The 72,089-nt window shown below is 36.0% G+C and overlaps 2 protein-coding genes across 4 annotated transcripts; one reads left to right on the top strand and one right to left on the bottom strand.

The window, feature by feature from the left end:
• The first annotated feature begins 26,882 nt into the window (after nt 1-26,882).
• LOC132626878 (AP2-like ethylene-responsive transcription factor At2g41710) lies at nt 26,883-37,447 on the top strand. 2 transcript variants are annotated; one of them, XM_060341902.1, is made up of 10 exons: nt 26,883-27,068; nt 29,310-29,556; nt 34,137-34,219; nt 34,381-34,389; nt 34,478-34,566; nt 34,828-34,901; nt 34,974-35,024; nt 35,224-35,285; nt 35,407-36,020; nt 37,024-37,447. In XM_060341902.1, exons 2-10 carry the CDS (start codon nt 29,324-29,326, stop codon nt 37,075-37,077), a joined length of 1,269 nt encoding a protein of 422 aa, XP_060197885.1. In that variant the 5' UTR covers nt 26,883-27,068; nt 29,310-29,323; the 3' UTR covers nt 37,078-37,447. The 2 variants fall into 2 exon arrangements, with proteins under 2 accessions (XP_060197885.1, XP_060197886.1); XM_060341903.1 differs by lacking the exon at nt 34,381-34,389.
• A 1,286-nt stretch (nt 37,448-38,733) lies between these two features.
• Nucleotides 38,734-48,063, bottom strand: LOC132626877 (UDP-arabinose 4-epimerase 1). Of its 2 annotated transcripts, XM_060341900.1 has the most exons (12): nt 47,979-48,063; nt 47,811-47,874; nt 46,904-47,051; nt 45,607-45,731; nt 42,132-42,245; nt 41,871-41,978; nt 41,692-41,783; nt 40,733-40,874; nt 40,517-40,611; nt 39,946-40,075; nt 39,470-39,614; nt 38,734-39,394 (listed from the first exon to the last, which is right to left on the bottom strand). In XM_060341900.1, exons 3-12 carry the CDS (start codon nt 46,962-46,964, stop codon nt 39,156-39,158), a joined length of 1,251 nt encoding a protein of 416 aa, XP_060197883.1. In that variant the 5' UTR covers nt 46,965-47,051; nt 47,811-47,874; nt 47,979-48,063; the 3' UTR covers nt 38,734-39,155. The 2 variants fall into 2 exon arrangements, with proteins under 2 accessions (XP_060197883.1, XP_060197884.1); XM_060341901.1 differs by lacking the exons at nt 47,811-47,874; nt 47,979-48,063 and adding an exon at nt 47,652-47,804.
• Between the last annotated feature and the right edge of the window lie 24,026 nt (nt 48,064-72,089).

Here is a 72,089-nt window from a genome sequence, read left to right as displayed (position 1 = left end):
GTCTGTTAAGTGTCATGGTGGGTCTAGTCCTATATGTCCTATGTAATAGGCTTGTTTTAGTGGGTTGGTTTGAAGTTATAGGCTCTTTGAGTGATTTGCTTGCCTTACATTCTTGGTTGTGTCCATTTGAAGATGTGTCTTGGTTTGATAGTAACTTAAAAGAGGGCTAAAAGCTTATTAAAGTGAAGTGTCTGATCTGGTGCTGAATGATCTGTCTTAATCATGTGTTTGTTTGAGAAGTTGGAAGTCTAATATGAATTAGACCTTGTCTGACCATTACTTGTTCTACTTAATCATGTTTTTTGTTCGGAAGTTGGAGTGTTGATATACCTTAGATCTAGTCTGATCATGTCTGTCCTATCTAGTGTTGTTTTTATTCTAAAAGAGTGAAGAAGGCTTATTGTGTGCTTTGTGGGGATTTCTGTTGTTCTACTTGGTAACATGCTTGTCCTTTAGGGTGTTGGTGGTTACAAGGGAATTAAATGCCTTTGTTTGGTCTGATCTCTGTTTACTTCCTCTAAATCATACTTACTTGATTGAACACTTGGCATTTTGGGTCACATTAATGTATATTGAAATAAAGGTCATAAAAATGATTCTAGGAGGGGAAGGGATTTAATCTTGATCAAAAGTATTTCATTTGGTTTGCCTTTGTCTGATTGTCCTGCTTAGTGGTAAGTGTGGGAACTTGCTAAACCTACCTTTGAGTAGAACCTATGGAGTGTGTAATTGTGATGTGTTTGAGTCTAAAAGGTCTCTAATGTTGCTATAATAAAATGGGTTCAGGGCAGTTCTAAGATGGTGTATGTTTTAGTAAAAAATGGACAATCACATAGTTTAACAGGCTTGTCAAGCTGTAATTGTCATGCTTGTCCTAATCTAGCAATAAAGATGTATCCATTCTGAAAAAAAGGCATTAAAAGAAGGGGTTTAAGGATTAGTGGTTTGACAAGGAGAGTGTGTACATGGGTGAGTCTGTTTGGTCCATCAGGTGTAGAAATTGTCCATGAATTATGATTGTGTGAAGAAAAACCCTTATTTGAAGACTGACAACCTAGTTATGCTAATTGTAAAGATAAAGGATAAAAGGAGGAAGGGTAATGGGAACCTTGGCATAAGTTTTGCTCATTCTGTCTTTGTGTGGCTTCCCTGGATTCTCCTTGTATTTTCTTCTTGATGTTATGAACTAAGTTTATTTAAAAAAAAAAAGTGATGATAAGGCCAGAATAATGGATTGAAGTTTGTTGTTGTCCCTCTCTGTGTGATTTAATTCTGATGGAAAAGGGAAATGTATGTCTTCTTTTAAAACACAATGTGGTTAAGAGTAAAGATCCTGTCATGATTATTATTTGGCTTAAAGTTTCTTAGGAACACTAGTTCGTTATTGTTTGTAACATGTTCATGCTGGGTCTATGCCTAGTATATCATATTTGAACTTGGCAATAAAGGTCTTTAAAATATAGACATAGTTTTTCATGAGTCAACTAGTTTGTTATGGTTGTCATATGTTTGGGGTGGATCTGTTCCTAGTGTATCATGTTTGAACTTGGTAGTAAAAGTCTTTAAAAGCTTGACCTAGTTCCATAAGTCCATTGTAGGAGCTGTGACAGAACTAGGCTGTTTTGAACCTGCCTAGGACCGGCCAATAGGATGTGAAGAGGAGTTTTAAGAGAGGAAAGGGTGAGCTTGGGCATGAGCTGGAAGTAGTGACTAGTGGAGCCCAGGATCCCCTTTTCCTGAAAGGAGACTCAAGAAAAGGAGATGGGGAGGTGATGACCCCACCCTAGGGGCCTGAAACTATTTCTTTAATCTCTTTGACCTTCTCCTCAGGATCTTGGGACTCACAATTTCTTAGGTAGAGAAGGGCAGTGTAGCTATGTCTAAAAGAGAAAAAAAAAGGGGGGGGGGGGGGATATACACTTAGAATAAAATGAATTGTTGTTAATGTTTGAAAAGTTTGAGCATGTGTGATTTCTGCCAGGTCTTTTGAAAGTGTGTCTTCTTTTACTTGGGGAGTTTGTTTGTCTTCAGTCTTATTGTTTAAACCAGTTGTGTGTAAGAAAAATGAGGCTGATAAGTGTAGTGTAGTGACATGAGTTCATACTATGAGAAACTGAGTGTCAATTGGTTACTTGCCATTTGCTTTGCTGTTGGCCATGGGTCATTTATTCACCTTTGCCTGACATTTTTATCCATGACTGGTGTCTGAGACTTGCCACTTTGGTTTATTGATTAACACTTCCCCCTTATGTGATGCTTGAATCCCATGTTTGCCAAATTGTGGTCATGTCATAAATCCATTTCTTGCTTTCTGTTCCTCTCCTTTTGTTCTTTGAGGAAAGCTTCTGGTTAGTCTAAATATGTTGAAATAAAATCTCTCGGAATCAAGACTGTTTTAAGGATATTATGACTGAGTGCCCATATGACTTACCCATTGGAATCCCTCTTTCTATAACAAAGGTTTTCAAAGCCCATTTATTTATTTACAAGTGGCCCTGATTTATGAACCAACTTGTTATGTGCTTGTGTTAATAAAGAGGGTTAAGTTTTAGAAGCTGACAGTTTGAAATGTGTGCTTTAAAAATCCTGAATGCTGTCAACTTCTTTTTACCCAGGACAAGTGACACTGCCATGAGCCTTGATTATCTGTGAGGCCTTCCCTGGGCCCTTTTCTGTGAATGTTGTGCTTGTTTTGATGGTGATTTGGTGATATGTACCCTGAGTCTAGTTGGGATGAGATGTATGCTATCACTTGAACTAGTTTAACCACGCCTTGTCCTCCCTTGGGAAATGGCTTGGACCTTAGTAAGTGGATGAGCCTTATCTTTTGAATATGTGCATTTGTCACCCTTTTGTAACAAGTCCTAGGCTAGGTAAGTCTGGATAGAAATAAATCTACCTGGGACCATAGAGAAAGCTGGAAATAGACCAAGGCCACATAAGTTAGGAAAGACCTTTTCAAGGGGCCTTAGGGAAAGGAGAAGAGTAAAGCCAGGCTCAGCCTGGTTCACAACAGTCTCCTTCAAATAAGAGGTTCCATGGCATTTCTGGGGTCTGTGGAGGTTAAGGTTTATTGCCAAGAGTCCTAGAAAAACCACCTAGATCCTACCCTCTAAGCCTTGTGAGACTCCCCTCCCTAGTTCAGAGTAGGCACTTGAACTAGTATGGCTGATTTTGGCTTTGACTTGAGCAAAAAGGTAGTTGTGCATATGAGTTCAGATTCAGAGGAAAAAATGGGAGGTTAGACACAGATGCACATTTGCTTGCTTATCTTTCCTTATCTGGTTTTGCCCACTTGACCCTGAGAGTACATCAGTTACCCTCTTACCCTGCCATAACCCTGCCTTTGTTTGACTCTGTGTGATCTTCTCATTTCCAAGAAGGAAAGGTGCTCTAGTTATCTCATGGTGGTATGTCTGTTACTGATTTCCCTCCCCTTTGAGTAGCATCGCTTGTATGCCTTTGTCATGATCATATGTTCTCTATTTATTTGACATTTGATATGTTGGTTGTGTCACTTTTATCTCTATGGCCATGTTATTTTGTCTTGTCCCATTAGTAAGTTTGTGGGCTGCTGTTGTGTCACCTTGTAACTGTGGACTTGGCTTTGCACTTCTTTGATTCATTTAGCCTGTTTTGGGACCTTCCCCATGAGTGTGTGTATGGTTATGATAAGCTACTGCAGGATTATAAATTTACTTGTTTTGATGGAATCACATTTGTGGGTGAATCTGGGCAGTTGTACAGTGGCTTATTTTGGGTTCTGGTTATGTTTTGTGTGATTGAATTGGTATAAGACAAGGCAATTTGGGGCGAAGACTAGTCTTAGCCTTCCCCGGTGACCAGCCATGCCTGGGGTTCGTGAAACTCCTTGGAACTTGTGCGGCATCGGGAATACGGGGGCAACGACTTACCCTTTCTCCTATTTGTAAAAGACCAGCCAACAAGCCTGGTGGTGTTAGTAAATAAGCTTTGCCACAGCTACCTGGCTTAGCCCGAAAATCTGTTGTGATATATTTGTAAATATTTTATGTATATGGCCTTCCTTCTTAGTATGATTGTGATAGTTTGGGCCTGCCTGATACACATGTGTATGTTTGATGTATATCCTTCCTTTTATTTAGTATAATAGTGATAAGTTCAAAAATTATAACTAACCGGTTCCCCTTTTTCTTTCCTCCCTCACCACATGACCACTCGGGTCAAGTCAGCCTACCTAGCCCAACAAGGTAAATTCTTTCCTCGGAGATATTGAGCCTGCAAAGACGGAGAAAAAGCTTGGCTCGCAAAAGGCCCAGCCATAGGTGAAAATAGCGGGCTAGGGGCTTGGTACCCACCTAGTTTCTACACTGATTTGCTTATCAATATTTTTATTTGTCTCTATGTATTTGTAAAAGTTGTACAAACTCGTGGTATAGTGGAATCCTTGTTGTGAGAACTAGTAGTCTTAGGACGACGGTGCTCATGCCGTCTAGATTGACTCTAAGTCCCCAAATCGCTTCTTTCAAAACCCGTATTTAGCGTAACGATTTTTGATAACTTAAAATTGGACTAATCAAATTATTTGACTTGGTTTAAGCATTCAAAAAAAGAGGATAAAAAGAATATTTCAAAAGCTTTCAAGTATTACAAAGGTGTTAAATGGACTGATTTTCCAAACAAAAGAATATTTCAAAAGCTTTCAAGTATTACAAAGGTGTTAAATGGACTGATTTTCCAAACAAAACTAAGTCGTGTTTTTTCAAGAACCAACGAATAAAAATAGGCAAACATTTTATGATTAGTTTGGTACAATTTAGGGCTAAGCTTCATTGATTTTTTTGATAAGAAACGAATAAAGTCAAGGATGGGAAAAAACAAAAGAATTTTCCAAAAGCCCATTTGCAAGGGAAATAAATGGGGAAGATTTAAGCCCTCCTAAAGCCCCTCTCTTAACTAATTCATTTTTTGGGCCCAAAAATGGGCAGATTTCCTTCAAAAAAACAAAAGCTGGCAAATAAAAGTCCAAGACACAAAATAGATTTCATAAAATCGTGTCAAATAACACATTTTCCTATAGTAAAATACATTCGTATAAATATGAGTTTCCGAATAAAGTGTTCCAAACGTGTTATACGGGTCGAACCAAACAAAGTATGAGTCAAACATGGATAAAAGCAGACATTTCAAAAATATAATAGGTTCATATTTTTTCCAATAACAATCCTATACTTATTTTTTCAAACAATATACACCACCGTTTATAGGGGAAATTATTTTATCCTGATATTATAAATCCGAACCTATGTACCTTATACATAAAGGAACATTTTCAAAGCCCTTTTTAAAAAATATGATATCCACAATGACAAGATTTTTGCGAGAATAAACACTAAATAGACAGTTCATGCAAATACTCATACTTTGGAATTCGAAGGTCAACCGCATAGTACGGATCCTTATTACTGGGGTGCCTAACACCTTTCCCAGGGATCATCAGAACCCTTACCTATAACTCTGGATTACGAGGGGTTTTTTCACGGTATTTGAATAATCCCTTCACCCTAGTTTTCCTAATTTCCTAAAAATTGGATGGCGATTCTTTTTCAAAAAATAAGTATGAAAGAGCACCAACGTGTTCGTAGTATCCTTTTATGCCTTAGCACCACGTAAAAAGTGAACCGTTACAGACGCTACGTTTATGCCCGCAGGTAGACAGGGAGATGGACCGGACCCTTAGGTTGCTTCATCAGCGGTTGCACAGGAGCGCTCCATTTGTTCTGGAGCTATAGTTTAGCCGGTATAATTCTTGTGTGTACATATGGGCATGGCGGGGTCCTGTCCGTCCTTATGATGTTTATACTCCTTGTAGAGGCTCGTAGACAGATGTATATAGTCAGATGTTCCGTAGCCTCATCGATTCATACCTTGTATATCATTTTGGCAGCCTTATCGACCTGTACATATGGTGTAGTTGGTGATGTTGGTATAGATGAGTTTTATCTTTGAACTCATGTTCTTATAGATTATGATATTTATGAGCTAGCCATGTGGTCCACCCACCTAGTTATGAATATGAGAAGTATGTTAAGAAGTGCTCGGTAGGTTAACTCCGGTTGCCCGTCATGGCCCTCCGGTTGGGTCGCGACAATCATGGTACATGAACTTAGGGTTATTATGAACGTGTCTGAAACCCTAGTTTTTGGTGAACTTTCATACAATCATGGAAGAACATGGCGTGGGGAAGAACAAAAATGTTCCCACACGTAGATAGAAGCCCTACATACCTGTAAATGCTCCAATCCAACGAACTAAACTACTTCTCTGACAAAGAACACCAAAACTCTAGCTTTGAATTGCTTGAGAAAGATTTACCTTGGAAATCCTATGTTTTGATTGAAGAATCATGTTACAATTCTTGAATTAATGTTAGAATTACCTAGGAATCATCAGAGCAATCTTACCTTGACGTGGAAGGATGAGGAGAGGAGGAAAACGACTTCTTAGGGCTTTAGAACGAAGTTGGAATGTCTGATAAATAAAAATTTGAGTTAAGAGTTGAATTTATAGCATGGGGCATTTTGGACCCCCAGTCTCGCCAAGCGCAGTTTATGGCTTGCCCCTGACTCCTTGTGGGGCGAGCTCAGCGAGCTCCCTTGTCCATTTTACACTTAGATAATTTTCTTGAATTTTTCCCATTTTTGGACCCCTACCTCGCTGAGCGCGGCCCAAGGCGATCCCTTGACTCGCTTTGGGGCAAGCTCAACAAGCTCCCCTATCACTTTTACACTCAGTCAACAACGTTCAGTAAAATAGGCATAACTCCTAGGACAGAGCTCTGTTCAGGCTCCACAATATACTGTTGGAAAGATATTTCAAAGGTATATAACTTTCATGTTTAAAGTTTTCTCAAATTATAAACATATTTTCTTGTAATTGGGCTGGAAGGAAAACATATCGAAAACTTAATCGATTCTACCAAATCTTAAGCACCTCTCTATTAGCCATTTTGAGACGATCATATCTCCTTGCTCCGAAATACAATTGGCCTAGTCCTTATATTCCTGGAAAAGGTATTTCTACGTACTACAACTTTCATTAAGGAACTTTTTCCAAGTTCTCAACGAATGAAGGGGTTATGGGTGCCTAAAATAGGCTTGTCAACCAATTTCGCACTACGTACAAACTTTCAAATTTTCCGCTAAAACTCTAACGTTACGGTTATAACCTTAGTTCTAAGATACAGGGTATAACATGACACTTGTACATCTTGGCTGCAACCGATTACTTCTCAAAATGGGCCGAAGTTGTCGCTCTTAAAGAAGAGAAGAAGAAAAATGTTACGAACTTCATCCGAGTAAATATCATCTATCGCTTTGGCATTCATCGTTACATAATAACGGACAATGGCAAGCCATTTGATAAAAAATTGATGAACAAGATTTGTGTTCTTTTTGGTTTCAAGCAGCGTAAATCTTCTATCTATTATGCTGCCGCCAACGGTCTAGCTGAAGCATTCAATAAAACTCTGTGTAACTTGTTGAAGAAGGTTGTCTCCAAGTCCAAACGAGATTGGCATGAACGAATGGAAGAAGCTTTGTGGGGATATAGGACGACTTACCGCACACCAACGCAAGAAATCCCATGCTCGCTTGCTTATGGAGTTGAAACAGTCCTACCACTTGAGCGCTAAATACTTTCTTTACGACTTGCTATTCAAGAAGGGCTCACCGAAGAGGAAAATGCTCGATTGCATCTTGCAGAGTTAGAAGCACTTGATGAGAAAAGGTTGGAGCCTCAACAAAATCTTGAATGTTATCAAGCCCGTCTATCTCGTTCACTTAAGGTCCTTCCAAGTGGGAGATCAAGTCCTTGCAGTAAAAAGACCCATTATCATTTCCCATAAGTCTGCGGGCAAATTCTCCTCAAAATGGTATGGACCATATGCGTACAAGAAGCATATTCAAGTGGCGCTTGTTGACACCTAATTTTGGCTCGGCATGCTTAAAATTAACGTTTTGGGGGGCCTTGATTCGTTAAAGAGCGCGAAATACATTTTTTTTAACACATTTTTACATTTTTCAACAATTTGTTGATGATTATCCTTATTTTAGGAATTTATCAATTTATTGTCATTTTCCAAGAATCATTATTTTTCACATGTACATCGTAATACTACCATTTTTGTACAATTAATAATTGTTTCTTAATTTTATAGGAATACATTTTTATATCTTGTACATTAATATTTAAATTTTATATTTTACATTATTATTTATACCTGTATTAGTTAACTATATTTTAGTACAATCCATCAGTGTAGAGAAAATCGGAGCAATTAAATCTTAAATGCCTAGGAAGAATTCGGTCAAGTCAAAGTCTCGTCACCTTTTTAAAAATTGCATCTGAAGTGATGGGTTGGGTTCTTGATCCATTGATTAATACATTTTTACACATGGGTTAAAAGGGGTAAAGGGGACAAGGGGTGACATTCTTTTATTTTTTGGACAAAAGAGGGTGTTTATTTACATTATAAGAAGTTGAAGGGTTCACTTTTTTTTTTCACAATCTTCTACACATCTTCTACACACACTACACACTTAATTTTCAGATTTTTACTCCTTCCTAAAAAAAAATCTAAACATTTTCTTTCTCCCCTCACTCTTCTCTTTCCAGCCGCCTCTCCGCCATCTTCTCCGGCGAACTCATGTCGCCGGAGCAACCAATAACGTCCCCACGAGCAGCCACCAAACCACCCTCCATGCTCAACACCCCCATTTCGTCTCCCTCTCTCCAAAAACGCCATCCGTCCCCATCACTGTCGGAGCTCCGACGAACCACCAGCCCACAACACCACCATTTTCATCTCCTCCACAACTCCACTGCCAACTCAGGCAGAACCCCGCCATAGTACAACCACCGACCCTCCATTCCTTTTCTAACCCAAGAATATTTCAAACCATCTTCCACAGATTTAGGCTCTAAATTCTTCCATCTCTCATCCTTTATAAAAAATTCCTAACTCTTATTATGTCTTTTCTCTTATTGCAGAGCTATTCCCACACCTTAATCATTTTCGTTCTCTTTTTGTTCTTCAAACAAACACAATTCTTTTGTACATACACAGTTACACACATTTACATATGTAAACATAGAATTGTATATACTACCTCAACATATACATAGATTATATTTCTCTTCTCATTTTGTCACTATCGGATAAGCTTCACTGGGAAACGCCATGGCCGGATTTTATTAGATCTAGTCGAAGATGAATAAAAACCGAACACCAATCACCACTTTCTTTCTCAAATTCATCAAGTTCCAACTGATTGTTGTCCCATTTTCTATTTTTTTTATTTTGCTTGTTTTGATGCCTCTCTTGTTGTTGCATTGATGCGATGCTACTGCTTTTGTTGCTTTGTCCATGAAGTTTTCCCATTTTATTTTTACAATATTTTGGTATCATTTTGCTGGTTTACTTATGTCGGATGAAACTAATTTGAGCAAAAAACAATACTACACCCAAATGGCGGATGAAGAAATTTCCATCGATTTCCAAGGCCTCCCACGTACAAAAGACGGGTTTTTATTTTAAGTTTATTTATCATTTCTTTAATTCATTAGATAGTTATTTATTCTCTTACTAACACTTTTATTAAGTGTTTATACAGGTACCTGGAGATACATCCGAAGATGACACTCGGAAGGAACCCGAAGACTTCATCGAATCACTGTTTGTATTTACTTTCTGCATTTTTTAATAACTGTACAAAACATAAACTCATCGTATAGTGGAAACTTTATTTTTGAAATGACGGGTTGATATATTTATTTACTTGTCGCCTTGTTTGTTAAACTTAAAATTGTCATTCGCTTTAGGCAAGACTTAGGCCGTCAATACTTTCATAATTGTATTAAATTGACTTGGTATAAATACTTTGTTAAATAAATTCACACTTTTGACGTTTAGGCAAAAAATACTAGTCCATCATTTATTTTATATTATTTATACACTCTTAATACAACTTACATTTTATATTTTTTCGTGTACACTAAGACATATTTTAATTAAGTTAAATTCACATTTTGACGCTAGGCAAATATTAAGTCTTCTATTCACAATTTTTTTTATTCTTTAGAGGCATTACCCATTTTCACTCATTTTTTATCCACAATCCCATATACTTATTTCTTATCAATACTTTTTACAATTATTTTGTTCCTTATTCTTTTGATAGGATATTCATTAAACAAACACTCTTTTTAACTAAACGGTAGAAACAAGTCAAATAAAATTTACTTTTTTGAATAATTTTGCTATATAAACTCTTTACACTAATGAATATTCGTAGATTATTTTTACATTCTTTATGAACTAATATACCTAGTTATACAATTCTTTAGACATTTTATGTTCGATATAAACTCTTTTATTCTTGAAAATACATTCTTTATTTATTTAATATCCATACATTCTTACATAGACGCACATTCTTTATATCCTTGATATATTTATTTTTTACATAGTCTTACATTTTTTTTATATTCTTAATATAGTTACACATTCTTTACACTAACATATATATACACTCTTTGTTCTAAGAGATATACTTTTATACTTACGAGGTACATTCTCTTTATACTCTTTTATATATTCTTTTTTACTATACATTCTTTATGAATACTTGATACTTGATATAAATACATTTTTATACACTGTATATACTTAGTATATTATCACTTAGTGTAGATTTTCATGAAGTCATAACATTTTGAAAACAAGTATTAATAATGATAAACAGATAGATAATCCCCCTCTAGTGTTCAGTTAAACTAAGTTTAAGGACTGTCTTCGGACAGGCTCTGATGGATGCTTAATACCTTCCCCTCGGGGTAAATAAAACTTATCTAGAATCTCATAGGTTTCGTGGACTAAAATGGAGTAGACACACAAATACATATAGGTTTCCTGATTTTCCTAACAAATAAGGTGGCGACTCTAACTTTTTTTTAAACCGGTTAGAATAACCGGGAAGTTGCAAACTATCTTGGACCCGTTCAAAATAAGGCGTAACAGCGCTTACAAGCTTGTTGATGCAGATGGCATGAGGATCGATCTAATTAACGCAAATTTCTTGAAGAAGTACTATCGTTGAAGCAAGTTGATGCTCCTTAACGTACGAGCATAAACTGCATGTTGCTCCTGGCCTGCAAAAGTATAAATTGTGTACGGCCCCAAAAAAATGTCCACTAAGTTACCTTATGAGAGGCGGCCTAGGAAAAAGTTAGGACACAAAAAAGAAAGCTCATTTTTCTGAAATATGGAATGACTTGATCCTGTTCACCGAGGTACGTAGGACGCTTAGAGTTTCATTCTAAGCTCAGTCTCATGAGTTTAAAAAAAAATACATCACCCTATGTGTTGGTTGACTAACGTGTGATGAAATGAAATCCGCCTGACAAGGCACTTGCAGATCGTACATACAAGCATCATTTTATTGCAACTTGGACCTTCACTAACTACCAATGGTCCAATAGGGGCAAATATCCATGGAAAATGGGTTTCTCCATTGGAATGACTGTAATCTCTGAGCAAGTGGTCAAATCAAGAAGTCAAAGTCTGTAACTCCAATGGTTTTCAAATTGAAAGCCTTAAAACCGCCAACTCTTGAAGTTGAAGTCCAAAGCCACTACATCTGCAAGTTGAAGTCTTTAAATCCGCAAGTCTTCAAGTTGAAGTTTTAAATCCACCATATCTACAAGTTTAAGTCTTAAAATCCAGCAAGTCTTCAAGTTGAAGTTTCAAAACCACCATGTTTACAAGTTGAAGTCTTCAAATCAGTCGAGTCTTAAAGTTGGAATCTTAAATCCACCACGTGCAAAGTTGAAGCCTTCAAGGATCATCATGTATAATCTTCAAGCCAAAGGATCTCTAAATTTCCATGCCTTAAGGTGGACTAATTTAGTCCCTTTGCACCCTAAGCTGGCCTTTGGCTGATTTATCCTTCAAAGGATCTCTAAATTTTCATGCCTCAAGGTGGACTAGTTTAGTCACTTTGCACCTTAAGTTGGCCTTTGGTGGATTTATCCTTAAAGGTATCTCTAAATTTCCATGCCTTAAGGTGGACTAGTTTAGTCCCTTTGCACCTTAATTTGGCCTTTTGTGAATTGTCCTCTGATATTCGGTTGATATGGATATTTTACATTGTGGATTTATCCTTTGCTGTTCAGTCGATATGGATATTTGGCATTGTGGATTTGTCTTTTAATATTCCGTTGATAACGGTACTCCATCGATAAAGGCATTCCGTCGATATGAGAGTTCCATCAATATGAACATTCAATTGTAAAGGCTTTCCGTCGATATGAGCATTCCATCGATGAGGTAGAACCGTCGATAAGGACACTCCATCAATATGGGTATTCCCTTGGTAACGGCATTCCATCTTCTTGAGCAAGAACTTGTCAGTGTGTCGAAGGTAGTGTTAATCTCTCGCACCCTAAGTTGATTACTTCATAGATACATCATCAAAAGAAGCTCTGTTTGTCAGTCTCAAGGTGTCGGAGGCAATGTTAATCTCTCGCACCCTAAGCTGATTACATCATGGATACGTCATCAAAAGGAGCTCTGTTTGTCAGTCTTAAGGTGTCGGAGGCAATGTTAATCTCTCGAACCCTAAGTTGATTTTTGTGGATTTGTCTTTTGATACTCCGTCGATATGGACTTTTGGCGTCATGAATTTTCTTCCTTCGATATTATGTTGATATGAGCATTCCATCGATATGGACTCTCTGCCGATATCAAAATTCCATCGATAAGGACACTTCATCAAAGTGGGCATTCTGTCGATAAGGACATTCCGTTGATACAGTATTCCATCAATAGGGACGCTCCGTCGATAAGGACACGCCGTCAAAGTGGGAATCTCGTCGATAAGGGCACTTCATCGATAAGGACATTCCGTTGATAAGGACACTCCGTCGATATGGGCATTCACTCGATATGGGCATTCCATCGTTATGTATATTCCATCTTTAACGAACAAGAACATGTCCTTTTGTTCTGCCAAAAAAGGGAGAGAAAGAAAATACAATACTATGCAAAGAAAAGGCAAGCACAAGAAAGATTGTTACCTTACAAGATGTTTCAGATTTCGAAGACGAGTTCAAAACTAGATCAACTCGAAGATGCCCGAGCTTAAAATCTGCGCATGGTAGAACGCGAAGGGAAATTCAACAATTTTTCTGGAACAATCCTGGAGGAATCTAACTCCCAATTTTGGATGTGTTGTAGCCCTTTGAGTCTAGTTTCACGATCATCAAGCGGATTGCGATTCCAACATTCCCACATCAAGATACACATTTTTTGGTGGAGACGTGCAAACCTAAAATTGCCATCTTGAACTAACACTTAAAACAAAAATTATCGGGAGCAATCCTCAAGGTTTAAATTCTGAGTTTCGGATATATTGTGGTCCTTCGTGTCTAGTTTTAGGAAAATCGAGTGGCTTGCGATTCCGACATTCCTACATCAAGAAATAAAAGTTTTAGCGAAGCCACGCAAATCTGAAACTTTCAGCGAGACAAAATTTAAAGCAGGATTCAAAATTTATCTAGAACAATACTGAAGGTCTTTAATTCTAAATTTTGGATATGTTGTAAATCTTGAAGTTTAGTTGCTGTAAAATTAAACAGATCATGATTTCGATATTTCTACAATAAGATATGGATTTTCTACCATAAACTTACTCAGCAGTGGAAAAAGTGACGAAAATCAAAAGAAAAGGAGAAGAAATTATTTTTGCATTGTGCTCTCCCCTCGTGACTGAGAAGCTGCAACTGATATCAAAATAATGGAGAAGATACAGCTATTTATAGACTTCATGAGTCGGCTAAAGGTCCCCATATTCAACTAGGAGTCAAAAAAGCAAATAGTCGACTCTTATTTCCCTTGGGTTACGGGTCTCTAGCGATGGAGGTGAACTAAGATTCTTACGGAAAATATCTTTTTGTTTCTTTTGTATCCTATCACATTATGTAAAGGAAGGGAGAGGCTGGTGGCGTGTTGAGAATTCCCTTTTGGTATCCTATTCCAACCCGCAATACGTTAACCAACCAGTTACAAGCCTAGAAGCATATAACAATAGGACTTTACGTATGAACTGAGATACAAAACTTATTCAAATATTATTGTTTGGATAATTATCAAGTATGTTTGTTCTGGTGCACATTGAAAAATGGACGTGCACATCCCTATTTATAGATGTGCATGGCGGTTAGTCCACTCCTAATTCAATATTAATAGGGTATGGAGTCCTAGTTGATTGGAAAGACTACATCTCAATTTTCAATTGGGAAAAGAGAAGGTCTACGTCGGTGTAGCACCCAACAGGTGGAAATACAAGTACTTTCCTTACTGTCGGATCCTTGGTGTATTGGGTTCAATTATTACCTCATACACAAATATGTATCGACATTAAATTCTCAAGAACGTCTATACATTATAGATGGGGCATTTTCTTGGCCGTATTTGATGCTTCAATAATACTTCAAGACTGACCTTTTCGGGTTCAATAAATCTACACCACAATGAGTTTTGAAGTCGGGGCATTTGTGGACAATGATATATTGTTAAATTTAAATTTATAAGAAATTTGAATTATATTAAATTCAAGATATATCAGTCCAAATAAATATATGGGCTAATATAATTGAATTGTTTATCTTAGTCCAAAATTCAATTTCATTGGGCTAATCCAATTAATTGGGCTACAAATGATGAGCCCACTTTATCAAGCCCAAGACATCATCTTATCCAAGAGGCCCAAATTGGTGCCACGTGTCAAATGATGTGGCACGCCAAGTCAAATAAAGGAGCCTATAGGGGCATGCCGCATGTCAAAATGATGCAGCATGCCTAGTCAAATCAAAGGCCAATGAAGATGTGTCATGTGTACAAGTGACATGTTCCGGCCAATCACATACCGCCTTGTCAGCTTTAATTTGATTGGCCGAAAGTAGTTCGTCCTTCTCACAACTCCTCTATCCTACAACTATAAATAGGGGCCTCATAATTCACAACAGGGACCAGAAATTCAAACAAGAAGTCAGAGGGAGCTCGTGAATCAAACACTACAAGTTTTCTACAAGCTGCAAGCATTTCTCTACAAGTTTCAAATATCCGAAGATCTAGAATGAAGGTGAATCAAATATCAAGGCGTTCAAGATCCAATTCACTTGTTCATGGCGGCCATCAAAGTGTTCGTGACAAATCAATTCAAATCAAAATCAAATCCAACATAAATTCAAGATCAAGCTCAAAAGCCCTTGAATTCAAGTACAAGTCAAGATCAAATCAATCAAGTTCAAGATCAAGCTCAAAAGCCCTTGAATTTATTGTTGAAAAGACGAATCAAAGGAATCATAGAGATTGTAACACTCATATTTGAAATCAAATAATACGATTGTTGCGACATTTTTCTGTCTTGATTATTATTTTCTCGACGCGAATTTTATTGTCTACAATTGTTACGCCTCGTAGTTTCGTATGTTAGTCGTTCTAGTCTTGGACTAGGATTACCTTTGAGGTTATATAACACTAAGCATGTTCATGTTACGTATGTGAATAGTAAGTATTGGAAGGATTAGAGGTTAAAACGAATCAAAGAGAGCAAGTTTATCGGAAGGGTATTTTGACGCCCAATTTGACGGACCACAAAATATTTGACGGCCCGTCAAATGGCGGATCCCCCACCGTGAAATGGTCACAGAGAGGTCTGGTTGGTTGGGCTATTTGACGGTCCATTTGACGGACCACAGAAGTTTTGACGGTCCGTCAAAGTGGCCGTCAAAGTATGTATGCGGTCCGTCAAAGTGGCCGTCAAAGTATGTCGGCGGGATTTTAAATGACTCTTTATATTTTGTTTCTCCCCATTTGGATTCATTTTTTTCCCATTTCAGACCCTAAGCTCTCCAAAACCCTCTCCTCAAGTTCATATACTAATCAAGGTCAAACCCAAGAGATTCAAGTGCTAGAAAGCTTACTAGGGTTTGTAGAGTTCCATAATTCCTTTGGTATTGAAGTTGGAGGTTTCACTTTAGTGGAGTAAATTGATCCAAGGCTTGTTCTTGTGTGATTAAGGTAAGTTTTTACATCTATTGCATATAGTTAAGGTTGTTTGATTGTTATAAAATTTGGTTGAAGGAGGAAAATGAAAAGAGAGTTTAAATATGAGTTTGAGGATATTTTGAGCTATAAATTAACTTGAGTTATAATTTTTGGCATGTTATGAGTATAATCTTGTTATGAGTGGTAATAATGATGGTGAGGAAGCGTTGTATACAAGTGTATATGGAGTTGTGTTGAAATTATTGTTATGGGTTGATTATGAAAAGGAGTTTTGGGGATTGAATGGAGCATAACTTGAATGAAGTCTGTTAATTATGTTATTGTTGATTGGGAGTTTTTTTGGAATTTGGTAGATGTAATGGAATAGGGGAAATGCTGCCCAACTTTCGCTAGCTTACAAATTATACTAGTTTGAACTTAAGAGTGTCTTTGAAACCTAACCTTGGTATTAATCCTCTTGAATGTAGGTTTTCGGGCTTTGGAGGAGAACGTTAAGTAGTTAAGAAGACTTAAAGGTATGTAAGACTAACCCTTCTTTATAAAGGCATGATTTACTTATTGTGAATCCATTTAAGATATCCAAAATGTCTCATTCCTAGAAATGCTAGAAGCTCATGATTCTCAAAGTTCTCATGATTTTGTTGATCTTGTTTATCGTCGTCGATCTCGTCCTATGACAGTTGACCCTCTAGGGAAAGATATAGTGATGATGATAATGATAATGTTGCTCTTACTTATGTATTCCTATGTATATAGATATATATAAAGCTATGTTGTGACACCGATCCTATATGGCCGGGTATGATATCTATTGCGCGCACACCACTGCAGTTGAGTACGGACAACACCGTGCCTTGTTATGGCTGGGTATGGATGACACCCAACCTACATGGTCGGGTATGGTATCATTATATGTATATGTATATGTATGGAAGGTTTTCTTTAGAGAAAGGTTAAGTAAGTATGATGAACGTCTCAAGAGGTAGAAATTGTTCTTTTATCTTATGTTATCCTTCATGTTTTTATCATGTTACTACTTATGCCTTACATACTCGGTACATTATCCGTACTGACGTCCTTTTGTTTGTGGACGTTGCGTTCATACTCGCAGGTAGACAGGGAGACAGACTTGACCCTTAGGCTGCTTCATCAGAGATTGCCTGGAAAAGCTCCATTTGTTTCGGAGTTGCAGTAGTTGGTACTATTCTTTTGTGTACATATGGGCATGGCGGGGTCCTGTCCCGTCTTTATTATATTACATACTCGGCGTAGAGGCTCGTAGACAGATGTGTATAGCTAGATATGCCTCAGCCTTGTCGGCTCATATTTTGTACATCATTTTGATAGCCTTGCCGGCTTGTGTATATATGGACATAGTTAGTGATTTTATATAAAGGGGCCTACTTCCGATGAAATTTGTGTTATTTGGTGCATGTTAGCCAATGTAGCTCACCTAGAGGTGATTATGAGGATATGTTAAAAGGTGCTCGGTAGGTTAGCTCCAGGTGCCCATCATGACCCTCTGATCGGGTCGTGACAACAATTGGCATTTAAATAATCCTACTTTTGTAGTAAATATTTTTTCTTATTTTTCTTGAGTTTAAATTTTTAATTTTTGTTTGAAAAAAAAATTAGACTTCTCATATTTTATTGGATCTTGAAGCCCATTAGTTGGACCCATTTGACAAAAAGGGTTCTAGTTTTCTACCTCAAAGAGAAGAGACCATTTCTTTCACCCCCACTCTCTACTTGTTCTTCTCCTAAGTCCTAATCCCTCTATTAGAGATCTTAATCCATGTTAGTTACTCTCCAACTATCTTCAAGAACTTTAGACTTCTCATATTTTATTGGATCTTGAAGCCCATTAGTTGGACCCATTTGACAAAAAGGGTTCTAGTTTTCTACCTCAAAGAGAAGAGACCATTTCTTTCACCCCCACTCTCTACTTGTTCTTCTCCTAAGTCCTAATCCCTCTATTAGAGATCTTAATCCATGTTAGTTACTCTCCAACTATCTTCAAGAACTTTAGACTTCTCATATTTTATTGGATCTTGAAGCCCATTAGTTGGACCCATTTGACAAAAAGGGTTCTAGTTTTCTACCTCAAAGAGAAGAGACCATTTCTTTCACCCCCACTCTCTACTTGTTCTTCTCCTAAGTCCTAATCCCTCTATTAGAGATCTTAATCCATGTTAGTTACTCTCCAACTATCTTCAAGAACTTTCTAGCTTTTCATGCTTTGAATATATTTTGGAATGTTAACACCAAGAATCAAGATGGGTTAAGCCTTATTTTGTAACCCTAAGTTTTGGGTTTGTGATCAAGCTCGATCAATCTTGTGGTAAGCTTGTTATTCCACTTCTTTTTTTTTTTGGGTGAAATATTCAAGTTTTTTTTAGAGATTTTGAAACCTTGAAGGAAGACATTAAATCCCATTTTTGTAGCTGGCAGCAGTTAGTATTTTGACCATAACTTTTTATCTATAAGTCGAAATTAGGTGATTCAAAATCCTGTGGAAAGATAAGAAAATTACCCACAAATTTCGTGTTTTGCAAAAATCCTAATCCCTCTGTTTACTATGTCAAAAATGGTCTGCAATGCAGCACATAGCTGCTGTCCAGTTTTTTCTCTACTTAAAAACTAGCGATAGTAGTGAACTATTTAGCCCCGTTTTAGTTCGTCGTGATCTAACTTCTATATCTTTAAACTCTAGAACTTAAGTGAGTATTTCATTATGTATTTAAGGTACAAGAGACCCTTGTAAAAGCTAAGGAAGTCGACATATTTGCTTGATCGTTGCTTTGGGGATTTATAACTTCTTGTTGTTTGTTTGAGCTTTAGAAGCACTAAAGCTCCAAGGTTTGCACATATTCTTGAATTTCACATTTTATTTAGTTGAAGTATTTTGAATATCTTAAGCTTGGGTAAAACTTGTCTTTACTTGAATTTCCTATCATATTCGGTTGTTGCTAGTTAAATTCTTATTTCGCTATGTTTAATTGAGTATGAATATTTTCAGTCACTCGACAACTTTGAATATCATTTGGTATCATGTGGAATACTTTTGTAAGACAAACTAACTTGCCCACATATACGGATTGCTTGAGCATTATTGCATTCTTGTTGGTACTTTGTCCTTCTTGGGATAGTGACTTTGTCACCTATATTGGCATGCCTCTTGAGATTATTCGGATATTGTCCCAACTTGACTTTGGATTAATATTTCATCTTAATTATGGATCTTGGTCCATCTTAAGTATGAATGGGGAAGCCACTTTCAACATGGTTCTTGATTCTCTTGATTATTGGGTGACGGCCCTACTTGATTGGGACTTTGGTCCTTCTTGTTATTCGATTATGCTTTGATATGATTGCATGATGTATGTGTTAGGCGAAATTAACCAAATGGTGAACTTTCTTGGATTATCTTTGGAAAGCTTCTTGATATTTGAGATTTTGAATATTGATATCTTGAACTATTTTATTATTTGATATTTTATTCTATTTAAAGGATTGTATCTTCATTAAGCTCTTGATGGTGATCTTGACAAGCTTATTCCTAGAATTTATTCTTGTAGTCCTTATATATATATATATATATATATGAAGTGTTAATTAAGTTTACGTGTCACTAAGATTTATGCTTAACGATAGTTTGTTACTATCGTAGGTGATGTTCCGAGAGAGACTTGAAGATGACCATTTGAAGTAGACACTTTGGAAGCTTAGATGATGATCACATTTTCATAAGCATGTTCATTTCATATACTTTTGGGGACTTGTACGTGATACACTTAGATATGCACTTTTGAATGAAATTTTGGTCATGATGTTGATATTTTGTAACTTGGTTTTGATGAATGGCTTGACTATTTTGGGAGTGTCCATGCCCAAGTCTTGTAATATTTTAAATTTAGTACCTGTGTTGAACTTGGGAAACTTAACTAGTTTGTATTTGAGATTGGGAGTTGAATTTCATGCTTGGTATGAGCCTTGGATGTTGTAGCATGAAAAATATTTCTTTACTACGTGTTTGATGAATTTTAAAGTGTTGATTTAACTCAAAATAGGTGCTGTCCATTTTTATGATTGGATATTTCTATTTTTTTAAGAGGTTTTTTTTAGATCCTACTATGTTGAGATGTTATATTTTGAAACTCGTTCACATGAGCCTATTTCCGCTATCACATGATAAAGTCATTGTTGTAAATTTGTTTTTTCCAAATTTTGTAGTACACTCGAATTACATATGTATTTATTAATTTGTTCTACTTGTGAACATGTTATCAAATTTATCCTTAAATTAGTTATTAGTCTATTTTGCAAAAAAAAAAAAAAATCGGGACGAATATTTAAATTAATTAGTATGAATTAATTTCGTTAAGTAGCATCCTCCCTAGGGGTTGCTACTAGGGGTGTTCATGGTTCGGTTTGGGTCGGTTATTGATTAAAACCATAACCAAACCAATTTAGTCGGTTTTTAAATGTCTAAAATCATAACCAAACCAAATAAAATAATAACCACCGGTTTGGTTATTGTCGGTTTGGTTCGGTTTGGTTGGATTTTTCGGTTTATGACTAGCAGCCATGAGACTTATCAGTAAAACATTAAAAAGTTGAAAAAGACATGTCTTTTTTTTTGTTTAAACGATAACTTTTATTTATCGTTTAAGGTGGAACATACATCATAGAAATATTTTTCACTATTAGTGATAGTGTCATACTCAAGTTACCCAAAGTTGCTAAACTATTACATATAGAGCTAAAAACTAACTAAGTAGTGGCTGCACCATTTTTGTCATCTTAATACACATACCTGGAAATAAAGTAGAGCATAGGAGCTTTTAGTTGTTGTTACAAACATACATATTAATTAAACATAAAGACTACCTAAAATTAAAATGAAAATATATGAAATAAAAAAACTTTGTGTAATGATCCCAAACTTTGGGGCAATACTTGCATTTTGTCCTCAATTCTCCCATTTTATTAAAAACACTTTGTGTAATGATCCCAAACTTCAAATGTATTTCTATCATTATCCCCAGGGCTAGGGTCTCGACTACAAAGAGTTGTTCTTTTCTGCCTTTTAGGAGGATTATCCACGGAAGAAGTATTAGGGCATTACCATGTGCTTGAGTTGCAGCAAATGCTGATGTTACTGAAGTATCTTCTATAGGAACCTCCAAATCTACAACCTCTGTCCTTTTTATATGAAAAATATTAGAAGTTTAGGACCCATTCAGACAAGAAAAAATAAAGGTATAAATTCGGGAAAAATAGAAGAAACAACCTAAAATTAAATGACTGACAAAGAAAGACTAAAAATTTAAGTTAAAGACATTAGACTCTAACGTGAGTTTTTGTTAGTAGGTTTACACTTAACACTTAAAGAGTTAAAAGACTTAAAGACATGGGCTTAGACATATTCTTAAAAACATGGGCCTTAAACAATCATGTGAAATAAGTAGACCAAAAATCAAATTAATGATTAAAAGGTATAAAATATTTATAATTATTTATGAAAAACTAATATTATACATATAAATAATTATAAAATTTATGTATATAATTTATCGGTTTGGTTCGGTTATTTATTCGGTTATTTTTTAATATAACCATAACCAAATCAAATATTATCGGTTTTTAAAATTTAAAACCAAATCAAACCAAACCAAACCAAATGTTGGTTTTTTTATTCGGTTTGGTTAAATTTTCGATTTGGTTTTGGTTTTAACCAAAACCGTGAACAGCCCTGATTGCTACATATTGCTTTTCGAAAGCAAATTCGAAGCCTTTGATGACTTGTATGAAACAGAATAAAAAGATATACAAAATAAATACTGATTACAATATTTTAAACACTTAACCGGGTTCCGATTATGACCATCTTACGTGCATATTCTAATTTTATTTTTGTTACAATGTCAATAACATAGCAAGTAAAGCCCCATGATATCTTATGCAATGTTACAAATTTCACTAGTTATTTCAACAATAAAAACCTGTAAATTTAAAAGAAAGATACTGCCTGATAATGGTAACCAATACATCTCTTGCTACTGTGGCTTTGAATTGCTTCCTTCATTTGAAATTAAAAATTAAATAAAATGGTAGAGTCTCGTGTTGATAACGTGTTATATAATAATAATGTTAAAAGAAGAATGTTGTAGAGAAAGGTAGGGAGAAAATAAAAAGATTATTATTGCTCTTGAGGGATGAAAAAATAATGAATGAGAATCCTTCTATTTATAGGGGAAAAACTAGCTTGGTCGCAAAATAACTAACCCTAACTTTTTTCCAAAGAAATAAATAGACATTCACAATAATATATATAATATATATATATATATATATATATATAACAGAACTGATATTCATTGATCCAAGCAGTAGTCAATTGTACAAAGGAGTAAGAAGCCTCATTTACAACCCAAACTGGAAAGTTTTCAATCCAAGAGGCTTCATGAAATAAGAACAAAGCTAACTTAGCTAATCTATGACTACAAGTTTTAATGCGTCTATATATATATATATATATAAGCTACATCATCTCGATACTGTCTGAAACGCCAGATATCCTCGCACACATTAATTACATCCCAAGTGGAAGCTATTTTCCTATTAAGCATTTGAGTCATAGTTGATGAGTCTGACAATATTTTTATATTCGTCCATCCTTTCTCCACCGCAACACAAATTGCTTTCCGAATCGCCAAAGCTTCAGCTATCACGGCTTTTCCAACAAAATGAATTGGACTACCATAGGCATGAAGCACATCACCATTAGCCTTCAATGCTACCATTGCAATACTCGTTTTTCGAGTAATTGGTACCATACTTGCATCAACATAAAGCAACACATTTTCTAGAGAAATAGTTAGTGGAGTGGGTTTAATCACAACCTGTCGCTCTGGTCACCTGACATTTGCACTGTTTATCTCATCTATAAATTCATTAAAGTCACATAAAACTTTTGATAGAATTTCATAACCACCCCACAACAAGGAATTAAATACATAATCATTTATCGCTTTCCAAATTATCCATAAAATAGATACTGACAATTGCAATAAAGTGTTAGTATCTAGAAACTTTGTAGTATCCAAATATAGAATATACCACCATGCTGAAAAATTGGAAATACGTTGCAAATCAGGCTAAAAGATAGGGCTCTTTCCACACATGAACAGACCTAGAACATTTGAAAAACACATGTTCTAAAGTTTCAGGCTCCACACCACAAATAGGACAAGTTGAATCAATTGTCTGAATTCTCTTAGCAAGAATGCTTCTAATTGGTAGAGAATTAAAAATACATTTTCGTAAAAAGTGTTTTAACTTGTTTTCAATTTTCAAGGATCAAATATGATTCCAGAAGAATTTAGGTCAGACTAGCCACATTGCTATCATTTGAAATGACAAGTTCAGCTAAATGATAACCCGACTTCACTTCATATTTATCAGAGTTTGTAAAGTACCAATCAGTCTATCATCACTTCCCTTGAGAGATATTAGAATGGCTAGGATTGTATTGGCATCATACTCATTAAATAAAGTATTCAGGAGTTGTGTATTCTAAGAATTAGTAATACTATCTATCAAGTTTGAAACTTTTAAATTCTGTGAAACACCACTACTCACACGAAATGGGTAAAAAGAACTATCTCTTGGCAACCACGGATCCTTCCAAACTCTCACTGATGAACCATTAGAGATGTTCCATCTGACACCATTAAATAAAAGATCCCGTCCCCACAAAATGCTTGTCCAAACTCAAGAAGTATACCTATGATCCCGTACATATAACAAGGACTCGTTCGAAAAATACTTACTTTTCATCAATCGAGAAACTTGCAATTCAGGTTCAGTCAAAATTCTCCAAGCTGGTTTGGCTAGAAGAGTCATATTAAAAGCTTTTAGGTCCCGAAATCCTAAACCACCTCTAAATTTCAGTTCACAAGTTTTTCCCAACTTTCTAAATGCATTTTCCTCTTCTCGTCATTCTCATCCCACCAAAAATTTGAAATTATACCCGTGATTTCCTTACATAATCTATCAAACATTTAAAAATAAGATAACACATAATAAAGGATAACAGCTAGAACAGATTTTAGTAAGACCTCCTTTCCGACCTGACTCGAGAACTTTCCTTTCCAACTCTTTATTTTAGATAAGATCCTCTCTTTTATGAGAGACAATATTTCCTTATTAGATCTTCCTACGATAGCAGGCAATCCTAGATAATCCACGATCTGAATTACCAAGCGAGGAGCAAAATCTCGATTTTTCCTCATATAATATTCTTGCTAAAGAAAGCAGCAAATTTCTCATAGTTGATCACTTGCCCCGAGCATCTTGCATATGCATCCAAGATAGAATTAATTTGAGGGATACTAATCATATCAGCACTACAAAAAAATAAATGAGTCATCCGCGACAAATAAATGTGAAACTGAAGGACCATTTCTTGCTAACTTCAAGCCTTTTTAACGATCCTTGTCACTCAGCTGAGTAAAATAATGCCACTAGGACTTTCGCACATATAAGAAATAAATAGGGTGACAAATGATTCCCTTAACGTAAGCCCCTAGATGATTTAACAGACCCTTTAATGTCCTCATTTAAATTAAAAGCAAAAGACGATATCGTTACACAAGTCATGACCCAATCAACGAACTTATTATGAAACCTCATGTTAAGCATAACTTGTTGAATATAAGACTATTCTACACTATCATTAGCCGTAGACATATCTAACTTTAATGCCATGATTTTATCTTTTCCCTTTCTTTTATTCTTCAATAGCCCCATAAATTCATGAGCCAACACCACATTATCAATTATTTGATGTTTTCCCACAAAGGCAACTTGATTAGAAGAGATAATCAAAGACATCAGTGGCTTCAACGTCTCGCTATAATTTTAGTAATTATCTTACAGAAAGTAGAGCATAAACTAATAGGTCTAAAGTGTTGGACAGTTGTACGAGTCTTAATTTCCGGCACTAGAGTTATTAACGTTTGGTTCCACACTGATAAAAGATGACCTGTCTCAAAATAACCGCTTGATAGACATCTTCAGAGATTAAAAATCAGAACTGCTCAAAAAATAAGGAGGTCATTCCATCCACACCAGGAGCGTTAGTAGGTTTCATCAAAAAAATAATATCTTTTATTTCTTCATTAGAAACTACCCAGTCAGGTTTTGATTCATATTATCCGTTATAGTAGAGGGAATATGTTTTGAACATAGTATATGTATATATATTATATGCATAAAAATAGTACAAATTAATAATGTCTAAAAAAAAAAAAATGCACCCCATAAAGGGTGGACCTTATACTAAACAACATTAAGCAATATAAAAAATAAAAAAAAATAAAAAAAGTGGAACCCACCATCTCCAAACTCACTGTAAAAAAAAATGGACCCCATATTAACAAAATCAAACAATATCAAAAAAAAAAAGTGAACCCCATATTAAAAAAAATATAATGTAAAAAAAAAGTGTAGACTTTGTATTCATAGTAAACACTAATATACTAAAGTTTTAGATACGGAGTACAAACTACAATGTTATATTAATCTTGTTTTGAACATAGTGTGTGTATATATATATATATATGCATAAAATAGTGCAAATTAATAATGTCCAAAATGAAAAGTGCACTTCATATTAAAAAATCAAACAATATTCATGTAATTTCCAAAGTATCCCATTAAGTCAATAATGATGGATTCATTGTCACATGCGAATCAATCCATTAGTGAGAGCAAATACAACAGTTCAATATTTAGATTAGATCTCAGGCTAATATAAAAAAAAAAGAAAATTGTATGATTTTTTATTTGTTATGTTTACTAAAATAAATATACTTAAAATATTTATATTTTAAAATAAGATAGAATTTGATTTCTTTTTTATTTTTATTCTTACTCTAATAAATGTGAAAAGAGATTCATGTCGTAAAAAAATATATATCAAATGGAGATCAAATAATGAATAAGGTAAATTAGTCAAATTATAATTCTAATCGACATTTTCTTAAAAAACCATGCAAAAGACAAGATGACAAGTAAAATGAGCTAAACCGAGAATATTTACCAAAAATTAAAAAATAGTATTTCTTCATTTAAATAGAAAATCAATTTCTATTTTGTTTCATTTTAAACATGTAAAATTAATTTAATAATTTGAATTAGAATTATCCAAATCAAAATTTGATAAAAAAATAATAAGTATTTTACATCTTTAAATTAATCGAATTAAAATTGAAAGTATCAACTGATGCTTAAATATTGCTATTGTTTTATCTCAAAGAGAGGAAAATAGTTTCCTTTTAAACAAGTCTTCTCTTTTAAAAAATATTAATAAATTTTTACCGATTTTGTATTCGTAGCAAACACTAATATAATAAAGTTTTAGATACGAAGCATAAACTACGATGTTATATTAATCGTGTTTTAAACATAGTACATATATATATATATATTATCAGTATCTAAACATAACTACATATATATTATAATCTAAAATGTTGCGTACGGGGATAGGCCGTGTCTCTTAGAAACGGCTGCGAGTCCTAAATAGGTCTGAGCACACTGCCAAACAGTGAGAATATTACCGACTGTGTCTGTGTGCACCTCGAGAGGAGCTGGAATCATTTTGGACAAGTGTCCCAGACATGCACATGCGACTGTGACACTTTGAAATATGTCGAAATTCCTATATTACCCTCAATGTAAAGATAACCGTTTGGGATTATCCGCCTCTCTTCTTCTAGATCTTCCAATCACAACTCAAGGACATTATCGACATACACACATTTTACCTTCTTCTCCTATTAACACTTTCCAGTGAAAATCAAACTGCTCCACTATGCTTCAAATGCTACTCTGATTTCTCTGTTTATTAGAATTTCAGTTTAATTAAACTACTTTCTTTCTGCTCCAGGTATTTCCTCAACTTCTTGTACTTTGTACTAAGAGGTATCTTGAATTCAGAAAAAAAAAATGTTTCTTTTAGGTTGATTTTACTTAGGTTTTTGGTTTTGAAGATGGGTTGTGCCGTTCTTGAAATATTATTGAGTTATAAGAAATTTTCTGAAGCGTGAAATTCCCAAAACATGAGCTATTTTTCTTGAATTCAGTAGTTTCTGCTAGGAAAAAGGGTTTCTTTTAGGTTGATTTTACTTGGTTTTTTACTTTTAAAGATGGGTTGTCTTGTTCTTGAAATATTATTGAGTTATAAGAAATTTTCTCAAGTGTGTAATTCCCAAAACATGAGCATTTTTTTTTTCTTGAAGGAGGGATGGGCAAAGCTAGGTTTTTCTTTTTCCCGCTTTATTCAATTATGAGCATTTACTGTGTTTTGTAACTGGATTCTACTATGTTTTAAGAATGAAGTTCAGTGACCAGATAAAATTATTGTAATTGTAATTAGCATGAAGCTTACCGCGATTCTTGAATAATTTAATCACTTCTATATCCTCAAAACTGAGTTCCAATAAGATCATTTTAGACACTTGACTGCTCAAACTTCTCTACATACACTTACTCTATGGCTACTAATTGATGAATTAACTTTCCAACTAAGGTCTCATTTGTTTTTATCAAAATTAAGACGTTTGAATCTGATTAAAATGTGCATTAAGATTTATGTGTTTGAATCTGAATGCACGTCTAAATATTGAGAAGTTGTATTAATATCTGAATAATACGTAATTGAGGTTGTTTGTTTTCTCAACATCTGTATATATAAAACTTGTCTTCGTTTAAAAATTATTTTTTATAAAATTCTAATAGAATACTAAATTAATCTAATACTATATCAGTAAGATACTTTTTTAAAATTATATGTAGTTTGGTGGTGGTTGTGGGTGTCGATTGGGGATTATGTTGGGTGATGGTGGTGGTTGTGGGTAGTAGTTAATGGTGATGATAGCTGGTAGTAGTGATCAGGGTAGTTTTGGTTGACAACTAATAATTGTGGTAGATGATAGTGATAGCTAATGATGGTGGTGAATGATGACGGTGGTTGGCGAAATTTAATGGTGATTGTTGGTAGTGATTGGTGGCTGTAATGATGATTGTAAATAGTGGCTAATGGTGGTGACGACTGACTATGGTGATTTGTGGCAGTTGTGGCAGAGAATGGTGGTAGTTGATAATGGTGGGTGGCGACGGTTAGTGGTGAAAGTGGATGGAGTAGTGGTGAACTTCCACCTTCGCAGAAATACTTGAATAGTCACCTTAGTGATATTAAGACTTTTTTATAGATCTTAATCATTCAGACCCACTAAGTGTTTGTAAAATTATAAAAACAAAAATCTGAATGATTTAGATTCAGACCTAAAAAACAAACAAATTTAATGATTAAGAGCTTCATTAAGTCCAAACAAATGAGGCTTATAGGATATTGAGCACAGAACAGTTGGTTACTTTGATGAAGTTAACCAAGTATATACCTAAAATATATGTTATGATAGAAAAATTTCTTATGGCTCAGTTTACAACCTAAAAGGAAAGAAAAAGGGCATAGTTATCGAATTTTCAGGAAGGAGAGCATGTGAGTCAGGTTTTGAACTCTTCTTAAATCATTTATATTCTTTATACAATCTGGTTCTTTCAAAGAATTTCTAAGCTTTGCATTTTTTCTCTTTGAAACTTCAACTTCCTTAAAGATGGACCAGTAGTAAGTTGAGCCCTTAAATGTAATATTGCCTTCCTTTTTTCTTTGTCGTTGTTTATAAGATCTCCATGTATCTTAGTGAATATGAAGGCAAAATGAACGGATGCATTTTCCCTTCACTATGAGTGGTGACGACAGCAGAAGCAAACAAAATATTCTACCCTTTTCCAATGTTATTTCAAGAATTGAACTGAACATAAGAGAAATTGGTTTTCCTCCAAAAAGTAACCTAACAAATGAAGTAAAAGTTAGTTAAGTTTCAGGATTTTGAAAGTGGTTGTAAGTAGTTCTAAGAAAAAGGAGCACTGATCAAAAGCTGAAGTCAAGTCAAAAGGGATGCCCATTTTTGTCTTGTATCACCATGTAATTGATCGAAACAAAAGTGGTGCTCGTTTATTTTTTGTTGGATATTGACAAAAGAGTGGAACTTCCTGTATATGTCTCTAGATTTTTGAATTATCATCTGTTGTTTTGGTCAGTGCTTTAGGTTGTGTTCTCTTGCAGGGACAGCGTTGCGTATGGCTTCCCCTTCCTCTGAGCCTACTGCCAAGACTGAGGGTAGCAGTGGCAATGATGCTGGTGGCGGAGAAACATCAGAAGCTATGGCGCATATAGGGACTGATCAGCTATTATTATATAGAGGACTGAAGAAAGCAAAAAAAGAGAGGGGTTGTACAGCCAAGGAGCGCATAAGCAAAATGCCCCCATGTACTGCAGGGAAGCGCAGCTCCATTTATCGCGGTGTCACTAGGTATGGCATGGAGAAAAAGGCAAATTGCAGATTGACGTGAAGTATTAGTCTCGTCGTACAAATATGTTTTATTTTCTTGCATGTTTGCATAAGAATCTAGTTTCTCTACATTTTGCTTCCTGAGTTGCCAAACCTACATTAGGTTCTTTTATGGAGGTGTCTATCTATGATATCTAACATAGAAGCTCCTTCTCAGCAGTTCATTGCCCTATGGGAGAACATAAGCATTAGTAAACGAATTGGAAAGTTACGATGTCGGATTTTGCATATTAGTGAATAAACAACACCATGTTAGCTTTCATAACATACACTTGATGATGAGCACTTTGAAAAATTTGTAAATGTGAAGCAGAAGAGAAAATATGGGAGAACTAGGCTTGATTATTCCCTCGAGCGATTGAGGTTTTAAATGACTATGTTTACATGTCCTAATAGGGAAAGGACATCAATACCTATTACAAATTTACAATAAGAGTGAATTAATTTACCTGCTATAAATACATTCTAGAATATTCATAAGGATTCTAACACTCCCCTTCAAGTTGGTGCATATATATTACATGCACCAAGCTTGCTATGTATATAACTTGTTCTTGGATCGGCTAGGGACTTGGTGAGTATGTCGGCAAGCCGATCATTTGACTGCACGAACCTTGTGACAATGTCTCCTGAGAGTATCTTCTCTCTTGACAGAAAGACGATCAATCTCTATGTGTCTGGTCCTCTCGTGAAACTCTGGATTCGGTGCAATGTGAAGTGCAGCCTCATTATCGCACACAAGTTCCGTTTCTTCAACAACAACGACAACATACCCAGTTGAGTCCCACAGTGTGGGGTCTGGGGAGGGTTAAGTGTACGCAGACCTTACCCCCACCTTGGAAGGTAGGGAGGCTGTTTCCGAAAGACCCTCGGCTCAAAAGAAAACAAAAGAAAACAAGGGAAGAAAGTCAGGTACCGACAAACAAATCAAAGCAATGCGAAAATGAGAAATAACAAGAGCAAAGAAGTCATGATAAAACAGCATGGAAAGACAAGACCCAACACATAAAAGCAGGAATCAAAGGGCCATAATAAGTAAAGCAAAACTACGCCTACTAGTGCGACAGAAAAGCGAGACTATCTACTAGCCTTCTATCCTAATCTGAGCCCTCCACAACCTCCTATATAAGGTCATGTCCTCGGTAATCTGAAACTGCGCCATGTCCTGCCTAATCACCTCTCCCCAATATTTCTTTGGCCTTCCTCTACCTCTCCTAAAACCGTCCATAGCCAACTTCTCACACCTCCGCACTGGGGTATCTATGTCTCTCCTCTTCACATGCCCAAACCATCTCAGCCTCGCTTCCCGCATCTTGTCCTCCACCGATGCCACTCCTACCTTGTCCAGGATGTCCTCATTCCTGATCCTATCTCTCCTAGTGTGCCCACACATCCACCGCAGCATTTTCATTTCCGCGACTTTCATCTTCCGCACGTGAGAGTTCTTGACCGGCCAACACTCTGCCCCGTTCAACAGAGTCGATCTAACCACCACTTTGTAGAACTTGCCCTTAAATTTTGGTGGCACTTTCTTGTCACACAACACTCAGCGAGCCTCCATTTCAACCATCCTGCACCAATACGATGTATGACATCATCGTCAATATCCCCATTTCCTTGTAAAATAGACCTAAGATACTTGAAACTTCCTTTCTTTTGAATGACCTGGGTACTAAGCTTCACTTCCACGTCAGCCTCCTGAGTTACGCCGCTGAACTTACACTCCAAGTACTCTGTCTTGGTCCTGCTCAACTTGAATCCTTTAGACTCTAACGTCTGTCTCCAATCCTCTAGCTTAGAGTTAACTCCGCTACGAGTCTCGTCAATCAAGACTATGTCAGTTGCGAACAACATACACCATGACACCTCACCTTGAATTTGTCGTGTCAATCCATCCATCACCAAGGCAAATAAAAATGGGTTAAGAGCTGATCCCTGATGCAAACCCATCAGAACAGGGATGTGCTCCGAGTCTCCTTCTATAGTCCTTACCCTGGTCTTGGCTCCATGATACATGTCCTTGATCGCTGTAATATACGCCACGGGTACACCTTTAGCCTCCAAGCATCTCCACAGAACCTCTCTTGGCACTTTATCGTAAGCTTTCTCTAGGTCGATGAATACCATGTGCAAGTCCCTTTTCCCTCGTGCAAGTCCCGTTTCTTCAATCTCTCTGAATTTTAACTCCTTCGTTAGTTACTTGATTCATATGAGTTCACATGTTGCCACTTCCATTGCCCTATTTTCTGCCTTTGCCCTCGATCTAGCAACCAGATTTTATTTTTTACTTTTTCAAGACACCGAATTTCCCCAAGTAGAACACAGGTATCCAGAAGTAGATCGTCTGTCATATGGTGACCCTGCTTAGTCTGCATAATCCAACAGTTTTCTCATGCCTTCGGTCTCGTAAAGTAGTCCTTTACTTGGAGCAGATTTTATGTATCAAAGAATGCAAATAACTGCATTTCGATGATTGTCAAAGGAGAATCCAAGAAAACTGACTTAACTAACCAGGAAGGCAATTTCAAAGCGAGTATCAGTGAGATAATTCAGTTTTTCTACCGGCCTCCTATATCTTCCAGGATCACTGAGGGGGGCCCCCCTCCCCTGACCTGGTAGGAGCATAACATTTGATCCATTAGACTATTAGAGTATCAATACGCTTACAATCTGTCATCCATGTCTCCGCAAGAATATCAAGTGCATACTTCCTATGTGAAATGGAAATTCCTGATTTGGAAAGCGCAACCTCAATGCCCAAGAAGTAGCTTAATCGACCAAGATTCTAAGTCTGAAAGTGCTGAAAAAGGTGATGTTTCAACTTTGTAATTCCCTCGTCATCGTTATCTGTGATGACTATGTCATCAATGTAAACCACCAAGTACATGCACAAATCTCTGCATGGTGATGATAAAAATACAGAATGATATGTTTCACTTCGAACTATGCCAAACTCTTTAATACCATGCCAGCAGCATATAGGAAGAAAGAATTTCAAACTCGGAAAATTTTCTAGCAACACTTTCCAGGGCTGTCCGAAGAGAATTTTGTTTCTCATCATGAGAATCAGAATACCAACGCGAGCAAACCCCAGCCTGCTTTGCTGTCTTCTACCATCGCACCGTCATGCGCCGATTGGAGCAGCCCAGATTCCGGCAAGATCTGCAGATGCACCGGCGTGTGCAAGCTCTCCCGGACACTTTCAGACGATCATTTTTCTCCCGTAGTGTGCTTGGTCATTCCGAGGCTATCCATATAGGTATCTCCTGATTCCGTCCACTTTCTGGTGAGCAGATTCAATTTTCCGGTGGTTGCTTCCAGTTCTTTTCAATTTTCTGGTGGCTACTTGAGTTTTTTTTCCGACTCCGACAGATTTCAGTCCGATAACATCTAACATTACCATATACTTGGTATTTGATTGAGTTTTGGTATGACCTATCATCATGTTTCTCGGATCAGATATTTTTGGTGCTAAGACCACGGTTTCCAGCAATTCAAACAATTCTATAACTACTGAACCCTTGATAGGTAGTGCAAATTACCTATTTTGGTCATTTTCAATTCAACTATTGTGTTAGGGACAAGGTGTTCTGGATCACTTGATTAAACGGGCTAATGGTATTAATGAAAAAGATTGGAGAGAATGGGAGAAGATTGATGCTCTGATACCATGTGAAGCGGAAGACAAAATATGAGAGAACTTGGCTTGATTACCTCAAGCTGTTGGGGTTTAAATAACTACGTTTACATGTCCTAAAAGGGAAAGGAAATCAACACCTAATTACAATAGGAGTAAATTAAGCTACCTACTATAGTACATATATTCTTGAATATTCACAAGGATTCTAACAGTATATAAGGATATTGCAACAATGAAGTGTATCAGGAGCCGTGCCATGCATGACACAAACATGTGCACAAGAAATGTCTACCAATACACCCTGCGTAGAGATGATAAACTCGTTCCTTGATATTTGAATTTGTTTGATATTCCATGTACACTTTTTATGAGAACTAAAGAAAGGGAAAACTTAAAAATCAGTAGAGGTGTTCATATACATTTTTATTTGGATTTGAGAAAAAAGTTGAAAAAATTTTGGGATGGGAAAAGTTTCCTGCTCTGTTTGAGTCCGTAGGTAAGATTAGACAAAAAGGCTCTTGGAATTTAGAATGACTGCACTTCTTGGATGAGCAAAGTGTTTCTATTTGTTTCAGTTGCTAAAGCAGAATAACCTCTTGCATTCTATATTCACGTTTACATTCTTGGTCTGGTATGTAAGAGGAATGAAGAATTGCCTCTTTATGATTTTTAACAAAATAGTTGTGTATTCATTGTATGCAATAGAAGATTCTAGGCCTAAAGGTTTTGTCTCTTTTCTTGACTGTGTGTTTCATGTTCTATTTCTTAGAGTCACATAAGATTATACATGTTAACTCTCCTTCTGTTTTGGTTGTTCTTTTAATGAAATATTGCTTGCCTCAAGAATTTCGCTTGTTCCTTGGAAAAATTTTGAGCTACGTTTTTTATTTCATGGAACCAGGCATAGATGGACTGGTCGTTATGAAGCTCATCTTTGGGATAAAAGTACCTGGAATCAAAACCAAAACAAGAAAGGAAAGCAAGGTATTTCTCTTAGTTTCTCTAGCGGATAAATTTTTTTTCTATTGCATGCTGATCAGAATTCAGCTCGATGCACCAGTTTCTTTGCAAAAAACTGATGTTTAGAAACTGTTTATATTGCATGGACACTCGGACATTTATTGCTGCTTGATCTGCATGGGCAGTTTACTTAGGTGAGTACTTTGATTCATCCTTTTCTTAAGTAATGCACATGAAAGGACATTAAACTGTTAAACATTTTTTGAACAAAACTTCTTGTAGGAGCATATGATGATGAGGAGGCTGCAGCAAGAGCATATGATCTTGCCGCTTTGAAATATTGGGGTCCTGGAACTCTCATTAATTTCCCAGTAAGATGTTTGATAGTTTCTCAGTTTATTAAGTAACTCAAGCATCTTGCCCTTCCCTATTCCCTCTCCTATTTCTCTCAAGGATTTGCTCTCCAAGTATTCTCTTGCTTTGTTTTCTGAATTCCTCACTTGCATATTATTGGATTAATTAAAGCTTTGTTATGGTAAAAGGATTAATTGGAACCTTTACTTTCCCAACTTTATCAGGTGCTTTGCAATGGCTTTACTTTCATGTACTGAATGTGCTGACCGTTTATGTAGGTGACAGATTACACAAGGGACCTCGAAGAGATGCAAAATGTGTCAAGAGAGGATTATCTTGCGTCATTAAGAAGGTGGGTATGTTATTTGCATATGCATGTGTTTGATAGGGTATCTGCTGATTCTTCGTAAACTCATTTTTGCAGAAAGAGTGGTGGTTTCTCTAGAGGGATTTCTAAATATCGTCCGCTATCCAGGTATGCTAGCACAGATCAAGTATGTACATATGACTTCTTGGATTGAAAAATTTATGTGATGACGGATGAAATGCTAATGCGATTCTCCTGTCACATTCACATTTACTTATTTTATCTGGTTCTTGATCTTCATGAAGTTTTCTTAGATATGTCATTATTCATGATATCTTCTGTCTTTTCTTCTCTGCATCCAATGTAGTCGATGGGATCTGCAATTCGGTCGTGTGCCTGGAGCTGATTACTTTAACAGCCTGCACTATGGTGAGAACAGTTCTTGTCATACAAGAAGAAATTTGTATTAATAATTTCCTTTTAGACCTACGATTTAGTTAGCAAATCAGGTGCTGAACTCAGATCTTATAAATCCTTAAATTTCTCGAAGGTGATAATGCCACAGTGGAGAATGAGTACATGGGTGGTTTCTGCATGGATAGAAAGATTGACTTGTCAAGTTACATCAAGTGGTGGGGAGGTAATAAAGCTCGTCAAACAGATTCCCATTTGAAAATGTCAGAGGAAACAAAGGTTGGTTGTCCTGAAGATATTGATAACGAGCTTAGGGCTTCAGAATTATCAATTCAGCAGACTGAACCATATGAGATGCCCCGTTTGGGTGTGTACCAAGAAAAAAAGAATCATAAAAGCTCAACAATGTCTGCTATGAGCATTTTGTCACAGTCAACAGCGTACAAGAGCTTACAAGAGAAGGTTGCTAAAAAGAAGGAAAAAGTTGAGAATGATGAGAATGAAAACAAAAGCACTATCAACAGAGGGAAGATGATTGAGAAATCAAGTCCTGATAGTGGAAGTGAGAGGCTTGGAGCTGCATTTCTCAGTGCTGGGGGATCATCTATTAACAGAAACTTGCACCCACTTACTCCACTCCTGTCAGCACCACTTCTCACTAACTACAGCAGCATAGATCCCTTAACAGACCCCGTTCTTTGGACATCTGTTGTTCCAAATTTTCATACTGGTTCTTCACGGACTGTTGAGGTGAGTTTATCTCTTATCAAAGCTTAGTTTATCTTGTCTTGCGTATTCTTTCTACATAGAAACATGGAAATAGGATAAAAAGTTAGATGGAGTAGAATGTTATGTAACAATCTTAGTTACCTTGACTGTATAAATCCTAGCATTTGAAGCTTAACTTCACCAAGTAATCCAGCTTTGCATGAATTCTTGATCAAATTAAAGAAGTTGGTAGCTTGAAATTTAGGCCTTTTAAGTATGTTTAGGGTGAAAAACAATTCAGCGGACTGTTTCCTAGCTATATCCTCTAATAGAACTGGCACTCAGCTAAACCTCAGCTCTACTATCCACGTGCACCAGTAACTTAAGAGTTAAGATATACAAAGAGTATTAATATATGACTTGTCTGAACCATGATCTTTAACAAGAGATCCTACTTAGTAGCTATCAACACATACTTTTGCAACCAGCATTAGTGGTGCCTCAATATGAGATATACCCTTTCGCACGACTATGCAAATCTCAATTTTGCTTGTTTTAAGTCTCCAAAAGTGTCGAGGAATTCAAGTTACTTTTAAAAGACTACAAATACAATGCAAAATTCACTAGTATATACTGTTCAGTAACATAATGGTATATTCGGAAACAGCCGTCCTACCTTGGTAGGAGTAAGGTCTGCGTACACTCTACCCTCCCCAGACCCCACGTTGTGGGATTTCACTGGGTTGTTGTTGTAACATAATGGTATAATAGTTGTAATGTAGTCTTAATGATTTGCATATGGAGTGTTTGGGATTGCATAAGCAGCAAAAGGTCTGTCCTGTATATAACCAATCGTTGGTCGTTTAAGATTCCAAACGAATTATTAATCCTATTATTTTAACAAAAATGGAGTTCAGTGTGAATAGTGCTTCATAATGGTTACATTTCAAGGATTCCCGACAGAACATTGTGCAAAATGATGACTTTTTGAGGTTGCTAACATGGAAACATGTGTATCTCATAAACTTGGATCAATTTCATACAGGTCCACAAGAGTGAAGCGAGTTCAGATTATACTTTATTTCATCAAGAAGATTAACCTCTGCCTCTACAAGTGAGAGATACAGCCAACACAAACTTTCCTGTACATGCGAGTTTGCAGTCTTGTGAAGGATAGGCATACACTTATCTTTTGACAGGGTTTTTGCTTTTGGTCCATTATGGACTTTATAGGACCTAAATGGAGTTCTTGGAAAATCAAATGATGACTGTGCTTTTAGAATAAGTCGCTAGTTTGTTTATCTTTTTCCAAGTCGATGCGATGTGTATGTGGCATTCCATTTGTCCATCAGAGTTGTGAACAGTCTATGTCCATCCTATAGTCCCCATATGTAGTTTATGACAAATTATACAAGCATGATTGTGGTATTTATTATTGCAGTTCACTATAGTAGAATTTTGTTTTTGTACTTCTAAGTTCTAGCTTGATTATTATTTCTCCTTGTGGTTGAGAAACCGTCTCTAACCTCCAGGAAACACAGATGCCTCTGTTGAAACTATAGTTTCATCTTTCACACCCTTCTTTATTTTCAGTACTTTAGATTCTGAAAATTGAACTTTCATTGCTTAATATTTGAGATTTGAAAGGGCAACTTGACTGGATCATGATTGCATGTTCATTGGTCTATGGGTATTGGGTTGATTTATAAATGACACAGGTTATTGTATACACGGTTGAAAGGGTCTTGGCTTCGAGTCCTTTTGGTAGGGAAAGCTTTACCCTCCTTAATGAGTCTGCTTGGCGCGAATATGGATTAACCAGACTAGTAAGTCTCACATATTAGATGGCTCAACCGGACATTCTCTCTTGTTTTTCATCACTTTTTTGTTCACCAAACAAAGCTAAAAAAAGTGTTGTAGGTGAAGAATGAGAGTTTCTCCAACTTATAGCAGCTTTCTTTATTAAAAGGAAAATTTTGGAAAATTTTGACAAAAAAACATTTCTTTCCTTCTTATTGATTTGTCAAGCGAAAAGAAAATATAAAGGAAGCACATTTGGGCATTTTAAATTTTTCCTTCAATATAATCTGATATATTTTTCTTTTTGCTAGAATAGTGCCATAGCATTCTTAATAGTGAATGATGTTCTGAATTCAAGAAGAAAAGATGAACGCTCAAGTATGTTATACAAGTTTGACATTGAAAAAGCATATGACCCTGTATCAGTTTCTGTATCTCCGCTGCTAGGCTTTTAATCCTCATCACTAGGTTTCTTTCCTACGCATTTGCTTTATGCTGATGATACCATCATCATTTTCTATAAGCCAGAGCCCAGAGGTGAGACAAATAAAACATTTAAGAAAAAGGACTTTTGGCCACATTATTTTGGCCACAATGGCCCAAATGGAGTAAATTCATATGACTATTTAGATCAAATTTAATGATTTATGTTTACATGTCATTTTTATTTTTTCTTCTCAAAGTTTATCTTGTTATGATAACTTTTACAATAGAGGTTATGATGACTTTGAGTCAAATTGATGTGACCATTTAGCAACTCTCAACATTTAAGTGATTGACTTTGAGTCAAATTGATGTGACCATTTAGCAACTCTCAACATTTAAGTGATTATGAATGTCTTCGAGGTTTGCGTATCTACTGGGAAAAGAGCAGTTTACATTTAATAGCAGCCAACAAAGTTCAAAACTGACAGTTTTGGGGGAAAATATGACATTAGTTGTGTGACCGATGAAATTACATACAACAAATAATCAATTACTCGATTACGCCCAAAGTCGAAGAATAAAATAATAGAATGTACAAGAAAAAGCTCCAGAAGAGAAGCTATAGGAACAGGTCTCCTGGGACTCTTAGCGTTCTTTTAATACACTACGAGAAAAAAAGAAAGAAAAGATGGAAGCTATACCTGAATGGGAACTATTATTGATTCTGAAACATCCCTTTCACTACATACACATAACGAATGGGTAAATAGGGCTTACCTAATTGCTTTGTAAGAATACACATCATCCCACCCCCTCTCCCCCCCCCCCCCCCCCCCCCCGGTCCTTGAAAACTATACTCTATGGATACTATAACTAATAGATCGATGATATGTTAAGCTGCGACAGGGGGTTCAAGTCAGTCTTCCACAACGATAAGTTGATAAAGCATCATCAAGGTGTTGCCACGGATGAACCATAACCATTAAGATGTGACTTCTGCCATCTCCACGCAACCTGCAAACTCTCTTGAAGATCAGTGTATTTGGCTGTCCAGTTCAGTTCATTCCTAATCTTAGTTGGATCACTGTAAACTTCTGCGTAATCACCAGGCCTACGGGGAAGGTAGTCAACTTTGATAGGTACGCCAGTTGCAGCCTTACAAGCCTCCACGAATTCTTTCACTGATCTACCTGTACTTAGCAGATGATGGACAATGAGATCATTTTGAGAAACCCAAACTGATTATGCAGAACAAAGTAGTTTACCTCTTCCAGTTCCAACGTTGTAGATCCCAACTTTCCCTGGACTTGCCTTCTCAAGAGCTTTCACATGAGCATCAACCAGATCGGACACGTCTATATAGTCCCTTATGCACGTACCGTCTGCTGTTTTATAGTCCGTTCCTCTAACCTGCATTAAAAGAACTCTGGCTCAGTGCCAAATGGCTTATCAACAAAAGCCATGTGATCACGAGACACACTTCCACTTTCCCTTCGATACCAGCACTCTTTACTCTTGTGCACAGAGCAGTCTTATGTCTTGATTGTTATTGGGAAAAAAATAAAAACCACAAACCTGAAGACGCTTGAAACTGTATTATACATACTTTTTTGAACGGTCACTGTTTTATACATAACTCAATAGAACTAGGCAACATTTTCTCAGAAATTAAAAGTACAAATGGACCACCTTCTGGCAAATTCAACAAAAACAAATATGTAAATGGCAAATAGTTACTGACCTTAAGCCCAGGTATGATTCCACGAGCTGCATCAAAACAAGCACCAGATATCCTGCCATGTTCCCGTAGTTCAGGTCGCGGAGCTTCTCCTAATCTTCCATTTGGATCAGAACCAATGACATTGAAGTATCTGAATTTTGCACATATAACAAAGTCAAAGACAATAATAGCAGTTGGTTATAAAAAATTGATCAAAGAAGTGCAAGCTTGTAGTTTACTTGGTAAAGAACGAAGAATAAGCAGTGGACGACAATTGAAGAGAGAACATCTTTTTGAGAAGGTAAATACTTACAACTGAAGAGATACTTCAATCAGTTAGTTCACAACATCATATGAGACTTCAATAGCAGGAAATTTAAATAAAATAACTAGCATTGTCGATTAGAAGATAAATGACCACAAAAATCAACTAAACGGAATGGCATAACAATAATGTACTAGATATCATGAACAAGCAAGTGAAAATACAAGTAGATGGAAACCACCAAAAAGTGAAGGGAAAAGGTAAGGATCAATTCACACCAGCATGAAAAACACAAACTAAAAGGAAAGGAGTATAAGAACAATCTACCTCAAAATCATGACAGCCATGTTTGAGTTCTTATGAAAATCTAGAATGATATCCTCCGCCATTTTCTTTGCTTTTCCATACGGATTAACAGGCAGCTGCAATTTGAGAGAAGAGGCTCAGCTGTTATGAAATATGCTCCCAACATACGAATGGTGACTCAAACATCATTCACATTCTTCTAGCCTAATACATGCATATGCCCTTTAGAGCACCCACCTGTGGAGTTTCTTCCATAATCGGCATCTTTTCAGGCTCTCCATATGTTGCACATGTACTGGAGTAAATTAAAGTTGGGACTCCACGAGTTGCCATTGCTTCTAATACAGTGAGGGTATTTGATGTGATGTTGTGATAATACCTGATCGGTACATGAAGAAGCACACAAATTATAAGTGAAGGGAAAAGGCAAAGCAACATCACATAATGATAATATACCCAAACGAGGATATCATAGTTGAAAGTTTAGTTTACAAAATCTCTTCAAAGGAAAATTAGTATACTAAATTTAGTGTTAAAAAACATTCTCTCAGTTCGAAATAAAGTACGTGACAATCCATTTTTAAGTACCATATACAGAAAGAAATATGAAGGGGAGTCTTGGAGCAACGGTAAAGTTGTCTTCATGTGACCTATAGGCCACAGGTTCAAGTGTATAAGCAGCCACTAATGCTTGCATTAGGGCAGGCTGTCCACATCACACCCTTTGGAGTGCGGCCCTTCCCCGGACCTTGCTAACGCGGGATGCTTTGTACACCGGACTACCTTTTTATACAAAAAGAAATATCAACAGCTTCCTTTCCAAATTTCCACTTTAGGATAAAAGTGAATCACTTGTCAAAGTTTCATAGAAGAGTTAGAATGTACTTAACGTAAAAATTTAGAGAGTAACGAATGTTTCTTTAGAAGCCACTGCATCCAAACACCGTCTAAATCAAGACAAGAAAATAAAATGTTCCCTTAGCTTTCATGCTTAATTCTCAAACAATAATGTCACAAAGATTGCACCATTAGCACATACTTGATGTTTCTGGGAGTTCCTTTTTTTTCAATTTGAAAAAAAAAAAAAAAAAAAAGACTCCATTGATCAATGTTACGCTTTAAAAATAAAATTTCTTGAAAACTAAATACATGTATATATGGAACAAAAGTTCTCAAAGAAACTCAACAACACTTACTTGAGAGGGTCAAGGGTGCTCTCGCCAACATATGCTACAGCTGCAAAATGCATGACCGCATCAAATGCGTTTTGGGAGAAGATCTTGTGCACCTGCATATATTAGTCACAGGAATAAGTAGTTGACAAAAAACAAACAACTTAAGTACCAAAAGGTAGTTAAGAACAACTGCAGTATACCGTTTTTGCATCCCCCAAGTCAGCATATATGAACTGAAGCCTGCCAGGCTCAGGAAATAATTCTTGCAGAATCCTAACAGCAGCTAAGTTTCCTCGTGAAAGGTTGTCCTGTCAAATCAGTAAATCATTTTTCCTATCATGTTCCAGGTACACATAACGCTCAAGAGTTGAATAATTCAAAACTAAGAGAAAAGAGTTGTCTAAGAATGATAACAATGATAACTGAAGGGGCCTATTCACGACTTAAAATGGAGAAATTACCACTATGGTCACACGGTAAGAGTCTTTTAGAAGACGTAATGCTGCATGGGAACCAATATAGCCAGCACCTCCAGTGACTAAGACATGAGTGACACCTGGTTCGTGGCGAGAGAACTAAAGAGAAAGAGGCAACAAGAGAAACAGACATAGTGAGTAGCAACTCCCCACTTGATGTATAGAGAAAAACAATGCTTCACAGGCAAAAACAGAAGTTCAAGAAATTATTCAGCAGAATTTGAGTAACAACAACAACAAGCCCAGTATAATCCCACTATGTGGGGAGAATTTGAGTAAAACCTATATAATTAAGCTCCAAGAAACTGTTATTAAATCTGTATTGCAAAAAATACTTTGAACCAGTAAGTTAGACTAATTCCTGAAACAGATAACAGAATCTGTCCAGTTTCTGCAAAACTGTAGAAAACGAAATTAACAGAAACAACAGCAACAACCCAGTGAAATCCCACAACGTGGGGTCTGGGGAGGGTAGAGTGTACGCAGACCTTACTCCTACCAAGGTAGGATGGCTGTTTCCGAGAGACCCTCGACTCAATAAAAACATAAAAAGAGGTCAGATACGGCTAAGAGATTCAAAGCGATATGGAAATGAAATGAAGTAACGCAAGCGACACAGATAACATAGAATAATCAAAGCACAGGAAATAACAGATAATAGCATAATAGCATAAATTAGAGCACAAGAAATTATACTACGATAATGCGACTATTAATAAGGCAGGGTAATGAGACTATCTACTAGCCTTCTACCCTAATATGGGTCCTCCAAACCCTCCTATCTAAGGTCATGTCCTCGGTAAGCTGTAACTGCGCCATGTCGTGTCTAATTACCTCTCCCCAATACTTCTTTGGCCTACCCCTACCTCGTCTGAAACCATCCATGGCCAACCTCTCACACCTCCGCACTGGGGCATCCGTGTCTCTCCTCTTCACATGCCCAAACCATCTCAATCTCGCTTCTCGCATCTTGTCTTCCACCGAGGCCACTCCCACCTTGTCCTGAATATCCTCATTCCTAATCCTGTCACTCCTGGTGTGGCCACACATCCATCTCAACATTCTCATCTCAGCAACTTTCATCTTTTGAACGTGAGAAACCTTAACTGGCCAACACTCCGCCCCATACAACATAGTCGGTCTAACCACCACTTTGTAGAACTTTCCCTTAAGTTGTGGTGGCACCTTCTTGTCACATAGCACTCCGGAAGCAAGCCTCCATTTCATCCACCCTGCCCCAATACGATGTGTGACATCATCGTCAATCTCCCCGCTGTCTTGCATAATAGACCCAAGATACTTGAAACTACTTTTCTTCTGGATGACTTGGGTACCAAGCCTCACTTCCAAGCCGGCCTCCTGAGGTGCTTCACTAAACTTACACTCTAAGTACTCTGTCTTGGTCCTACTCAGCTTAAACCCTTTAGACTCCAGAGTTTGTCTCCAATCCTCCAGCTTAGCGTTAACTCCGCTACGCGTCTCATCGATCAGGACTATGTCATCCGCGAAAAGCATACACCATGGCACCTCACCTTGAATTTGCCGCGTCAATCCATCCATCACCAAGGCAAATAAGAACGGACTAAGAGCTGATCCTTGATGCAACCCCATCACAACTGGAAAGTGCTCTGAGTCTCCTCCTACTGTCCTTACCCTGGTTTTGGCTCCCTCATACATGTCCTTGATCACCCTAATGTACGCCACAGGTACACCTTTAGCCTCCAAGCATCTCCAAGAAACTGAAAAATAATATGAACAGTATATGGAAAATCAAATCGAGCCCACTGAATTCACAGTGTGTCCTTAAGGAAATTATTCCCCTCAATGTACCCGAGGTATTGGAATCTTTCCTCCCAGGATAGAACGATTTACTCACCAAAATAGCGGTACAGCAAATTCAGGTGACTACGAACCACTCGAAGGTAGTATATCACACGAGAGTTTTTAAGAAGTGCAGAGAAAGAAGAAGATGAATATCAGAAAATTTCTAAGTAAAAATTCTGAGGATCAACAGAAATATATAGCCTGTTTGGGAAAAGGTTTGCAACTTTTCAGAAAAGTTTGCAACCTTTCAGAAAAATTCCGTTGAAAAACGGAGGGAAATGTTTTTAAATTAATCCGAGAAAGAAAGAAAACGGGTCGGGTCTAAATAATTAAAATTAAAGGAAATTTGGTCCAAAAAGATTATCAATCAATCAGATCATTTGACCGAATCCGAATCCGAATCTGAATCCGATGCCGAGACGAGCGACGACGGCGCGAGGGGAAACCCAACAACTCATTTTTCCCTCCACTTTTTTTCCCTCCATTTCCCATTCAACCTATCGATTAAACCCAACAGAAACTAACTCACAACTAGCTAGTGGGACCAAGAAGCATCATTTGACCAAATCCGAAGCCGAAGCCGAGCCGAGCGACGACGGCGCAAGGGGAGACCCTCTTCTTGACCCTTTAGCAACACGAAGGAGTGCTTCTACTTTTAAGTAGGAGAACTTTTCTTTCCACCACCTATGAGGGACAAATGCTTGTTTCATAAAGCAAGATGGAACACCTCATTTTTCCCTCCATTTCCCATTCAACCTATCGATTAAACCCAACAGAAACTAACACACAGCTAGCTAGTGGAACCAAGAAGCTGTTTCTATCAGGAAAACTCTATAGTCCCAAAAACCAAAATAGATACCAAAACTGGATTTCAAGTGGAACCTGCAGACGATAATGCACTACTACAGAGCTACAGGAAATATAATGAACCAGTAAACAACAGTATAGTTCCAAGCATCTATTAACAAAAGATACAGCCAGCATTTGCCACTAAATGACCACCCACCAGCAAGAACAGAGCTTCTGTATGCACACAGAGCTTCATATGAACCCAGTACTTTCGGCACGGAATGTTAGGACCCGTTTGGCCATGAAAATTGTTCACTTTTTTTCGGAATTTTTTTTTCACTTTATTTGAAAATCAGTGTTTGGCGATGAAAATTCTAAAAATCATGTTTTCACGTTTTTCACTTTTAGTACATTCAAACAACCAAACATTGTTTGCAAAAACTATAACCAAACGGAACTCCATCTTCAACTTCAACTTCAAAATTCCAAATGAAGTGAAAAAATTTGGTTTTCATGGAGAAATGCCTAATTAATGTATGTGTAAAGATTCACTAAAATTGCAATAAAGAGAAGATATAAAAAAGGGCAGCCTGGTGCACTAAGCTCCCACTTATGCGCGGGGTCCGGGGAAGGGCCCATAAATTTAAAAATATAATAGGTGGAACGCTAAGAATCTTAAAGTTGAACCCATAGAGTTTAAATCCTGGATACGCCTCTGCATGCACACAAAGGAAAAATTTTACCTCTTATTTTTTTTCTTTTCTTTTCTGGGTAAGATAAACATATTACCTCTTAGTTGAGAAAAAATTAACATGGGAATAAATAAAGAAAAGGATGATGGACTTACTACGCTTGGGGTATTAAAACTTGGGGACTGTTTGAGCATAAGAATGCATAGTGCAGTCAACATAGCAGCCATAAGAATTTTACCCACAAAATTGTTCTTCTTCTTTGGATCTGCATAATCCATGCCTATAACCAATATAGAAAGTTTTTTAGACCCACAGTAAAACATGCTGTTAATAATAACATAAACACTTGACACATTGAGCAAACAACCAACAGAAACATGATTAAAAAGATCAAAACAACCACTAATCCACCAGAAAAATATCATGATCAATAAGAAAACTGCTATTGACTGTCATATACTGCCACAACCAGAAACAGCTTAAATTTAAGTAGTTAGTGTTAGGAAAATAGGAAAACATAATTCTAGAAGAAATGGCTTTGAGCTTGGATAAATCTTCTTTCCTTAAAGAGATATTGTCCGTATACAAATTGAGAAAAATACAAGCAAATTTCCTTCAGGATACAACAAAGCCCTTGTTTATACTTGCAGATTTTTCTATATGCTACTTCAAATGCGTCCTTATATTTATAGAATTTGAGAGATCCACTTTTCAGCATAGCCATGCCCTTCACGAACACGTGTCTGTTCAATTTAAGACCTCTATTTATTACAAACTATCTAACACTTAGTAGGTGTTTGGACATGCGATTTCATGTCATGAGTTCAAGTCATGAGATGAAATCAGTGTTTGGACATGCGATTTCATGTCATGAGTTCGAGTCATGAGATGAAATCAGTGTTTGGATATGCGATTTCATCTACATGCGATTTCATCTCATGAAATGAAATCCCAAACTATCCAAAAAGGCATGATTTAGGATTTCAAATCATGATTTCAAAACTTTTAAATGTAAAACTTGACCCATAAGTTTATATTTTGTAAAAAAACTCATAAATTAGATAGATATTTTTAACAATTACTCCTACCAACCATTTAACAACCTCATTAACTTCTACCAACCGTTATTTATGTTCGCACCATGTGGGAGTATTATATTAAAGAGTAGTTACATTAATTTTCCTTTTTATTGAACTGAAGTTTGATCATTTGGTGTTGTATTTTTAAGAAAGGTCTTAGTAGCGTATTAATTTTGTTATAAATTATGGCTTGCTCATCTGATAAGATTTCGCAACTTCTGAGATTTTTATGTGATAAGAAAAAATACAGCTTAAAAAATTCAAATTGCATATCCAAACATGATTTCAAATCAGCTAATAATCAAATCAAAACCCTGTAGCATAAACAAAAAATCAGGAAAGAAAAAGAAAAAAAGGATTTAGGAGCTCTCACCTCCTAAAGGCATAGATCTATTAGACCTTGGTTGACTTCTTGTTCTGACCAAGTTTAGCATTGGAGAAGCTCTTCCTTCAATGCTAAAAAAGGAAAGTATTTTTACTGGACGAAATCAAGTAAAAGCCCCTCCTCTTCTTTAGAATCCCTGTCAAACAGATTAGTAAAAAAGCAGTAGTCCTGGTTATGATCAGTGAAAAACTGAAACTTGGACTGGTAAGAAATTGAAAGGAAAATTAAGAAGTGGGGCCTATGTTAAAAGATGGACATAATTATCACATCCTCAGGTAATAAACCAACAAAAGTTAACCATAAAAGGAAAAGTGTCTTATGTTAAGAAAAAATGGCCAAGAATGTGAAAACCCAAGAAAGAATGAAATTCCTTAAGCTTCAAGATTGTTATTTGGAAAAACTGAAACTTTGACTGGTGAGAAATTGGAGATACAATAATAGGTAAAAGACTTACACTAGGAAAACTAAGAACTGGGACCCTATGTTAAAAAGATGGACATAGTTATTACATCCTCATCTAATTAACTTGAAATCAACCCAGCAAAAGCTAACCATAAAAAAGAAAGTTACTTATTTTAAGAAAAATGATCAAGAATGTGAAAACACAAGAAAGGAAGGGAATTCCTCAAGCTTCAAGATTGTTATATTTAGAATCTACTTACTCAGCACCAATCATCAAAGAAAAGAAATCTTAAAGAGAAAGTAAACATGTAGAAGGAGATAATCAAATTGCAACCTGGAGAATGGAATAATAGCTATAGAGATTAGCAGTAAAAGTTGGCAGTTTCAACTTTTTCATATAAAGAAGCATTAGAGGGGATAGATTAGGAAGGTCGAGAGTAGGTATGAAGGAAATAAGGAGATCTGTGAAAAAGCCAATAGAAAAGTGACGTACTAACAATACAGGTATATCAGTGTACTGAAGAACCGACGTGACTTCAGTGCATTCTCATCACGACCTAAACAAATTTAAAAAGGTTATAAATAAATAAATAAAAAGAATACAAGGCAGGATCACTGTATCAGAAAGAAACAGTATAGGGAGGAAAAGAAAGCAACGTACGAAGAAGAGAGCAGTGGCTTCCTCACTGTACGTTTACTTTTACTGGACTTCCAAATGCAGTAGAAATCTAATCACTAACAGGCAAAACTGAATAAAGAGTGTGGAGAAGGGCGGCTGCTGTATATGTTGAGGTTGGACCTGCCAGATTTGATTAGTCAAATACTACTAATTTTGTTTGTCAGTCATCTGTCTCAAAAAAATCCTCTTAATTTAATTTAACATAAAATTTTAAAAATAAATAAAAAAATTTAAAATATGTGATCTAAAATAAAATTTAAATATTTGTGTGACTGTAAATAATCTCGTAAAGTTAAATTGATTCTAGATATAAAAATGTGTCAATTTTTTGGGACAAATAAATAAGGAGAGTAGGACAATCTTTTTGAAACGAAAGGAATACAATAATTTTCTCAAATTTCTTTAAAAAATATTTAAATTATTAACTAAGATGACTTATAAAAAACAATTAAAATATGTGAATTTTATTTTTAAAAATTGAAGAATATATGACTAAATTTACACCGAAAACAGTGGCGAACATATCAAGGGTCTTTCGAAAATAGTCTCTCAATCTCATTGAGATAGGGATAAGATCGGTATCCATTGTATCTTCCTCAAATCCCACTTGAAATGTATTGATTATGTTGTTAAAAATAGAGGCGGATATAGCTAATGAGTTGTGTATGCAATTGAATTGAATCTCGTATTTAAATGCGGAACATGGATATATGCTTGATAAATCAGTAGAACTCTAACAAATGGATAAATACATAAGCAGTCACTTAAAGTAATCACAATTTTTCATTTTAACATTTTAACTAACCATGTTAAAAATTACAATAGAGGCGAGTAATATTTATTTACTTATTCTTTATTCAGTCAGTTAACCGGGGAGTAAGTGAGTAACTAATATCAAACAGAACAGTAGTGCAGAATTGAAGCTTCTAAAATAGAATAATAACATTAACAATTATTATTATTAAAAAAATAATACTCATGTATCCAAATTTATGTAATGTATTTTTCTTTTTAATTTATTTTAAAAAATACATTTTTATATTTAAAAATAATTTAATTTTAAATTTTTTCTTTTATCATTAATAAAATAATTTATAATTACATAAATATTTATAACTTATTTTAGATCATAAATTTATTATTTTTTTAAAAAAATTTAATATCTAATTAAACTCCATCACATAAATATTGTAAGCGAGTACTCCTGTATATATTTTATTTATGTATAACAATATGAAAAGCATAAAGTGTAACATGGTCAAGGCGAAAAATGCGGGGAAAGCAGACATTTCTGTTTGTTAGATTCCAAGGACAGTCCAGGACCATCTTAATAGCCACGTGTCCTTAGTCTTCTTTAACTCTGTCAGTCACATTTATTTATGTTTTCTACCTTTCCCTCTCTTTTCAGTTTTCTTGTCCCTTTCTTTTCTACCCCAATTCATGTGACATGACCACATCAAATTTAAATAAAAGTAAAATTCTTTTGAATTTGAAATACTGCATTCGTCTCAATTTATTTGTCTAGACATGAACTTTAGAGAGAAAGCAAGATTTGTAAAATTTATGATCCAAAATAAGTTTTAAAGCTAAATTATTTTTAAGTATAAAAAGGTGATACTCTTTTTATGACGGACTTAAAAAAAATATCACGTAAATTGATACATATTGAATATTAAATAAGGATTTTAATAGTAATAGACGACTGAATTCACTTTTTGTCTTTGTAAAAAAAATTAGGCCAAATAGACAACCCTTTAAATAAAATCTGGTGCCAACTTTAGGGGTATTTGGCACCTAATTTTAGAACTTATCATTAACAATGTTATAATATTTATATGGCTATAAAAATCTTTTCATTTAAGGACATGAAATAAAATAACATTATTTTAAAATATAACCTTTTTGAATACATCAATTGATAAGAGGATGGGCATGATACAGTAGATATCGATTACTATATCAGAATCAAAACTTTTTATATTGTGGTTTATGTATTATGGCATTTGGCTGTAGTTGGTATGCATTTTTAAAAATTTTGGCATTTGATATGATATTCAGTATTTATAAAAAAAAAAAAATCAAAATACTGAATAATGTACCGAAGTATATCGTTACATATTATATATATATATACTAACAAATAACAAATATATAAACTAGTATTAGTGCAAAACTAATTATTTAGACGACGGAATTGCCTGCCTTTCTTTTGAATATTTTTACATGTGTAAGGCGTTACTATGCTATAATTGATTGAAATGTCATTTCTGTGTTATTGATGAACGTAAGGAATAGCTTGTACCTTCTTTTGATATTTTGACATGTATAAGGTGTTAGTATGACATAATTGAGACTTGAATAGCTGAAGTCATAGCACTCTATTATGTGACTATATACAAGTGGAAGTCGAACAAATTATGGCTACTGATTTATCGTACTGCAAAATACTGAAACCGAACTTAAAACTATCAAAACCTACTGAATTAATTTAGTATGGTAATGATATACTCCCTCCGTCCCAATTTTCTGTGATATAGTTTGATTAGGCATACAGTTTTAGAAAAAAAATGAAAACTTTTGAAATTTGTGATCTAAAACAAGTCATGAATATTTGTGTGGCTCAAAATCATTTCATTAAGGGTAAAACGGGAAGCTTAAAGTGAAATTATATCTAGACATAGAAATATATCATTATTTTTTGGACAAACTTAAAAGGAAAGTGTATCATATAAATTGGAACAAAGGAAGTAATACTTTGGAAAACCATAAATTGAAATTACTGAACCGAAATTTCAAATATCGTGTACGGTGTATCATGTCCACCCCTAATTAATTGATAGCACAGTACTTATTTCTCTTGGAAATCTCTTTAACCAAAATAAGACTTACCACAAAACACGCCGTAAAATCATACCGACACAAAGCATATTGATAGTATTTTTTCTTACCAGTGATCTTACAATGTTGGGAAAAAAAGTACTGGTGATGAATCTAATAAGAAAGTGATCGTCTATTTCCTCTCAAATTAATATTCATCTTTACTAAATATAGTTTGTTTTCGAATTAAACAATCCCTTTGTTATAATAAAAGTAATTTCAAACTAACCCAATCATGAATTGTTCGAAATGAGTTGAACATAATATACTTGCCTATTAGGTGAATATGTTGAGACTTGAGACTATATTATGCGTCCTTCTCAGATATTTATGTTCTTTTATTTATCGACTTTTTAACGTTAAGATAATAATAAAAAAAAATGTTTATGTATTCCATTGCACATGCATCCGATTGGGTGTAAAAACAAATAGGGTTAGCGTGAAATTTGACGGCCTCTTGCGAAAATATATGCAACCTTTTCTTTAAAAATAAAGAATGATTTTGTTACTCTCAATTCTTGTCGAGCTCCAGTACTTGAATTATGGGTAAGACAAACAATCCACTCTTTGTTTAGTATTGTTGAGCCCAATTGGTCGCTCATTTGTTTGAATTTTGTTATTGCAAATTAAAGAAGGATTAGCTTCAGTCTTACACTTCTTTATACTCAATTATTTCTTTCACTCACACCCTACCAACTTTATTTGTGGCGAATATAGTTTATAAATTTACGTATAAAAGTTTTTATGGGAAGTGAGTTGTTTACATTTCCCCCCTACTCTTCTCTTTTTATCTACAGAATCCACAAGTTCTGTGAGTTATTTACTAATGTGCGTCGCTTTTGAGATTTCTACCCTATCTTTTTATTTCGTTCTCTTTTCTTCCTATATATGATTAATTAATTAAAATTTCATGTGAGGATGGATAGGCTGTTGTTTTCCTTCTATCTACCGGTATTGTTGCACCTCGTTGGAGTTGATCGTTCACCGTCTTTGAAGGTGAAGTTAAACTGAAAGAAGATTTTATCTCCGTCTCAATTTCTATAACATCATTTGACTTGACACGACATTTAAGAAAGAAAGGAAGACTTTTGAAATTTATGGTTCAAAACAAGTCTTAAATATTTGTATGGTTGTAAACCATTTAACAAGGGTAAAAGGAGAATTTTACACTCCCTCCGTCCCATATTACTTATCCACTTTTTTTTTACACGCCGTTTAAAAACTCATAAATAAAAGTGTATTTTTACCATTGCCCTTATCTCTCTCCAATTAATTGCAATCTAATCAATACTGGTTACTTTAAAAACACTTAATGTGCAAAATAGGAAAATTTTAATTAATTATATCTTTATTTTGTAAATGGACAAATATTTTGGGGCGGATATTTTTAGTAATATGGACAACTATATGGGACGGAGGGAGTAGTTAAATTGTTTCTAAATATAAAAATGTGACGGGAGGGAGTAGCGAAATTGTTTCTAAATAGAGAAATGTGACATTCTCTTTTAAACAGACTAAAAAAAATAAAAATCTATGCCACATAAATTGAAGTATAAAGTAATTACGCAAATTTAGAGCCTATAATTTCACGTGCACAATGTAGATAACTAATATGAGATGGAGGAGAGTAGTTAAATTGTTTCTAAATATAATAATGTGACATTCTCTTTTAGACAGATTAAAAAATAATATATGCCACATAAATTGAAGTATAAAGTAATTACGGAAATTAACCTATAATCTCACATGCATATATTAAGTAGGCGTTTGGCAACAACAACCAAGTATTTTTCACTTTATTTGGTATTTTGGAGTTGGAGTTGAAAATGAAGTTGTGTTTGGTTATAATTTTTGTAAAGAATATTTAGTTGTTTAAATGTATTGAAAGTGAAAAACAAGTTTTGGTTGTTTTCCAAGTTTCAAATACAACTTGAAATTGTATTTAAAATTTTATGGCCAAACACCATAAAGTAAACCATGAAAAAATATTCTGGAAAAAAATCGTTGCTGCCACCTACTCCATTTGCATTCCATTTTATATCACAAAAAAAAATAAAAAATGGTGCAAGTTCCAATTATTCAGTTGCCTGTATTTGCTGTCATGCAGGACAAAGGGATTAATTAAGAAGTTGACTTGTATTGCCCTCGTTATTAACGGAGCTCCAACGTAAAATGGGTGAATTCCATGAGATTTTTCAAAAAAATACTAAATTTACCCCTCAATTTGCTAATACAGGTTAAAATTACCCTAACGTTGGAGCTCCATAAGAGGTCAAAGGGAAACACGAGACTTTTTCTAAAGACGAGCATAATGTATTAGACCAAAAATTTATAAGAAACGTCAAGTGAATTAGGTATACGTACTATAATCATGTTTCATGGCAAATAAAATTGTTCCTCTACTCGTTAGTTTTGTACACACAAGAGATTTACCTAAACAAGTAGTAAATCTCTTTACAAAATTCTAATATGGTTATGTCACAGCCTCACAGGCAACGAATCAAACACAAACCTTCAGAGGAAGGATGTCCCAGTTCTTGTCCTATGCCAAATGATCAAATGGCTGAAGGTAGAAAAGAATCCCAGAAATTTATTACTTCATATTTACTTGAAATGAAATACTCCCACCGTTTCAATTTATGTGAACCCATTTGACCGAACACGACATTTAAGAAAGAGTGAAGATTTTTAAAACTTGTGGTTCAAAATAAGTTTTGAATATTTGTGTAGCTATAAATCATTTCATAAAGTGAATTTGTTTCCAAATTAGGAAAGGGATCATTCATTTTGACATGGACTCATAAGAAAATAGGTTCACATAAATTGAAACTGAAGGAGTAATAAATCAAACAAGATTCTTTTTCTCTCCCCTGGATACGGGCTTTAACATACCAAAGTGGTAATGATTTGCTAAATGCCAACATTGTGTTTTTTTTTGTTTAATTATTTCAAATCTAATTTAAATTCGTATAAGATAAGTTTACTAAAAAAAATTGGATGAACAATTCTCTATCTATCTAAAATTCGAATTCAAAATCTCTATTGAAATTAGAGGGATGATAATTTGAAGTAAATGCCAACACAGTTAGCTCACACGCAGTGAATCGAGCAAAATTCCTCAGAAGGATGCCCCACTCGTTATATTGTCAATTGAACAAGACTAGTTTCTGGTTTCTTCAGAAATAGATATCCTTTGGCATTTCTTTCAGTTGTATACACTGGACCCACCTCTTCTCACTTTTTAAATGGGAAAAGGATCAAATTTACCCTGCAAATATGAGTCTGTTAAAATTTGAGATTAAATTTATCCTCTCCATTAAAATACTTATTATATTTATCCTTTTTTAAATGGAAGTATGACTTGAATCAAAAAATTAGCCAGGCTCCATTTCAAAATCCAATTATTTTAACCTGATTACCCAGAAACCAGAAACCAATTCCAAGTGACTTTGGTTTCTTTATCCACTACTGCCCAAGCAAGTGGATAAAAATGATTCGTGGAATCCTGACCAACAGCCACCAACAATTGCCCTTCGGCTTTTCCTTTCAAGAATGTGCCATCCAAGCCTATGAAAGGTCTCAGCCCACTCCTAAACCCATTTTTCATTGCATCAAAACAGATATACATCCTTAGGAATTTCCTTATCCCTTTTTCAAATGCATCCCTAGATAGATTGATTACAATATCACTTCCAGGATTGCTCTTTTGCATGCAAAGACTGGGTAACAAGTGTGAAAAATAAACAACAAATCAGTCCGAAAAATTCATTCCTTTGTGAAGAATACATAAACATTAATAACAGTGAGTGTCGTTAAACTCAACCCCTAAACCCACCAAAAAATCCAGCCCCTAAATCCAAAAAAATACATAAAAATTAGTTACCTTAGGCCTGGGGCATTTGAAGAATTTCCTTCCGGGATTAGAAATAGTCGTTGAAGTAAATTGATTCGCAATCATACCACACTTGCACCTCCTTTGTGAAGAACAGCTCACTTGACACATTTTTGACCAACTTACCAAGAGAAAGGCTTGTAGGAGAGGCAAATGGGGGCTGAAATCAATACCCAAATTGTGAGGCACAATTTGGTTTAAAGAAAAAATGGAGAACTCCCAAGTCGCTGATGCCCTTCTCCTTTCCGTTCCCTCTCTTTTCTACTTTCTAAAATAAATTAAAGGATTAGGGTTATTATTTTATATGATGGGTCCATGGGTTAAAATAATTGGGTTTTGAAATTTACGTGGAACCTACATGGAGCTTACGTGGCTAATTTTTTTGTTCAAGTCATACTTCCATCCAAAAAAGGGCAAATATAATAAGTATCCTAACAGGGAGGGCAAATTTGATCCCAAATTTTGACGGAGGGCAAATTTAAACTATAATTGATACTTGGAGGATAAATTTGACCTTTTTCCCCTTTTTAAATAGACTATAGTGGGCGTTCGGTTTTATCAAACTTCGGTTTGGCTATTTCGGGTTTGGTTTTTTGAAGGTGGACACCGAATACCGAACCAAACTAGTTCGGTTCGGTTCTTTCGATTTCGATTTTTTAAAGTTCTGTTCGGTTCGGTTTCGATTTTTTTAATATGATATTAGAAGCGATTCCATTGACACTAATTCGTATTCTTAAAAGCAATAAAACATAAAACTGATAAATTGAAATCAAAATCAAACAAACAGGATACACAAGAACAGAAAACTATAATCATGCTATAGGATTACTAGGTGTTATATACATACCGTAAGAATAATTAAAAAAACACATAAAGGACATACATTAATCCTAAAGACACATCCTAGTTACCTTCCTTTGTTAAGGATATTTGATTTTCTTAACTGAAGTGAAAAATTAGGGATACAAATGCAAAAGAGAACTTGTTACAATTGGGTTTTTTTCTGGCTTTAAACTTAATGGGTTTGGACTATTTTAATTTTTTTGGGTAATGTATTAAATTTCGGTGCGCATTCGATTTTCGGTTCGGCTTTATCAAACTTCGGTTCGGCTATTTCGGCTTCGGTTTTTTACGGTGGACACCAAATACCGAACCAAACTAGTTCGGTTCGATTCGGTTTGTTGAAATTTCAATTCGGTTCGATTCGGTTTGTTGAAATTTCAATTCGGTTCGATTCGATTTTTCAGTTTTTGATATTTATGTCCAGCCCTAACTATACCTCCCCAACCTCTATTGCCAACCTCTATTACCCCGCACCCCACACACACGCACCAAAAAAAAAAAAGGAAAAGGAACGTAAAAGGGGTGAATTCTTTTCAAATTTTGTTACTGGGAAAAAAGAACTTATTGGGAATGCAATAAACATTCATATTACACTTCAAAACTTTGGATAATATATATTTGATACTAGAACTGTAAATATTCGCTTGCTTGCTTGTCTAATCAGACAAATAATTGTGTCTTACTTCTTTACCCTTTCCAAATATGAGTTGGCTTGTGTAATAAAAATTTAAGCTCTATCTTATACGTTAAACTTTTCTACAAAGTTACCAACATTTGAAAAAAATGGCCAAATTTTAGGTTGTAAATCTCCCTAATATTCAAGTTTACACAAAAAATTTATTATCGATTGGACACTAATGATATTATATATTCTGTTCAATTCAAATAAAAAAACGATCAATTCGATTTTAATTTGAAACTCCTATGTACTAATTGAGAATAGTTTGGACAACATCCTAAACCAAAAATTTCAAGTTTTTTGACAAATAGTCGTTATAATTGATGATACACTTGGACTTGGCCAAGGCTTTGAAGTGATTGGAGTTCATTCTTAAATGAGTTCTAGCATATTACACATTAAATAAACTTGATTTACTAACCATGAGAAATTAATTTGATACCAACTAAAATGTGGTTTTGCTTTTTTGTTTTCGTTTATCGCCATTGATTGTGATTTGGATCCGATTACAGTTTTCGTTTGTAAGTATTTTTTTACCCAGCTTGATTAGGTCCCAAAAATGTATTTCAATATCTTTTTTCTACCTCTTCGTGTTCTTTACATCATTCGATGGATTGTCGTTTCTTCTTTTTCCCTTTCTCCTATAATGGTTTAGTCTATGTTGATACTATTGTAACATGCATTTGTTTATATCAATGGGTTGTTCTTTTCATATTCCTAACACTTTATCCTTTAATTAGTTTATTTATTATCCTCCTTTGTACTGGACTGATCTGAGAAATGTCGAAAAAAAAAAGGAAAATCAATTGTTTGGGACACGGTTCATTAGTTTCTTTTTAATTTTATTTCCTTGAAGTATTGCACATGTATACTGGACAGAAATAATGAAAGAAGGGAGGATTTTCAATGAGATTAAAACCCTATTGAGGCAGATGAAGTTGTAAAATGCACAAGTACAAATTCACTATTCAGTTTTTTCTATCTTCCTCATGCAGTGCAAAGTGCTGAGGTCGAAACTGCCAAAAAATTTATGATCACTTTAATGAGAGGGTGTTTGTATGGCTTATTAAGTTTTGTTTTTTTTTTTGTTTTTTTTTTTTAATTTGGTTGCTTTTAAGCTCTTTTTCTATTTTTTATGGTATTTGGGAAAGATAAAAAATATAAGTATTTATTTTTAAGCTAAAAAGGTACAAAAACAAGCTAAAGTCAAAATTTAGTTATTACCAACTTAACTTTTAGCTTATAAGCTATTTTTGAAAAGTCAATTCAAACACCCTCTAAGCCTTCGACTACTTTTAGATTTCAACTTTTGCCTTTTCTATGTCATATGTTCGAACAATTTATTACATCTGAATTTATCCACTAAAGCAAGTAAATTTTTCTTTTTTCCATTTAGCTTCTTTCGGGGATTTATTCATTAATTTCAAGGTTCAAATTCGAAATCTTTAATTTAGCATGAAAGAACTAGCCATACTCGATAGTGATTTTTGCTTACAAAGTAAGAATATATAACATTTGTGGTTAATTCAGAATCACCTTTGATATTTTTTGTCTTATATCGAACTACCATTATACATTTGTAGTTCTTTCTTCTTTTGTTAAGTATAGTCTTTATCTTTACAATATTTATGTACTTTGTTGGTTTTATATATTGCGAAACCTTTATTGCGTGAAGAAAAGAAAGAAGTATACATACTCTCTTCATGTCCTTTTATTTTTTAAAATATATTTAACATTGTTGATTGTTGTAAAGTTTTTTGTGGACAATCGTATAACTTATTGAGGAATATATACTAATTTTGGAAAATTTTAGTAAGCTATAATTATAACAAATAAATAAATAATTATTTTCACTTCAAGTTGTTATTTTAGATACACGTACAATAAAATCATTAAAATTTATAGACATTTGAATATCCAATCATTTAGTGATTTTTAAAATGGTTGGAGGATTGAAATGTAGATAATTATCACTTTCTTATATATTCTCGCACCTTCTAAGAACACACGCAATTTTAACGTAGATGCAAAATTTCTGATTTTTTTGTTTTGATAAACTCTCTCCCCACCAAAATCATTTAGTAAAAGACAAAAATGAGAAAACGTTAACATTGAAATTACGACAAAATTTGTAGATACTATCTTTATTTCTAGAGGCTCTAATCTTTTAAAAGAAGAACTAATTTGGGTTGATTGCAATCAATTTTAGAAATCTTCCAAGTAAAAAAGTTTCCTTAAAAAAAAAAATGCAAATAAAATATGTTCACGGTTTGGTTAAAAATCGATCCAAACTGCAAGTCAAACTAAACTGATTAAATAAATCGATTGTTGTTTGGGTTTGGTTTGGTTTGATTTTAAATTTTTAAAAACCGACAATGTTTGGTCTGTTTTTTATTTTGATTTTGATTTATTGAAAATAAACCGGAAAAAAAATTGAACTAAACCGACAAAGTAATATACACAATTTTTATAATTACATATTTACAATATACTAATTTTTATAAATAATTTTAAATACTTTGTTTACTTTTTCATCAAAATTCTCTTTATCTCTACTAGGCTAATGAACTTTACATGTTAAACATATTTTTTAAAAGAAATCCACGAATCCATTCTCATTTATTCAAAGAAACGAACTATGAGATTTGCCTAAAAGAAGTTGTATTTCTTATAAACTTAATTCACTTGATTAAAGCTCATAAGATCTTATGACATTTTCTCCATAATACAAGAAAATTATAGCTCTCACAATAAACGCGTAATAACAGATTATAAGTTGAAAAAGAATGGAAATGTCATTCCTATTCGTAAGATAAAAATGAAAGAGAGAAATATCGTTAGGTTTCTTAAAAACCGAACCAAACCGAACAACAACCAAACTAATGAAATATGTATTATAATTGGTTTGGTTTGGTTTTATAAATTTAAAAACTGACTATTTTGATTCGGCTTTAATAAAAAAAAAATGATCCAAACTGACCCATGAACACCCATATTCCTCAAAATCTGATTAAGATAAGTTTTTTTTAATTATAATCGAGCGAAGCGCGAATTTATTCACTAGTTATACTATTAACCCTATTAGAGCTGGTTTGGTGGAGGCCTTAGATAGAATAGTTATATTATTATGTGGTATTATTTTGTATCATGTTTGGTTGACATTGGGGCATGTATGTGTAACGACCCGTTAGGTCATTTTGGTGATTTTACCTATTTTCCCCCAAACGACAGCCCCTTAGCTTCATTTCAGCGTATTTGACTTTCAAGTATGGGTGACTCGATTATCGAGGCAATCGGGTTAGCGTCGGAGATGAAAATCCTAGTTTTGAGTTCTTAAGTTTTGGTTTTGAGAAATCTTTGACAATAGTTGATTTTTGGGTAAACGTGTCTGGAATCAAATTCTGGTAGTTCCATTAGGTGCGGAACGTGATTTTTGACTTAGTCGAGTGGTTGGTTTGAACCCCGAGGCGTTCGAGGGTGTTTTGGGTCGTTAATTGATATTAGGGAATTCATGGTTTTGATGTTGACCTTGGTCAATACCGGGTTAAGATTACCTCTTTTGAGGATTTTGAGTGCGCGAGCGAGTTTGTGGCGTATTGAAAAGTATGTTTGATTTGTGTCCTGGGGTTCCAAGTGAGTTTCGGGTGTCAAAACTAAATTCGGTGAACACCAGAAAACTGCCACATTCGTGAAGGGCAAATGGGGGCTGGGCTGGGTCAAGCTCAATCATCGCGATCGCGATGCCCTTGTCGTGTTCGCGATGTATGGGCCGAACAGTAACATTGATTTATTTTCCAACTTCGAGATTAAACCCCATTTTTGCATAACTCAAGTTGTAGAGCTCGATTTTGGGTGAAATCAAGTGCTAAGTTCAAGGTTCTTCCTTGGGGTAAGTTTCTAACCATGTTCTAAGTAATTAATCATGATTCCATCCATTATTTACTAATTCCATTCGAGGTTTAAGATTGTAGCATAAGGATTTTGCCATAAATTGGGTTTAACGAAAATCAATGAAATTGAAGGTCCACTTATGATTAGAATTCCATGATATATAGGATTATGACTAATTAGACTATGGGTAAGACGAATTTAAGTTAAATTTCTAGTTTTACCCTTGGGTTTCGGGTTTGGTTGTTTTGGGTTCGATTTTTGGTTTCGAGCAAAAGTATAGAAATATGGGTATTATTGGATTCATTTAACCTCGTAGAATAACATTTTCACTATATTGAATCCGAATTTGCAATGAAATTACAGTATTGACCTTTAAAGCTCGGGATTGGCTTTTTAGGTGACTTTTTGGACCCGAATTATTAAGATAGCAATATGGGTGTCCACGGACTTGTGTGTTAATGTAGATTTCGTATTTGATAGACTTTGCTCGTTTGGATGCGCTTCGGAAGGGGAAAGATCAGGTTTGAGTGTTCGTGGCTCCCGCTCGGCTTTCGATGTAGGTTATGATTTACTATTTAGACTTTGATTGGAGGACGTATATAGTTTTTAAATATTGAATGGGTATTGGTTGTGAAAGGGGGTCCCACCTTAATGATTGTGATGAACACTTGGGTGGTTAGCGGTGTAAATGTTTAGGTAATTAATGTAAAATAGATTCCTGTGACGGGGAAAGCATGTTAATCCTACGAGCATTGATTGTGGTGATAAATTCATTAGGTTGGTATGGTTGTTGCTTATTTCGGCTATGATAGCTATGTTTGACTAATACGTGTACATATTGATTCATTTGCATTCATCACTCCATATTTTGTATAAGTCATGAAAGTGGAATCATTCTTGACATTGAGTTGATATTATGTAATTTCCTGGTATATACACACTCATCTCATACTTCATGACTTTATTGGCATATGTTTCCATGCATGTTGTACTTATCCATGCATACATATTTATATTCTTTGGAGTGAGGCATTGAATGAGATACGAGATGGTCCTACGAGACTGGAACAAAGGTAAGATTGATGTGCTTAAGCCCGAAGGGAAATGGTTTCATGTATTATTATAGGAGTTGAGTTGATACGATATGATAGAGATGGTTCTCACGCAGTCCAAGGGTAAATGCCCAATGGAGTTGAGAGGCATATGGACCTCGTGAGTCCCCATGAGTCATGATTATAAGGCATGACCTATAGCATGTGTGGTGTAACGACCCTCCCGGTCGTTATGGAAAATGTAGGATCACCCCACCAAATAGAACCTTCCCAAGGGTAGAACGAGCTAATAGAAACTCAATTGTATAAGTCTAAGAATTGAAAACTTGACTTGTTTGTGATTTTGTTTGATTGTGTTGATTCCATCGGAAGGGGGGGGGGGGGGGGGGGGGAGGGGGAGGGAGGGGGTGACGCAGGAAATTAGAACTCCGTTTTCAATTTTGAGGCCACGGGTGAGTTCATATGGCATCTTTACGTCTATGTGCATGTTTGGTTTGTGTTCGTGAGGCCTCGGATGAAATGTTGGGTGGTAGAGTGAAAAACTGAGAAACATTGCGAGCTTACTGACTCAAAGGTACCGCTGCGGTGGGGTAGGTACCGCTATGGCGGTGAGCCTCCCACCGCAAGCGGTCGGTTAGTATCCCAGTGTCCCTATAGCGTAGGTGCTGAATTGGTTGCATGGGTTAGCATAGGTCGGGGCTATACCAGCCGCTCCAGCAGGTAGGGGCACAGGGATAGCAGCCCCAGGTCTGGATAAAGTTCAGGCTCCGAGGGTTCAGCATGCCGCAACAGTGGCACCTTGCTTGGGTGAAGTTTCAGGTTTTGAGGCCTTTCCGAGGCCAGTTGCAGGGCCGATAATGACTAGTGAGGAGCATGATTTGTTTTGGAGGTTCACTAAAATGAAGCCTCTAGTTTTCTATGGTACTGAGTCAGAGGATGCGTACAAGTTCATCATAGATTGTTATGAGAGGCTCCATAAGATGGGGGCTGTGGACAAGTACGGTGTAGAGTTTGTGACCTTCCAGTTCTTGGGTGATGCCAAGTTATGGTGGAGGGCATATGTGGAGTGCAGGCCATTTGGGTCACCTCTGTTGACTTGGGTTCAGTTCTATTCAGTGTTCTTGGATAAGTATATCCCGCGTACTCTGAGAGATTAAGAGAAGGATAAGTTTGCTAATATTAATCTGGGAAACTCATCTTTTGTTGTGTACGAGTCCCATTTCCATTCCTTGTACCGATATGCTTTTCAGTTGCTACCTACTGAGGAGGAGATGATCAAGCGTTTCGTGAAAGGGTTGAACACTGGACTTCAGCTATCAACCCTTCAGCTTATAGCCACTGGGCTTCATTCCAGGAGGTAGTGGAGCACGTCCGTGTTGTTGAGGGGATTGGACAGGAGAGTTATGCAAAGTAGATAGAGAAGAAAGCCCAAAAGGGTGGGAATTTAGGCAACTTCTTCTCGAGGGGTCAGAGTTCGCAGGTATATTCAGGATGCCCGGTTCAGTCTGCTATGCAAGTGTCTGTTGAGGGCCTATCAGGGCCAAATAATCAGACTTTTAGTCAGCATGAGGGTTATATTGCTTCAACAGCTTCTGTTCAGCGACCTAAGCTAGACCGTGCATGCTACGAGTGTGGTGAGGTCGGGTATATTAAGACGTATTGCCCCAGACTCAGACAGGGTGGACAGGGGACTCAGTATCAGGCTCCCCGAGCTCCATTTGCACCAGATAGAGAAGGTAAGGATCGCGCACCAGCAGGCAGGCGGCCACACCGCTGGTAGGGATGGTGCCTGGCCTAACCGAGGCAGTCCTCAGGCAGGCAGAGGCGGACAGCAGCCCAATGGGGGCGGGGCTCAGACTGGACAAAGTAATCATGGTGGTTCACAGGCTACAGGAGGGCGCAATCATTTGTATGCTTTCCCAGGTAGACCCAAGGCTGAGATCTCCAATGTTGTCATCATAGGTACTATCTCAGTTTATGACCGGCTGGCTTTTATTTTATTTGATCCGATTCAAGTTCTACTTTTTCATACGTGCCTTCATATTTTATTGTGGGTTTAGATATGACGTGTGATACTCTTGATGTACCTATTTATGTATCTCCTCCGGTTGGGGATTCGGTGGTGGTAGATAGAGTCTATCCTTCTTGCGTGATTACATTTTTGGGATATAGTACTTGGGCAGATTTAATGATCCCATATATGGTAGATTTCGATGTCATTTTGGGCATGAATTGTTTGTCCCCGCATTATCCCATTCTTGATTGTCACTCTAAGACTGTTACCTTAGCTATGCCCGGGGCACCTAGACTTGAGTGGAAGGGTAACCTTAGTCCTCTCCCTAAGAAAATCATATCCTTCGTTCGTGCTAGGAAGCTAGTGGAGAAGGGTTGTCTAGCTTATTTGGCACATATCCGTGACACCAATGCAGATGCTCCATTTATTGATTTGGTTCTAGTGGTATGCGAGTTTGCGGATGTGTTCCTCGTGGACTTTCTAGGTATGCCACCTGACCGTGATATTGATTTTCGAATTGATTTAGATGCAGGGACTCGTTCTATCGCTATTCCACCTTATAGGATAACGCTAGCAGAACTCAAGAAATTGAAAGAACAGTTGCAAGATCTTTTGAGTAAGGGGTTTATTCGCCCAAGTGCCTCTCTTTGGGGTACTCCTGTGTTGTTTGTTAAGAAGAAGGATGAGTCTAAGTGTATGTGTATTGATTACCGTCAACTGAACAAGGTGACTGTCCGAAACAAGTATCCCATCCCCTCTATTAATGACTTGTTTGATCAGTTACAAGGAGCTTCTGTGTTCTCTAAAATTGACTTATGGTCAGGGTATCACCAGTTGAAGATTTGAGCAGAGGATGTTCCTAATACAGCCTTCAGGACTAGGTATGGACAACACGAGTTCTTGGTTATGTCTATTGGGCTTACAAATGCCCCAGCTGCGTTCATGGATTTGATGAACAGTGTGTTTAAGCCCCTTTTAGACTCCTTCGTAATAGTGTTCATTGATGATATCCTGGTGTATTCTAGAAGTAAGGAGGAGCATGAGAAACATTTGAGGATTTCTCGTAGGGTTTTGCTGGAGAAAGAGTTATATGCTAAATTCTCCAAGTGTGAATTTTGGTTGTCTTCTATGTCCTTTTTGGGACATGTAATTTTGAAGGAGTGTATTATGGTTGATCCGCAGTAAATTCAGGCAGTCAGGGAATGGGCTAGGCCCACATCAATGATCGAGATATGTAGTTTCATGGGTATGTCTAGCTATTATCATCGGTTTATGAAAGGGTTTGCCTCTATTGCTTCTCACTTGATTCGCTTGACTCAGAAAGAGGTACCATTTTAGTGGCCTACTACAGTGCCTATTTTAGCATTGCCCGTGGAGGGCAAGGATTTTGTTGTTTATTGTGATGCTACACGTTCTAGTTTGGGTGCTGTTTTGATGCAGGAAAGAAGGTGATTGCTTACGTTTCTCGTCAGTACAAGGTGCATGAGAAAAACTATCCTACTCATGACTTAGAATTGGCAGTGATGGTGTTCACATTGAAAAGCTGGAGGCACTAATTGAATGGTGTCTACTGTGAGGTGTACACTGACCATCGCAACTTGCAGCATGTGTTCACTGAGAGGGATCTGAACTCTAGGTAGTAGAGATGGAAGAAACTGCTGAAAGATTATGACATCACCATCTTGTATCATCCTGGTAAAGCAAATATAGTGGCTGATGCGCTGAGCAGGAAGTCGGATAATATGGAAAGTATGGATCGTTTTATCGCTTCACAGCGTCCGTTAGCTAGAGAGGTTCAGACTCCGGTCAACAATTTTATGAGGCTGAATATTTCTAACACGGGCAGGGTGTTGGCTTGTGTTGAGGCTCGGTCATCATTTCTGGAGCATATTAAGGCTAAGCAATTTGAGGATGCTAAGTTGTGCAAAATTCGTGATAAGGTGTTGTGTGGTGAGGCCAAAGAGGTTGTGATTGACGAAGAAGAGGTACTGTGAATTAAAGGGCGAGTTTGCGTGCCACGTGTGGGTGATTTGATTAAGACCATTATGACAGAGGCTCACAGTTTGAGGTACCCTATCCATTCTAGCACTACTAAGATGTATTGCGATTTGAGACAACACTACTGGTGGACTAGGATGAAGTATGATATAGTGGAGTTTGTTGCTCAGTGTCTGAACTGCCAACAGGTAAAGTATGAACATTAGAAACCTGGCGGTACACTTCAGAGGATGCCCATTTCTGAGTGGAAGTGGGAAAGAATAGCCATGGATTTCTTGGTTGGTCTTCCGAAGACATTAGGGAAGCTTGATTCTATCTGGGTTATTGTTGACAAATTGAATAAGTCCGCCCACTTTATTCCGCTGCGGATAACTTATGATGCAGAGAAATTTGCCAAGATCTACATTCGTGAGGTGGTTAGGCTACATAGGGTTCCTATCTCAATTGTGTCAGATCAGGGCAGAATGTTTACATCTAGATTTTGGGAGCATTTGCATGAGGAATTGGGTACTAGGTGTCACACCCCATTTTAACCGGGTTGGATTTAGGGTATGACGTATTGGTGATTCCTGTTTATTTTGTTTTAAGGAGTCGCCACCTAATTAATTTAACGGTGAATTAGGACACCTAGAAGTTAACTAAGGCAAAGTTAAAACTAAACCTCAGTTAATAGTCTGCTTAACCAGTGTAATTCTAGGTAAGGGCTCTATATTATGCTAAAGGGAAGGGGTTAGGCATCCTCTAGAATCCGTTAACTTACGGTTATCCGACCAACTTAGGTTAATTAATTAGATTGAATATAGTGTTTGAATTTTAAGAAAAAAATGGTTTGCTTATATTACTAAGGTTCCAGAAAAAAATATAATAATACCGCTTGAACTAATTTGTAGAGAAATATAATAATTTCACAAAGGAAATGTTGAGACTTATAAATGTTGTTAAAACTTTGCATGAGAATAGTGATGTTATTTTTTTTTAAAAGAAAAATAAGACTTGTAGAAAATATAATAATTTATGTAGAAGAATATTTAAAATATTGTTTATAATAAGACTTATAAAAGACTTCTAATAATAAAGCTATTAAAAATAAGGTCAATGCTTTGTATAAAGGGAAACCTTAGAATAAAATTTATAATAATTGCTCATAGTTTTAAAGGAAGTAGCATAATAAGAATGGAGTTTACAAAACATGATAACTTACATATAAGTAGAAGAAGATGCGAATTTATGCAATGTTTTAATAAATATTTGAACTAAGTAATGAGGTATTAATTGATTTTCAGTTTATGAATAAAAATACAAAATAGTTAATAGATTTCCTTTATCTATTTTTTAGTATCTTTATCAACTATGCTTAATTAAGAATATGCGTGATTGATTCAAAACTTGAAGAGTTACTTAAAAATATACTTATAATTGCGTATTAGTGACGTTTTGAAACATTTATGATAAAATGTGATTCCCTTTATTTAAAATATATAGTCATGCCATTTTGCAAATCAATTATTCCAAATAAGTATTAGAGTTTGTAAATAGTTTTAACATGAAAAGAAAAGAATAACTCGTAGAATTAATTGTTAGTCCTCTTTAACTGACTACCCGTTATACTAAACTAAGCCACTAATCTTACCGAATTCATCTAACTAAAAGTAGAACAACAATAAAAAGTTAGTCACATAATACACATCAAATGATAATGAAATAAGAAAGTGCAAATTAAATGGACCCAACCCATTTTGGGGGCTGTTGGATCTCTCGGCTGTTGGGCTTCGGCCCAGCAGTCTTTTTTGGTATTGCTGTGGATTGGCCTGCTGTAATTTATGGGCTACTGGGCTTCGGCCCAGAACTGCTCTTATCGTTTAGAATGGACTACGGACAGGGCTGGAACGAAAGAAAAATGTTGTTTCGTTGGGCTTTGGCCCAACATCGAATGCGGAAGGAGACGAATCCCTCGGATTCGTATGCGGTGTTCATGCAAAAATGAAAGGGAAAAGGATTAGTAGATGATCAATAAATGATGTTAAGACACATGAAATATAGACTTGCAAAACAATCAGCGAATTATGTATACACTATGTATACATATTCATAACTATTTCAAATAGGGATATACCAACAATATATGTAATATACATAAACCAATTGAAATATACTTGCAGCAATGCACAAAAATTCAAACAGTAGTAGATCTGCTAATTCATTCACTTGAAGGTGCTCGGAATATAGATTAAATGTATTGGCAGTGCACAACACATATCAGGCCTAGACATGGCATACGAATATCCACTGAATTCAGGAAGGATATTCATGGTATTCAATCACATTTTAGCTCATATTCATGGTATTCAATCACGTTTCCTACATAACGAGCGATATATACTAGACAAACAGATCACTTTAAGAAAATTAGGAGTCTTTAGAGATAGGGATTCTCTAACTCAAACATTTGTCCATACCCAAACAGTCCCCTGTATACAAATTCCTAGACTTCCAATTCATTAAGATAGAGCAGATTCCATCAAACACAAACAAATCCTAATCATGAGTCATTTTAACAAACACCTTACCATATACCATAAATCAAACCAAATATATATCAAGTTCAGCATTGTTATGGAATCATTATTCAAGCACTCCGACAGGATTAACCGATGAAACTAAAATATGCATAACAGATCCACTTAAAAGAAAGTAGGATCACTATAATGGGTCATACATCAATAGAGCAGTCCTCAAGACTTATCTATATCCATGATTTATTTAACATGATGTTATCACAAAGCATTTATACAAGTTCATAATGTTCAGATAAAGTCTCGAAAGAAATCACCCAAGATATGAGGGAGAAGAGGAGGGTTCTAGTTTAAGGAAAAGGAAGGAAACTAGTTTTAAAACATATTTTGCCTCATCCTAAGTACTGAGCTGGAAGAACATCTCCTACACATGGAACATAGCCAAACTAAACTCTATAGTCTGTTAGAAATCCCAGAAAATGATTATTAAGTCAAGCTACTTCATTAAGCAGCAGTCGAACTACACAAATGCTGATGCCCTAACAAACAGGAATCAAAACCCAATAAGCCAAAGAAACATATATGAAAAATATTAATAACCTAAAGCTATCTGGACAAACATATTTGAACAGGACATGAACATAATTTGAAACATGTTTATAATAATCTTAGCCAACACATAATTAGCTACTAGCATAGTTTCAGGCCACAAAGCACGTTGATGCTGGACCAATTATGCAATTCGAGCAGTATGAAGTGCTACAGACACGCTAACGACTACGATAAAACTACCAGCAAGTTAATGACTAGGCTAATATAACCCATACTTAATCCGAGAGCAGCTGAACTAGATCAAACTAGGCAACACATTGACAACTGATCCACCTGAACTAACACGGCACTCTTAAACCAACCTAATATCAAACAAGAAATAATGGGCTATCCTGATAACATGTCAGATCAAAGCATAACCCAGATAGACTTGTTTAAATCAACTGAATCATAAGGCTAATGCATACGAACTAGATGGACAAACTAGCTAGTTCATACTAACATGTGATCAATCTAATAACACACCAGCAAACAAGGCGAAACTTGCAGCATAAGGATTAATTTAAACAAGCATATAGAGCTAAAATAGTCATAAACTCAATTGAACCAGACTAAACTTGTATAACACGACCAAAATAACTGCAAACGGGACTGAAGTATGACTAACAGACAGATCACACAAACAGTTTCAAACATCCAATCAAATACTAGATCAATTTAAAAGAAAGAAAATACCTTCTCCGGGTGCAGCGAAGTGGGTACGGGGGTCTTCGATTCACCTCGAAACACTTGAGACTCTGGTTTCAAATTTACTCGGACTCGAATCAGTTGCAGGGAACAAAAAGGAATCAGAATAATCTTTTGTTTTCGAATGAATATCCAAACGATATTAAAAACTGATGAAGACTTGATAATTTTAGACGTGAATTTGAAGCGATTAAAAGAAACTCAAAACTTCAGGGGATTTCTGCAGCTAAACAAAATTTGTTCTTGGGAAACTTTGTGAATCCAAAAATCCCCCCTTTTCGATTCAACCCTACCACCATTTATAGGTCTTTTGACCTTTGTATTGAAAAAAGAAAGAGGAAACGGGGACAGCGTCGAAGTGGGGGCAACAGTGGCGTGGGGAACAGGAAGGCGTGGTGGATATGGCAGGTGAGGTCACGTGGTGTAGTCAGAGGCGTGGGTGGAGACAAGGTGAAGTGGAGTGACAGAAGGTAACGTGGGGGAGATGGGAGACGAAGGGAGCAGAGGGAAGTGAGGTGTCAGGGGTGTAGTGGAGGCGTGGGAGAGAGAATCAGTGGGAAGGGTGTGCGGCGGCTAGGTTTTAGGATGAAGGGGAGGAAGAGAACGATGGGGAGATGGTGGTGTAGAGGTGACGACGGTGGTGATGGTGGTGATAATTGACGGCGATGAGGTGGAAGAGGGAGAAAGGGAAAGGGAGAGAAAGGGAGGGGGTGCGGCGGTGATAAGGAGGAAAGTGATGGGGAAACCCTAAAAGGGTTTCCTTATTCAGCTGAAAAATGAATTGGACCCGGTCCATTTGTGGACCGGGTCAAATTTTAGACTGGGTATTAAAAGAACGGACCAGTAAATTAAACATGGATTATTCTAAAAAATTGAGACAAGGGATATGGACTAGTCCTAAAATTACCAAGAGTCAATCGGGCTTTAATTTGGAGTCCGGTAAGTCAAAATGCGGACCGAGTGCAAGAAATAGTTTGGCTTTAAATTTGAATAAAAGACCCATTTAATTAATGAATATACCGAAGGTGACAAAATATTACTTAATACCAAAAAATGTGTGATTATTAGACTCGGGTAATAAGATCATATGGTGTTATGATAGCCGTGTAATAATATATATTATTTTTTCTTCGAAAATCCGCACTCAAATAAATACTTTTTATTTAATTATGCAAAGATAAATGCGATGCGTGCGCGTAAGCTGGTAAAATGCCGAAATGATAAAAATTGTGAATAATAATAATAATAATAATAAAATACGGTAAATAATAATAATTGATAGAATGATACAATGGCGGTATTGATAAGAGGCTAATAATTATAGTAAACATAATATATATTTTTTATTTTTTTTCCAAAAATATTAGAAGCTTAAAAATAGGTATTTTGGCAGAGAGACGGGACAAAATTGGGTGTCAACAACTTGTCCCTCTTTGCCCGGTAATGATGAAAAGAGTTGTCGGGCAAAGACGTTGACTTAGTAGCCTATTTTGTCCCGGCTAAAGGAAACTTGAGAGGATTATGACCGGACTCCGGTCTCTGAGTTGCATACATATCTCGGGCTTTACGAGAATCAGGTCGAGTGTAGTTCTGGGATAATTACGACACGTGAACCCAATTGACGCGATACTTGCAAAATATTGTCTCAGTGCTGAATTATGATAACACTGGGTATTGTGATAGAAACTTGAGAATTCTGAAGATTGAATTGCAAAAGAATACTTGTGATTAGAGACGAGTGTTCGAGGTAGATCTTTGACCCGTGTCGGGAAGTTTTATTATCCTTCCCGACAAATTGCCCCAGTTCGCTGCCGAAGAAAAAGTTCCACGATTTGATGTGTGATGCCAACTTCGATATTGTTCAAAAGCCACCAGCTAAAAACAATTGTTAGCAATAAAGAAATATATGTAAATAAGACAGGGTTGGAGAAGTTACACTTGCAGCCCCTGTTTCGAAAGTTGAATCCACATTCGGAGGTGGATGCCGGAACTGAAATATAAGATACCCGCATTCGGAGGTGGGTGCCTGAACTTGAAATATAAGATACCCGCATTCGGAGGTGGGCGCCTGAACTGAAATATAAGATACCCGCATTCGGAGGTGGGTGCCTGAACTTGAAATATAAGATACCCGCATTCGGAGGTGGGTGCCTGAACTTGAAATATAAGATACCCGCATTCGGAGGTGGGTGCCTAAATTGAAAATTGACATACCCGCATTCTAAGGTGGGCGCCTAGATTGAAATTGACATACCCGCATTCTAAGGTGGGCGCCTAATTTGAACATTGAAATACCCGCATTCTAAGGTGGGTGCCTGAATTGAACATTGAAATACCCGCATTCTAAGGTGGGTGCCTGTATCATGTCCACTTCCCATGGTGCAAAAATGTAAATCCACATCCACTTTCAGGGTGCAGAAAAATAAATCCAAGTCCACTTTCACAGTTCAAAATATAAATCTACGTCCGCATTTCACGGTACAAAATATAAATCCACGTCGACTTTGACGTCCGTATTATACGGTACAACAGTAAATTTACATCTACTTTCACGTCTGCATTATACGGCGCAAAAATAAATTCACTTTTACTTTCGAAACATAAATCTGTATCCACTTTCTACAATTATATGTATATTTCTGTAATATAATTCTACTCCCACTCCCATGCTCGCATCCACAATGTAAATGTAAATCCACGTCCACTTTAGAAATAGTATTGTAAAAAGATATCCGCATCTTAATCCATGTCCCGTTGTGACGGAAGTTAAATATATAATTAACCCCCACAATTTGATATACGATGCAATATTTCGATCTTGTTATCTTATTAACATACTTCATTCTAAAAGAATTTGATAATGATTTGAACATGTATGAAGTGATGACGAAATTGAGGAATTCTAACCAATAACAGGTGATCAAGGTCAGTGTCCATGATTATATGTATTCGATCCATCGATGAATGTCACGAGCTAAAACAACTGTTAGTGATAAGAATCAATAGCTGGGTCTAAAAGAATTATACTTACAGCC

Source organism: Lycium barbarum, chromosome 2 (assembly GCF_019175385.1).
Source record: "Lycium barbarum isolate Lr01 chromosome 2, ASM1917538v2, whole genome shotgun sequence".
NCBI lineage: Eukaryota > Viridiplantae > Streptophyta > Magnoliopsida > Solanales > Solanaceae > Lycium > Lycium barbarum.
The sequence above is the reverse complement of the archived record's forward strand: the minus strand, read 5'-3'. Positions and strand labels throughout refer to the sequence as shown.

Coding starts and splice junctions, on each gene's coding strand:
- LOC132626878 (XM_060341902.1), top strand. CDS start 29,324: ATGGCTTCCCCTTCCTCTGAGCCTACTGCCAAGACTGAGGGTAGCAGT. Junction 34,567..34,827: donor GAACTCTCATTAATTTCCCA/GTAAGATGTTTG, acceptor CCGTTTATGTAG/GTGACAGATTACACAAGGGA. Junction 35,286..35,406: donor CTTTAACAGCCTGCACTATG/GTGAGAACAGTT, acceptor AATTTCTCGAAG/GTGATAATGCCACAGTGGAG.
- LOC132626877 (XM_060341900.1), bottom strand. CDS start 46,964: ATGCTAAACTTGGTCAGAACAAGAAGTCAACCAAGGTCTAATAGATCT. Junction 42,246..45,606: donor GTTTTAATACCCCAAGCGTA/GTAAGTCCATCA, acceptor CTTTCTCTTTAG/TTCTCTCGCCACGAACCAGG. Junction 41,784..41,870: donor ACTTGGGGGATGCAAAAACG/GTATACTGCAGT, acceptor TAATATATGCAG/GTGCACAAGATCTTCTCCCA.